At 46.4% G+C, this 65185-nt stretch overlaps 2 protein-coding genes and 4 long non-coding RNA genes across 7 annotated transcripts in view; 2 read left to right on the plus strand and 4 right to left on the minus strand.

Annotated features, from left to right (window-relative positions):
* The window catches only part of LOC129829460 (regulator of G-protein signaling 17-like), a 188291-nt gene extending 186580 nt beyond the window's left edge, over window positions 1-1711 (plus strand). For both annotated transcript variants that reach the window (XM_055891163.1, XM_055891164.1), the window contains exon 6: window positions 1-1711. This exon is cut by the window's left edge and continues 572 nt beyond it. The gene's annotated coding sequence lies outside the window, so the exon portion shown is untranslated.
* Window positions 1712-15941: 14230 nt separating this feature from the next.
* On the minus strand, window positions 15942-59427 carry LOC129829461 (transcription elongation factor A protein 2-like). The gene is made up of 10 exons (XM_055891165.1): window positions 59181-59427; window positions 53141-53203; window positions 52589-52694; window positions 46901-46997; window positions 45777-45931; window positions 40669-40725; window positions 40337-40491; window positions 39427-39573; window positions 27631-27702; window positions 15942-19159 (listed from the first exon to the last, which is right to left on the minus strand). Exons 1-10 carry the CDS (start codon window positions 59247-59249, stop codon window positions 19151-19153), a joined length of 930 nt encoding a protein of 309 aa, XP_055747140.1. The 5' UTR covers window positions 59250-59427; the 3' UTR covers window positions 15942-19150.
* Window positions 34377-36610, minus strand: LOC129829463 (uncharacterized). The gene is made up of 3 exons (XR_008755396.1): window positions 35795-36610; window positions 35025-35428; window positions 34377-34480 (listed from the first exon to the last, which is right to left on the minus strand). It is a non-coding gene; the product is annotated as an uncharacterized LOC129829463 (long non-coding RNA).
* On the plus strand, window positions 36442-37494 carry LOC129829465 (uncharacterized). Its single transcript, XR_008755398.1, has 3 exons — window positions 36442-36484; window positions 37061-37124; window positions 37457-37494. It is a non-coding gene; the product is annotated as an uncharacterized LOC129829465 (long non-coding RNA).
* Window positions 36632-38236, minus strand: LOC129829464 (uncharacterized). Its single transcript, XR_008755397.1, has 3 exons — window positions 38041-38236; window positions 37667-37974; window positions 36632-37542 (listed from the first exon to the last, which is right to left on the minus strand). It is a non-coding gene; the product is annotated as an uncharacterized LOC129829464 (long non-coding RNA).
* Window positions 38241-39083, minus strand: LOC129829462 (uncharacterized). The gene is made up of 5 exons (XR_008755395.1): window positions 39017-39083; window positions 38865-38928; window positions 38527-38740; window positions 38429-38492; window positions 38241-38302 (listed from the first exon to the last, which is right to left on the minus strand). It is a non-coding gene; the product is annotated as an uncharacterized LOC129829462 (long non-coding RNA).
* Window positions 59428-65185: the final 5758 nt, after the last annotated feature.

Consider the following 65185-nt stretch of genomic DNA (forward strand, 5'->3'; position numbering starts at 1 on the left):
TGTCTCTGTCTCTGTCTCTCTCCATTCCGTAACCACTTAAGGAGAAAATATCTATCCTGTTGGGGATTTTATGTTTGTTTTTGTTTGTTTTTTGATTTTTCTGTAGGATGTTTTTTGTTGCCAAACCCTTTCACTTTTTCTATTTTTAATGAACTTCATCGTGCCACTTAGGGATTTCCTGTTCCCTATGTAGTTCACTACCCACATAGGGCTCTGGTCAAACGTAGTGCACTATATAGGGAATAGGGGGCCATAGGGCTCTGGTCAAAAGTAGTGCACTATATGAGGAATAGGGTTCCATTTTGACAAGCCAAGGTAACTGGAAGACACAGGGTTGTTGACGGAGAATAAAACAAGACGTGGGAGACAGAGACATTATTTCTGTTGGATATCATTCTACTGTTCGCTGGTACTCACATTTACATACAGTATAACAATCTGCTTTGTTCCGGATAACATGCAGTATGTTATTGTTTTATTTTCTCCTGACAAAACGTCCCGATTTGAGAAGATAAAAGAACCTCGGCAATAAAGACACTGGTGACTTTCCAACGTTCACGCAACGTTCACGCAACGTTCACACAACATTAAAGACACAACGTTCACACAACATTAAAGACACAACGTTCCCGACCCTGACCCCTTCTGCCGGACCGGACCGGACCGCCTGGACACTGCTGCTCTACTCCGCTTCTGACCTTTGAACTGTCACCTTTGACCTGTCCACTGTCTCCCTCACCTCACTGCTGTGATTGGCTATCAGAGGCATCGGGATGAGCTGTGGTTGGTCGATCGATCAGGGTGGTAACGGGGGCTAAGAGATTTTCCATCCCAGGTGCAAAAAAAGAAAAAGACTCACAATACATTTAAAAAAAACATACAAAAGTCTGTTAACAGTTAAAGAACTGTTTCATGGGAAATGGAGTTTGATGACAACACATGTAGTTAGAAGACTGAAGATGATGCCTAGGTCTTTACTCGACTTGTTGTCACTCAAAAAATGCTTTAAAACTTAGTATTATTAATGTTATTTATTTTATATTTTGTTAAACTGTGATAATGATTTTATTGTACATATATAAACAGAAACCCTTGACCATCAACACAAACCTCGAGCAAACTCTCAATCAAATCATCAACTGTGTTTAAAGTTCTCTATGTGGAACCCTATTCCCTCAATAGTGCACTAACAAAGCCATTTTGGTCCAAAGTAGTGCACTTCATAGGGAATAGGGTGCCATTCGGGACGACCCCTGTGAGTTTTGGTGTTTCCAGTTTGAAAGGCCCTGCCACTCTGGCACCGCCTGCAGGTGGAGAATGGTACTCCTTCTATGTTAGGGTGTCTCCCTGCTGAGTTCACACAAACCCACTAATACATACAAACCCACTAATACACACAATCCCACTAATACACACAATCCCACTAATACACACAATCCCACTAATACACACAATCCCACTAATACACACAATCCCACTAATACACACAATCCCACTAATACACACAAACCCACTAATACACACAAACCCACTAATACACACAAACCCACTAATACACACAAACCCACTAATACACATTCTGTGTGTGTGTGTGTGTGTGTGTGTGCGTGTGTTTGTGTGTGTTTCAAGTCCGTTTCCAGGTATGTTGGACAGGTGTGTCTTAGTTCTCATATAGTAGACATCATGCCAACATCGTGCAAACATTTCTCCAGAACAGCTCTGGACTGAAAGATGGACAACCAACATTTAATCCACTCTGTCCCTGGTGTTTCTGGGTAACATACTGTGAACTGAACTCCTCCCCTTCCTGTCTCAAGTCAAGTCCCCTCACTCTGTCTGGTCCCCTTCCTGTCTCAAGTCAAGTCCCCTCACTCTGTCTGGTCCCCTTCCTGTCTCAAGTCAAGTCCCCTCACTCTGTCTGGTCCCCTTCCTGTCCCAAGTCAAGTCCCCTCACTCTGTCTGGTCCCCTTCATGTCCCAAGTCAAGTCCCCTCACTCTGTCTGGTCCCCTTCCTGTCCCAAGTCAAGTCCCCTCACTCTGTCTGGTCCCCTTCCTGTCCCAAGTCAAGTCCCCTCACTCTGTCTGGTCCCTTTCCTGTCCCAAGTCAAGTCCCCTCACTCTGTCTGGTCCCCTTCCTGTCCCAAGTCAAGTCCCCTCACTCTGTCTGGTCCCTTTCCTGTCCCAAGTCAAGTCCCCTCACTCTGTCTGGTCCCCTTCCTGTCTCAAGTCAAGTCCCCTCACTCGGTCGGGTCCCCTTCCTGTCCCAAGTCAAGTCCCCTCACTCTGTCTGGTCCCCTTCCTGTCTCAAGTCAAGTCCCCTCACTCGATCGGGTCCCCTTCCTGTCCCAAGTCAAGTCCCCTCACTCTGTCTGGTCCCCTACCTGTCCCAAGTCAAGTCCCCTCACTCTGTCTGGTCCCCTTCCTGTCCCAAGTCAAGTCCCCTCACTCTGTCTGGTCCCCTTCCTGTCTCATGTCAAGTCCCCTCACTCTGTCTGATCCCCTTCCTGTCCCAAGTCAAGTCCCCTCACTCTGTCTGGTCCCCTTCCTGTCCCAAGTCAAGTCCCCTCACTCTGTCTGGTCCCCTTCCTGTCCCAAGTCAAGTCCCCTCACTCTGTCTGGTCCCTTTCCTGTCCCAAGTCAAGTCCCCTCACTCTGTCTGGTCCCCTTCCTGTCCCAAGTCAAGTCCCCTCACTCTGTCTGGCCCCCTTCCTGTCCCAAGTCAAGTCCCCTCACTCTTCTGGTCCCCTTCCTGTCCCAAGTCAAGTCCCCTCACTCTGTCTGGTCCCCTTCCTGTCCCAAGTCAAGTCCCCTCACTCTGTCTGGTTCCCTTCCTGTCTCAAGTCAAGTCCCCTCACTCTGTCTGGTCCCCTTCCTGTCCCAAGTCAAGTCCCCTCACTCTGTCTGGTCCCCTTCCTGTCCCAAGTCAAGTCCCCTCACTCTGTCTGGTCCCCTTCCTGTCCCAAGTCAAGTCCCCTCACTCTGTCTGGTCCCCTTCCTGTCTCAAGTCAAGTCCCCTCACTCTGTCTGGTTCCTTTCCTGTCCCAAGTCAAGTCCCCTCACTCTGTCTGGTCCCCTTCCTGTCTCAAGTCAAGTCCCCTCACTCTGACTGGTTCCTTTCCTGTCCCAAGTCAAGTCCCCTCACTCTGTCTGGTCCCCTTCCTGTCTCAAGTCAAGTCCCCTCACTCTGTCTGGTTTCTTTCCTGTCCCAAGTCAAGTCCCCTCACTCTGTCTGGTCCCCTTCCTGTCCCAAGTCAAGTCCCCTCACTCTGTCTGGTCCCCTTCCTGTCCCAAGTCAAGGCCCCTCACTCTGTCTGGTCCCCTTCCCGTCCCAAGTCAAGTCCCCTCATTCTGTCTGGTCCCCTTCCTGTCCTAAGTCAATTCCCCTCACTCTGTCTGGTCCCCGTCCTGTCTCAAGTCAAGTCCCCTCACTCTGTCTGGTCCCCTTCCTGTCCCAAGTCAAGTCCCCTCACTCTGTCTGGTCCCTTTCCTGTCCCAAGTCAAGTCCCCTCACTCTGTCTGGTCCCCTTCCTGTCCCAAGTCAAGTCCCCTCACTCTGTCTGGTCCCCTTCCTGTCCCAAGTCAAGTCCCCTCACTCTGTCTGGCCCCCTTCCTGTCCCAAGTCAAGTCCCCTCACTCTGTCTGGTCCCCTTCCTGTCCCTTGTCAAGTCCCCTCACTCTGTCTGGTCCCCTTTTCTGTCCCAAGTCAAGTCCCCTCACTCTGTCTGGTTCCCTTCCTGTCTCAAGTCAAGTCCCCTCACTCTGTCTGGTCCCCTTCCTGTCCCAAGTCAAGTACCCTCACTCTGTCTGGTCCCCTTCCTGTCTCAAGTCAAGTCCCCTGACTCTGTCTGGTCCCCTTCCTGTCCCAAGTCAAGTCCCCTCACTCTGTCTGGTCCCCTTCCTGTCCCAAGTCAAGTCCCCTCACTCTGTCTGGTCCACTTCCTGTCCCAAGTCAAGTCCCCTCACTCTGTCTGGTCCCCTTCCTGTCCCAAGTCAAGTCCCCTCACTCTGTCTGGTCGCCTTCCTGTCTCTGCTGCTGTTAAGCAGTACATACTCTAGGACCGATTCCCCAGACAGAGATTAAGCCTAGTCCTGGACTAAAATCTATTCGGAATATACACTGAGTGTACAAAACATTAAGAACACCTTCCTAATATTGAGTTGCACCCCCTTTTGCCTTCCGAACAGCCTCAATTCCTCAGGGCATAGACTACTAAGGTGTTGAAAGCGTTCCACAGGGGATGCTGGCCCATGTTGACTCCAATGCTTCCCACAGTTATGTCAAGTTGGCTGACAGTGGATCCATACTCCGACTAGTTCGTTCCATCTCATCCCACAGATGCTCAATTGGATTGAGACGTATTGACAGGGGCAAGCCACTGCAGTAAGCTGGGTTCACTGTCATGTTCGTGGAACCATTCCTAGACAATTCTTGTGGCATCGGGCATTATCCTGCTGAGAAAAATATATTTGCAGAGGGATACACTGCTGTGATGAAGAGATGCACCTGATTGGCTATGATTTTCAGATATCCTTTTGACATTCAAACGTTGCTCCACTTTTATCAACGTGAAACACACCATCACCATCACACACCATCACACACCATCACACCACCATCACACACCATCACACCACCATCACCATCACACCACCATCACGTCACCATCACACCACCATCACCACACCATCACACCACCATCACACACCATCACTATCACACCACCATCACACACCATCACATCACCATCACACCACCATCACACACCATCACTATCACACCACCATCACACACCATCACATCACCATCACACCACCATCACACACCATCACATCACCATCACACCACCATCACCATCACATCACCATCACACCACCATCACGTCACCATCACACCACCATCACCACACCATCATACCACCATCACACCACCATCACACACCATCACTATCACACCACCATCACATCACCATCACACCACCATCACCATCACACCACCATCACATCACCATCACACCACCATCACACTACCATCACACCACCATCACACCACCATCACACCACCATCACACCACCATCACACCACCATCACATCACCATCACACCACCATCACATCACCATCACACCACCATCACATCACCATCACACCACCATCACATCACCATCACACCACCATCACCATCACACCACCATCACATCACCATCACACCACCATCACCATCACACCACCATCACATCACCATCACACCACCATCACACCACCATCACACCACCATCACATCACCATCACACCACCATCACATCACCATCACCAGCCTGCAATGATGACACGCTGCACCTTAGATGTACTCATGAAGTCTTCTCCAGACCCTAGTCCTCCCGTCAGTGTGAAACAGCAGGGACCCGGGATTCATCAGACCAGGCAATGTTTTCCAATCCTCTAGTGTCCAGTGCTTTTTCTCTTCCTTAGCCCACTGCAACCGCAGTTTCTTGTTTTTTAGCTGAAAGAAGTGGAACTCTGTAAGGTCGTCGGCTGCCATACCTCATTCGTGTCAAGGTACGATGAGTTGTGCTTTCTTCCTATAGGTCTTTGGCCATCAATTTTGTACAGGACTGTCAGTTGACTAAGTGTAACCCTTCTGTTGCTCTGCACAATTCGTATCAGCCTCCTTTGTCCTCTTTAAAAAAAAAAAAACAGCAGTTCTTGACTCACTCAAACCGGAATGCCTGGAACCTACTTTCATACCCTGTTCAAATACACTTCAATATTTTATCTTGCCCATTCACCCTCTGAATGGCACACGCACAATACACGTCTCAATTGTCTCAAGGCTTAAAAATCCTTATTTAACCCGTCTCCTCCCCTTCATCTACACTGATTGAAGTGGATTTAACAAGTGACATCAATAAGGGATCATATCTTTCACCTGGATTCACCTGGTCAGTCTCTGTCATGGAAAGAGCAGGTGTTCCTAATGTTTTGTACACGGAGTGTAGACTCCATTGAAAGTACATTCTAGTCCAAGACTAAGCTTGATCCATGTCTGGGAAACCAGCTGTAGATTATTTTTCATAACAAAGTTTATTTTCAGATTTTCCTTTAAAAAAATGACTCTATTTTGTAAATACAAAGGGAATAATCCATATTTAACATACTACATACATGTACAGTGGCTTGTGAAAGAATTCACCCCACTTGACATTTTCCTATTTTGTTGCCTTACAACCTGGAATTAAAATTGATTTTTGGGGGGTTTGTATCATTTGATTTACACAACATGCTTACCATTTTGAAGATGCTAAATATTTTTTATTGTGAAACAAACAAGAAATAAGACCAAAAAAATGAAAACTTCAGTGTGCATAACTATTCACCCCTCCAAAGTCAATACTTTGTAGAGCCACCTTTTGCAGCAATTACAGCTGCAATTGCAGCTCTTTGGGTATGTCTCTATAAGCTTGGCACATCTAGCTACTGGGATTTTTGCCTGTTCTTCAAGGCAAAACTGCTCCAGCTCCTTCAAGTTGGATGGGATCCGCTGTTGTACAGCAATCTTTAAGTCATACCACAGATTCTCAATGTGATTGAGGTCTGGGCTTTGACTAGGCCATTCCAAGACATTTAAATGTTTCCCATTAAACCACTAGAGTTTTGCTTTAGCAGTATGCTTAGGGTCATTTTCCTGCTGCAAGGTGAACCTCCATCCCAGTTTCAAATCTCTGGAAGACTGAAAGAGGTTTCCCTCAATAATTTCCCTGTATTTAGCACCATTCATCATTCCTTCCATTCTGACCAGTTTCCCAGTCCCTGCCGATGAAAAACATCCCCACAGGATGGTGTTCTTGGGGTGATGAGAGGTGTTGGGTTTGCGCCAGACATAGCATTTTCCTTGATGGCCAAAAAGCTCAATTTTAGTCTCATCTGACCAGAGTACCTTCTTCCATATGTTTGGGGAGTCTCCCACATGCCTTTTGGCGAACACCAAACATGTTTGCTTATTTTTTTATTTAAGCAATGGATTTTTTCTGGCCCCTCTTCTGTAAAGCCCAGCTCTGGAGTATACGGCTTAAAGTGGTCCTATGGGCAGATACTCCAATCTCCACTGTGGAGCTTTGCAGCTCCTTCAGGGTTATCTTTGGTCTCTTTGTTACCTCTCTGATTAATGCCCTCCTTGCCTGGTCTGTGAGTTTTGGTGAGAAGCCCTCTCTTGGCAGATTTGTTGTGGTGTCATATTCTTTCCATGTTTTAATAATGGATTTAATGGTGCTCCGTGGGATGTTCAAAGTTTCGGATAGTTTTTTTTATAACCCATCCCTGATCTGTACTTCTCCACAACTTTGTCCCTGAACTGTTTGGAGAGCTCCTTGGTCTTCATGGTGCCGCTTGCTTGGTGTTGACCCTTGATTAGGGGTGTTGCAGACTCTGGGGCCTTTTAGAACAGGTGTCTATACAGTTGAAGTCGGAAGTTTACGTAGACCTTAGCCAAATACATTTCAACTCAGTTTTTCACAATTCCTGACATTTAATCCGAGTAAAAATTCCCTGTTTTAGGTCAGTTAGCATCACCACTTTATTTTAAGAATGTGAAATGTCAGACAAATAGTAGATACAATTATTTAATTCAGCTTTTATTTCTTTCATCACATTCCCAGTGGGTCAGAAGTTTACATACACTCAATTAGTATTTGGTAGCATTGCCTTTCAGTTGTTTAACTTGGGTCAAACAGTTTTGGGTAGCCTTCCACAAGCTTCCCACAATAAGTTGGGTGAATTTTGGCCCATTCCTCCTGACAGAGCTGGTATAACTGAGTCAGGTCTGTAGGCCTCCTTGCTCGTGCATGCTTTTTCAGTTCTGCCCACACATTTTCTATAGGATTGAGGTCAGGGCTTTGTGATGGCCACTCCAATACCTTGACTTTGTTGTCCTTAAGCCATTTTGCCACAACTTTGGAAATATGCTTGGGGTCATTGTTCATTTGGAAGACCCATTTGTGACCAAGCTTTATCTTCCTGACTGATGTCTTGAGATGTTGCTTCCATATAGCCACATACTTATCCTACTTCATGATGCCATCTATTTTGTGAAGTACACCAGTCCCTCCTGCAGCAAAGCACCCCCACAACATGATGCTGCCACCCCCGTGCTTCACGGTTGGGATGGTGTTCTTCGGCTTGCAAGCTTCCACCTTTTTCCTTCAAACATAATAATGGTCATTATGGCCAAACAGTTCTATTTTTGTTTCATCAGACCAGAGGACATTTCTCCAAAAAGTACGATCTTTGTCCCCATGTGCAGTTACAAATCGTAGTCTGTCTTTTTTATGGTGGTTTTGGAGCAGTGGCTTCTTCCTTGCTGAGTGGCCTTTCAGGTTATGTCGATATAGGACTCGTTTTACTGTGGATATAGATACTTTTGTACCTGTTTCCTCCAGCATCTTCACAAGGTCCTTTGCTGTTGTTCTGGGATTGATTTGCACTTTTCACACCAAAGTACATTCATCTCAAGGAGACAGAACGCGTCTCCTTCCTGAGCGGTATGATGGCTGTGTGGTCCCATGGTGTTTATACTTACGTACTATTGTTTGTACAGATGAACGTCCTACCTTCAGGCGTTTGGAAATTGCTCCCAATGATGAACCAGACTTGTGGAGGTCTATAATTTTTTTTCTGAGGTCTTGGCTGATTTCTTTTGATTTTCCCATGATGTCAAGCAAAGAGGCACTGAGTTCGAAGGTAGGCCTTGAAATACATCCACAGGTACACCCCCATTATTTTTTTGCACATGTCACACTTAAATGTTTCAGATCATCAAACAAATGTAAATATTACACAAAGATAACTCAAGTAAACACAAAATTCAGTTAAGTGATGATTTTATTTATTAAGGGAAGAAAGCTATCCGAACCTTCATGGCCCTATAACCACGCCAGCCCAGGACTGCGGTTGAAAATAATATATATAATATTATAATAACCTGCCCAGGGACTGCGGTTGAAAATTAGCCGGCTGGCTAAAACCGGCACTTTTACTGAAACGTTGATTAATGTGCACTGTCCCTGTAAAAATAAACTCAAACTAAACTAAACCTCCACATCCAGCTTCTTCACCTGTGGGATCATCTGAGACCAGCCACCCACTATAACCACGCCAGCCCAGGACCTGCACATCCAGATTCTTCACCTGTGGGATCGTCTGAGACCAGCCACCCGGACAGCTGATGAAACTGGGGGTTTGCACAACTGAATAATCTCTGCACAAACTAACAGAAACCGTCTCAGGGAAGTTCATCCGTGTGCTCGTCATCCTCACCAGGGTCTTGACCTGACTGCAGTTTGGCATCGTAACCGACTTCAGTGGGCTCCCCTTCAATAGCCACTGGCACGCTGGAGAAGTGTGCTCTTCACGGATGAATCCCGGGTTTCAACTGCAGATGGTAGACAGCGGGTATGGCGTCGTGTGGGCGAGCGGTTTGCTGATGTCAACGTTGTGAACAGAGTGCCCCATGGTGGCGATGGGGTCATGGTATAGGCAGGCATAAGCTACGGACAATGAACACCATTACATTTTATTGATGGCAACATGAATGCACAGAGATACCGTGCTGAGATCCTGAGGCCCGTTGTCGTGCCATTCATCTTCCGCCATCACCTCATGTTTCTGCATGATAATACACTGCCCCATGTCCCAAGGATCTGTACACAATTCCTGGAAGCTGAAAATGTCCCAGTTCTTCCATGGCCTGCATACTCACCAGACATGTCACCCATTGAGCATGTTTGGGATGCTCTGGATCGACGTGTACGACAGCTTGTTCCAGTTCCCGCCAATATCCGGCAACTTTCCACAACCATTGAAGAGGAGTGGGACAATATTCCACAATCAACATCCTGATCAACTCTATGTGAAGGAGATGTGTCGCGCTGCGTAAGGCAAATGGTGGTCACACCAGATACTGACTGGTTCTCTGATCCACACCCCTACCTTCTTTTAAAGGTATCTGTGGCCAACAGATGCACATCTGTATTCCCAGTCATGTGAAATCCATAGATTAAGGCCTAATGAATTAATTTCAGTTGACTGATTTCCTCATGTAAACTGTAACTCAGTAAAATCTTAATTTGTGTGTTCAGTGTAAATTCTTAATGTTGTCGGCAGAAAGGACGGGGGGTTATGTGTCCAGAGAGAGAAAGGACAGGGGGATATGTGTCCAGAGAGAGAAAGGACGGGGGGATATGTGTCCAGAGAGAGAAAGGACGAGGAATATGTGTCCAGAGAGAGAAAGGACGGGGGGGATATGTGTCCAGAGAGAGAAAGGACAGGGGGGTTATGTGTCCAGAGAGAGAAAGGACGGGGGGGTTATGTGTCCAGAGAGAGAAAGGACGGGGGGATATGTGTCCAGAGAGAGAAAGGACGGGGAATATGTGTCCAGAGAGAGAAAGGACAGGGGGATATGTGTCCAGAGAGAGAAAGGACGGGGGGATATGTGTCCAGAGAGAGAAAGGACGGGGGGTTATGTGTCCAGAGAGAGAAAGGACGGGGGGTTATGTGTCCAGAGAGAGAAAGGACGGGGGGTTATGTGTCCAGAGAGAAAGGACGGGGAGATATGTGTCCAGAGAGAGAAAGGACGGGGGGTTATGTGTCCAGAGAGAGAAAGGACAGGGGGTTGTGTGTCCAGAGAAAGGACGGGGGGATATGTGTCCAGAGAGAGAAAGGACGGGGGGATATGTGTCCAGAGAGAGAAAGGACGGGGGGATATGTGTCCAGAGAGAGAAAGGACGGGGGGATATGTGTCCAGAGAGAGAAAGGACGGGGGGATGTGTGTCCAGAGAGAGAAAGGACAGGGGGTTGTGTGTCCAGAGAGAGAAAGGACGGGGGGTTATGTGTCCAGAGAGAGAAAGGACGGGGGGATATGTGTCCAGAGAGAGAAAGGACGGGGGGATATGTGTTCAGAGAGAGAAAGGACGGGGGGATATGTGTTCAGAGAGAGAAAGGGGGGATATGTGTTCTGATAGAAAGGGGGGATATGTTCGGATAGAAAGGGGGGTGATGTGTTCTGATATAAATCGGGGGTATGTGTTCGGATAGAAAGGGGGGATATGTTCGGATAGAAAGGGGGGTGATGTGTTCTGATATAAATCGGGGGTATGTGTTCGGATAGAAAGGGGGGATATGTTCGGATAGAAAGGGGGGTGATGTGTTCTGATATAAAGGGGGGTATGTGTTCGGATAGAAAGGGGGGATATGTTCGGATAGAAAGGGGGGTGATGTGTTCTGATATAAAGGGGGGTATGTGTTCGGATAGAAAGGGGGGATATGTTCGGATAGAAAGGGGGGTGATGTGTTCTGATATAAAGGGGGTGTATGTGTTCTGATAGAAAGGGGGGGTATGTGTTCTGATAGAAAGGCGGAGTATGTGTTCGGATAGAAAGGGGGGGGTATATGTGTTCGGACAGAAAGGGGGGGATATGTGTTCGGATAGAAAGGGGGGTGATGTGTTCTGATATAAAGGGGGTGTATGTGTTCTGATAGAAAGGGGGGGTATGTGTTCTGATAGAAAGGGGGTGTATGTGTTCTGATAGAAAGGGGGGGTATGTGTTCTGATAGAAAGGTGGGGTATGTTTTCTGATATAAAGGCGGAGTATGTGTTCGGATAGAAAGGGGGGGGTATATGTGTTCGGATAGAAAGGGGGGTGATGTGTTCTGATAGAAAGGGGGTGTATGTGTTCTGATAGAAAGGTGGGGTATGAATAAACTGAAACCTAATTAAGACTACGGTAATTAAGCGTCTGGTCTTGCAGCTCTTTAGAAGTCACGTGCCTCTGAGTGTCTTGTCAGCAGATGTTGTGTCTAGACTTGACAGTTCGTACAACTTTACTATTCTGATCATGCCATTTTGACCGTGTCATTCTGTCTACACCTACATTTAAATGTGTCTACTGTGTCCACAGTGCGGCCTTTTCCCAGCATGCATTCTACAAACGGTGTCATAGGCAAAATATCACAAATGACAACAACAACTGATGGCAATAGCTAACCAGCAATGCTAAAGGGTTTGCAAAAGGGTTAGCATAACTCTGTTAGCCAAACAAAAACATTTTTTTTCTAAATATTAGCTAACTGGCTAGCATTTATAAGGCCTAGCTGGCCTTATAAATTACACGTTCTTCACACACTTGGCCAAAACACATTTTCAGGAAACTTTTGGGAGGAGTGCTGGGAGACTGTCATCTCCCACTGTACACACTTTCAGTAGCCTGATTGCTTCCAGACTGAAGAGAAATCTGCACCGGGGAACAGTGTCTTGTTCAGGGGTAGAATGACAGATTTTTACCTTGTCAGCTCAGGGATTCGAACCAGCAACCTTCAAGCTTCCTGGCCCAACGCTCTAACCACTAGGCTACCTGCTACACCCCCAATGTACCACCTCCTGAAGTGTTCAGACAGATCTGAATATAATCAGACCACAAAACGACCTTTTAATGCGATCTTTGTATTCTGAAGTCACATGTAAGTGTCAAGTGTAAACACGAGGGATTTAAAAAGCTGTCCTGGTCTCCCTCCTGAACCACAGGTATGGAAATAACCTACTATTGCCAAAATAAACATAGCACTCCACACACACACACTACCATGAAGCACTGACATATCAAGTGTAGACACGACCTCACAATCGTGGTCATTACGGTACACCGTAGAAAAATGTTTTGCAATGTTGTGGAATGTTTAAAAAAAAAAAAAGAACACCTCCCACTTTGTTTTGAATCATTTTGGTCTGTTTCCTACATTGTGAACAGGACTCTAGTCTGAGGACCGGGGAGAGATGGCAGCTGTGCCATTCCGACCCCGGTGTGACCCCATGACCTCGATGACACGGAACTCCAACATTTAGTCATTTATAGGTTAATTAGTCACTTATAGATGTTTAATTACAATTTGGTTTCGATTCGAGGATAAGATCAGCAGCAGATGGGACTTTTAGGAATAACTAGTAAGTGTCATGTAAAATGTAGTAGAGCTGAGATGTCATGCAACAACAACAACAACATCAACAGCAACAAAGGCAAGTGAATTGGCGAGAGGTTTGTTCCTCTTTTGGGGTTTTTCTACAGCAAACTTTTCAGTTGATATGGTTGAGAAGTGATGGGAAATGTACATCAACTTTTGGAAGGTTTTATATTCTCTGATGTAGTTAGATGCAGATCTCTAGCACTCGAAAATATTTCAAAAGAAAAACGGTGAGATTTCAGGCGTAACAAGTCAGGTAAAATTGTCAAAAGGGGATACTTCCTTTTTTTCTGCCTTTTCCACAGCAAACATTCCGTCACGTAGATGGAACCATCCTTGGGTCTTTCGCCTTGTTTGCATAGGAGCATGTTTAGCGGGACACAACGTTGTAGAACGTTCAGACAGAAATATGCTATGTAGAACAAACATGCTTCTCTGACATGGTTCCTTGTTCTACATGTCTGTTTACTGAACAGCACGTGTCCCAGTTGATTTACTGAACTGCACGTGGCCCAGTTGATTTACTGAACTGCACGTGGCCCAGTTGATCTACTGAACTGCACGTGGCCCAGTTGATTTACTGAACTGCACGTGGCCCAGTTGATTTACTGAACTGCACGTGGCCCAGTTGATCTACTGAACTGTACGTGGCCCAGTTGATCTACTGAACTGCACGTGGCCCAGTTGATTTACTGAACTGCACGTGGCCCAGTTGATTTACTGAACTGCACGTGGCCCAGTTGATTTACTGAACTGCACGTGGCCCAGTTGATTTACTGAACTGCACGTGGCCCAGTTGATTTACTGAACTGCACGTGGCCCAGTTGATTTACTGAACTGCACGTGGCCCAGTTGATTTACTGAACTGCACGTGGCCCAGTTGATCTACTGAACTGCACGTGGCCCAGTTGATCTACTGAACTGCACGTGGCCCAGTTGATCTACTGAACTGCACGTGGCCCAGTTGATCCACTGAACTGCACGTGGCCCAGTTGATTTACTGAACTGCACGTGGCCCAGTTGATTTACTGAACTGCACGTGGCCCAGTTGATTTACTGAATTGCATGTGGCCCAGTTGATCCACTGAACTGCACGTGGCCCAGTTGATCCACTGAACTGCACGTGGCCCAGTTGATTTACTGAACTGCACGTGGCCCAGTTGATTTACTGAACTGCACGTGGCCCAGTTGATTTACTGAACTGCACGTGGCCCAGTTGATTTACTGAACTGTACGTGGCCCAGTTGATCTACTGAACTGTACGTGGCCCAGTTGATTTACTGAACTCCACGTAGCCCAGTTGATTTACTGAACTTCACGTGGCCCAGTTGATTTACTGAACTGCACGTGGCCCAGTTGATTTACTGAACTGCACGTGGCCCAGTTGATTTACTGAACTGCACGTGGCCCAGTTGATTTACTGAACAGTACGTGGCCCAGTTGATTTACTGAACTGCACGTGGCCCAGTTGATTTACTGAACTGCACGTGGCCCAGTTGATTTACTGAACTTCACGTGGCCCAGTTGATTTACTGAACTGCACGTGGCCCAGTTGATCCACTGAACTGCACGTGGCCCAGTTGATCTACTGAACTGTACGTGGCCCAGTTGATTTACTGAACTGCACGTGGCCCAGTTGATTTACTGAACTGCACGTGGCCCAGGTGATTTACTGAACTGCACGTGGCCCAGTTGATTTACTGAACTGCACGTGGCCCACTTGATTTACTGAACTGTACGTGGCCCAGTTGATTTACTGAAATGCACGTGGCCCAGTTGATTTACTAAACTGCACGTGGACCAGTGGATTTACTGAACTGCACGTGGCCCAGTTGATTTACTGAACTTCACGTGGCCCAGTTGATTTACTGAACTGCACGTGGCCCAGTTGATTTACTGAACTGCACGTGGCCCAGTTGATCTACTGAACTGTACGTGGCCCAGTTGATTTACTGAACTTCACTTGGCCCAGTTGATTTACTGAACTGCACGTGGCCCAGGTGATTTACTGAACTTCACGTGGCCCAGTTGATTTACTGAACTGCACGTGGCCCAGGTGATTTACTGAACTGCACGTGGCCCAGTTGATTTACTGAACTGTACGTGACCCAGTTGATTTACTGAACTTCACGTGGCCCAGTTGATTTACTGAACTTCACGTGGCCCAGTTGATCTACTGATCCGCACATGGCCCAGTTGATCTTCTGAACTGCACGTGGCCCAGTTGATTTACTGAACCGCACGTGGCCCAGTTGATTTACTGAACTCCATGTGGCCCAGTTGATTTACTGAACTGCACGTGGCCCAGTTGATTTACTGAACTGCACGTGGCCCAGTTGATTTACTGAACTCCACGTGGCCCAGTTGATCCACTGAACTGTACGTGGCCCAGTTGATTTACTGAACTGCACGTGGCCCAGTTGATTTACTGAACTGCATGTGGCCCAGTTGATTTACTGAAATGCACGTGGCCCAGTTGTTGATTTACTGAACTGCACGTGGCCCAGTTGTTGATTTACTGAACTGCACGTGGCTCAGTTGTTGATTTACTGAACTGCACGTGGCTCAGTTGATCTACTGAACTGCACGTGGCCCAGTTGATTTACTGAACTCCACGTGGCATAGTTGATTTACTGAACTGCACGTGGCCCAGTTGATTTACTGAACTCCACGTGGCCCAGTTGATTTCAGGCTCCCGAGTGGCTTGCGGTCTAAGGCATTTCAGTGCTAGAGGCGTCACTACAAACCCTTGTTTCGATTCCAGGCTGTATTGGGGAGTCCCATAGGGCAGCGCACAATTGGCCCAGCGTCGTCCGGGTTAGGGTTTGGCCGGAGATAGGCCTTTATCGTAAATAAGAATTTGTTCTTTCACGGACTTGCCTGTTTAAATAAAAAAGTGTTTTCAAAGTTCTAACAAGAACTCACCAGGACCGCCAGTCTCTTTCCACACTCCTTACTGCTTTTAATTTAAAACAAGTTCCCATTGGGAGGACAAGTGTTTACATACAAAATAAATCACTTTTCAAAACTTTTCAAACCAGTCGACCGTTTTTGTCAGGATGCCCTCTTCTCCAGTAGCCTGAAATCCAACCAACATCATTATCATTGTTTCAACAACGGAGACAGTAGGTTTGGATATCAGGCTACTTCTCCAGTCCCCGCTAACCCTTTACTAGCGTACGATCGGGCTACTTCTCCAGTACCCGCTAACCCTTTACTAGTGTACTATCAGGCTACTTCTCCAGTACCCGCTAACCCTTTACTAACGTACGATCAGGCTACTTCTCCAGTCCCCGCTAACCCTTTACTAGCGTACTATCAGGCTACTTCTCCAGTCCCCGCCAACCCTTTACTAGCGTACGATCAGGCTACTTCTCTAGTCCCCGCTAACCCTTTACTAGCGTACGATCAGGCTACTTCTCCAGTCCCCGCTAAACCTTTACTAGTGTACGATCAGGCTACTTCTCCAGTACCCGCTAACCCTTTACTAGTGTACGATCAGGCTACTTCTCCAGTACCCGCTAACCCTTTACTAGCGTACGATCAGGCTACTTCTCCAGTACCCGCTAAACCTTTACTAGCGTACGATCAGGCTACTTCTCCAGTACCTGCTAAACCTTTACTAGCGTACGATCAGGCTACTTCTCCAGTCCCCGCTAACCCTTTACTAGCGTATGATCAGGCTACTTCTACAGTACCCGCTAACCCTTTACTAACGTACAATCAGGCTACTTCTCCAGTCCCCGCTAACCCTTTACTAGCGTACTATCAGGCTACTTCTCCAGTACCCGCTAACCCTTTACTAACGTACAATCAGGCTACTTCTCCAGTCCCCGCTAACCCTTTACTAGCGTACGATCAGGCTACTTCTCCAGTCCCCGCCAACCCTTTACTAACGTACGATCAGGCTACTTCTCCAGTCCCCGCTAACCCTTTACTAACGTACGATCAGGCTACTTCTCCAGTCCCCGCTAACCCTTTACTAACGTACGATCAGGCTACTTCTCCAGTCCCCGCTAACCCTTTACTAACGTACGATCAGGCTACTTCTCCAGTCCCCGCTAACCCTTTACTAGCGTACGATCAGGCTACTTCTCCAGTCCCCGCTAACCCTTTACTAGCGTACGATCAGGCTACTTCTCCAGTACCCGCTAACCCTTTACTAGCGTACGATCAGGCTACTTCTCCAGTCCCCGCTAACCCTTTACTAGCGTACGATCAGGCTACTTCTCCAGTACCCGCTAACCCTTTACTAACGTACGATCAGGCTACTTCTCCAGTACCCGCTAAACCTTTACTAACGTACGATCAGGCTACTTCTCCAGTCCCCGCTAACCCTTTACTAGCGTACGATCAGGCTACTTCTCCAGTACCCGCTAAACCTTTACTAACGTACGATCAGGCTACTTCTCCAGTCCCCGCTAACCCTTTACTAGCGTACGATCAGGCTACTTCTCCAGTACCCGCTAAACCTTTACTAACGTACGATCAGGCTACTTCTCCAGTCCCCGCTAACCCTTTACTAGCGTACGATCAGGCTACTTCTCCAGTACCCGCTAACCCTTTACTAACGTACGATCAGGCTACTTCTCCAGTCCCCGCTAACCCTTCACTAGCGTACAATCAGAGAAGGACAAGAGGAGAAACTGACAACTGTCCCGTCTCCTCCCTTTTCTCATTCCACTCCTTTGTAACTCTACATCTTCTAGCAGAACCTCCAGTTTCATTCATTTGTTCATTTTAACAGAAGAATTTAAACCTAAATGGAAGTCTTTAAGAACCCGTGCAGCGTGTTTGTAAGACAGTAGATTCAGAATGACTCCAAACAACGGCTTGTTCTATATACAGCAGGTGTGTATACCAAATGGCACCCTATCCCCTTTGTAGTGCACTACTTTTAGTGCCCTATATAGTGAATAGGGTGCCATTTGGGATACACACGTTAAGAGTGCATATACTCTATCTACAGCAAGTGTATAAAACGAATAGCAAAATAATCATTTGTGGCACAGAGAGGCAAAGAAAGGCACCACTATGTTCCCTAATGCCAAAAACAAAAGCTTTTTTTTGTTGTTGTTGTAAGATATAGCTGAAACTAATAAACATCAAACCAAAACCTTGTCTTTAAGAGTAAGTGCTTAACTTCAGCCTGGTACCGAGATCGGTTTCCGAGATCGGTTTCCGTGATCGGTTTCCCTGATCGGTTTCCCTGATCGGTTTCCGTGATCGGTTTCCGTGATCGGTTTCTGAGATCGGTTTCTGAGATCGGTCAGTGCTCTTGTCAACTCGTTGTCAAGCCAAACATGACATGTGGTAAGAGAGCAGAAACAGAAAAGGTACCCAGGCTAGCTCCAAATCATAGAAATTAAAATACTAGACTAGCTCCATATCATAGAAATTAAAATACTAGACTAGCTCCATATCATAGAAATTTAAATCCTAGACTAGCTCCATATCATAGAAATTAAAATACTAGACTAGCTCCATATCATAGAAATTAAAATACTAGACTAGCTCCATATCATAGAAATTTAAATCCTAGACTAGCTCCATATCATAGAAATTAAAATACTAGACTAGCTCCATATCATAGAAATTTAAATCCTAGACTAGCTCCATATCATAGAAATTAAAATACTAGACTAGCTCCATATCATAGAAATTAAAATACTAGACTAGCTCCATATCATAGAAATTTTAATCCTAGACTAGCTCCATATCATAGAAATTAAAATACTAGACAGGCTCCATATCATAGAAATTAAAATACTAGACAGGCTCCATATCATAGAAATTAAAATCCTAGACTAGCTCCATATCATAGAAATTAAAATACTAGACTTGCTCCATATCATAGAAATTAAAATCCTAGACTAGCTCCATATCATAGAAATTAAAATACTAGACTAGCTCCATATCATAGAAATTAAAATACTAGACAGGCTCCATATCATAGAATATCATTAAAATACTAATACACGTCAAACATTTTCTCAAAATATATTCCAGATTTATGAGGTATCAAAACAAAATAAAAACAACAAAAGGAAGAAAAAGAAAAAAAAAGATTTGCAGTAGTAACAAAATAGGTTCCGGTTCTTCTTTATCCGTGTCGGCTCATCTTGTAGCCAATCATCATCTTCTCCTCAACAGAACTGGAGTGGAAGGAGAAAAGGGGTTCAGTAAAGGTTATACCTGTGGGTGATTTACTTTAATTGAATGCACTGATTGCAAGTCCTTCTGGATAAATTACTAAAATGTGAGAATACATGAGAGAAAAAAATAAACTATCTGGTAGGTGTGTTGTATTATCCTGATGTGAGAGAATATATAACTTCATTAAAAGTCTGCATGGTTACCACTACATTAGTAACCGGTAAAGTCATCACTGCTTGACAATGTCTGCTGCCATCTAGTGGTGACACTATGGTACTGCAAAAGGGCTGAGCAGCCAAGCAACAACCGTATCACCATGATTCCACTTCCCCTACATCTGCTGCCATTTAGTGGTGACACTATGGTACTGCAAAAGGGCTGAGCAGCCAAGCAACAACCGTATCACCATGATTCCCCTTCCCCTATATCTCCTAGCCCTTATTTACAAATCACAACAAGTCAAGGTTAGGTACCTCTCATTAGTCATATGTTGGATTCCAAATGAACCCCTTACCTCTACCCCTATACACATGACTACAGATCTGACAGAAGTGGATATGGTAAACATTCCACCTAACCAAATCAGAATGTGAACCACCATACATACAACTACTGTTCCAATCATTTAAGATCTAGAGAAGAGGGTAGGGGGGTAAAGGGTCCATGTGGAGCTCGGCAAGATGCCCAAACCCCTTATCAATCCTGACTCCAACAAGAAAAAGTTGGACCCGTTCCAAAATAGACCTGTTGGTTCTTGGTGACTTCTGATTGGCTGACAACAACAGCTACACGACCCTCTCGTGAAAAAGAGCGAGAGCAGAAACATAAACGATCAAATGTATCTCCCCGTGACGCTACTGCGAGGGGGTCGCCTTCAGATCTGTACTGGTTCCTTACAGTTAAAATTACACCCGAGATCCGTAACCATCACATCAGAACCAGACCCGTAACCATCACATCAGAACCAGACCCGTAACCATCACATCAGAACCAGACCCGTAACCATCACATCAGAACCAGACCCGTAACAATCACATCAGAACCAAACCAGTAACAATCACATCAGATCGGAACCAGACCCGTAACCATCACATCAGATTGGAACCAGACCCGTAACAATCACATCAGAACCAGACCCGTAACAATCACATCAGATCGGAACCAGACCCGTAACCATCACATCAGATCGGAACCAGATCCGTAACAATCACATCAGAACCAGACCCGTAACAATCACATCAGATCGGAACCAGACCCGTAACCATCACATCAGATCGGAACCAGACCCGTAACAATCACATCAGATCGGAACCAGACCCGTAACCATCACATCAGATCGGAACCAGACCAGTAACAATCACATCAGAACCAGAACCGTAACAATCACATCAGAACCAGACCCGTAACCATCACATCAGAACCAGACCCGTAACCATCACATCAGAACCAGACCCGTAACCATCACATCAGATCGGAACCAGACCCGTAACCATCACATCAGAACCAGACCCGTAACAATCACATCAGAACCAGACCCGTAACCATCACATCAGAACCAGACCCGTAACCATCACATCAGAACCAGACCCGTAACCATCACATCAGATCGGAACCAGACCCGCAACCATCACATCGGAACCAGACCCGTAACCATCACATCAGATCGGAACCAGACCAGTAACAATCACATCAGATCAGAACCAGACCCGTAACAATCACATCAGAACCAGACCCGTAACCATCACATCAGATCGGAACCAGACCAGTAACAATCACATCAGAAACAGACCCGTAACAATCACATCAGATCGGGACCAGACCCGTAACAATCAGATCAGGCCAGACCCGTAACAATCACATCAGAACCATAACAATCAGATCAGAACCAGACCCGTAACAATCACATCAGAACCAGACCCGTAACAATCACATCAGAACCAGACCCGTAACAATCACATCAGACCAGACCCGTAACAATCACATCAGAACCAGACCCGTAACAATCACATCAGACCAGACCAGTAACAATCACATCAGATCGGAACCAGACCCGTAACAATCACATCAGACCAGACCAGTAACAATCACATCAGACCAGACCAGTAACAATCACATCAGATCGGAACCAGACCAGTAACAATCACATCAGAACCAGACCCGTAACAATCACATCAGAACCAGACCCGTAACCATCACATCAGATCGGAACCAGACCAGTAACAATCACATCAGAACCAGACCCGTAACAATCACATCAGATCGGAACCAGACCCGTAACCATCACATCAGATCGGAACCAGACCCGTAACAATCACATCAGAACCAGACCCGTAACAATCACATCAGAACCAGACCCGTAACCATCACATCAGATCGGAACCAGACCCGTAACAATCAGATCAGACCAGACCCGTAACAATCACATCAGAACCGTAACAATCAGATCAGAACCAGACCCGTAACAATCACATCAGAACCAGACCCGTAACAATCACATCAGAACCAGACCCGTAACAATCACATCAGAACCAGACCCGTAACAATCACATCAGAACCAGACCCGTAACAATCACATCAGAACCAGACCCGTAACAATCAGATCAGACCAGACCTGTAACAATCACATCAGAACCAGACCCGTAACAATCACATCAGACCAGACCAGTAACAATCACATCAGATCGGAACCAGACCCGTAACAATCACATCAGACCAGACCAGTAACAATCACATCAGACCAGACCAGTAACAATCACATCAGATCGGAACCAGACCAGTAACAATCACATCAGAACCAGACCCGTAACCATCACATCAGATCGGAACCAGACCAGTAACAATCACATCAGAACCAGACCCGTAACAATCACATCAGAACCAGACCCGTAACCATCACATCAGAACCAGACCCGTAACCATCACATCAGATCGGAACCAGACCAGTAACAATCACATCAGAACCAGACCCGTAACAATCACATCAGAACCAGACCCGTAACAATCAGATCAGAACCGTAACCATCACATCAGATCGGAACCAGACCAGTAACAATCACATCAGAACCAGACCCGTAACAATCACATCAGAACCAGACCCGTAACCATCACATCAGATCGGAACCAGACCAGTAACAATCACATCAGATCAGAACCAGACCCGTAACAATCACATCAGAACCAGACCCGTAACCATCACATCAGATCGGAACCAGACCAGTAACAATCACATCAGAAACAGACCCGTAACAATCACATCAGATCGGGACCAGACCCGTAACAATCAGATCAGGCCAGACCCGTAACAATCACATCAGAACCATAACAATCAGATCAGAACCAGACCCGTAACAATCACATCAGAACCAGACCCGTAACAATCACATCAGAACCAGACCCGTAACAATCACATCAGACCAGACCCGTAACAATCACATCAGAACCAGACCCGTAACAATCACATCAGACCAGACCAGTAACAATCACATCAGATCGGAACCAGACCCGTAACAATCACATCAGACCAGACCAGTAACAATCACATCAGACCAGACCAGTAACAATCACATCAGATCGGAACCAGACCAGTAACAATCACATCAGAACCAGACCCGTAACAATCACATCAGAACCAGACCCGTAACCATCACATCAGATCGGAACCAGACCAGTAACAATCACATCAGAACCAGACCCGTAACAATCACATCAGATCGGAACCAGACCCGTAACCATCACATCAGATCGGAACCAGACCCGTAACAATCACATCAGAACCAGACCCGTAACAATCACATCAGAACCAGACCCGTAACCATCACATCAGATCGGAACCAGACCCGTAACAATCAGATCAGACCAGACCCGTAACAATCACATCAGAACCGTAACAATCAGATCAGAACCAGACCCGTAACAATCACATCAGAACCAGACCCGTAACAATCACATCAGAACCAGACCCGTAACAATCACATCAGAACCAGACCCGTAACAATCACATCAGAACCAGACCCGTAACAATCACATCAGAACCAGACCCGTAACAATCAGATCAGACCAGACCTGTAACAATCACATCAGAACCAGACCCGTAACAATCACATCAGACCAGACCAGTAACAATCACATCAGATCGGAACCAGACCCGTAACAATCACATCAGACCAGACCAGTAACAATCACATCAGACCAGACCAGTAACAATCACATCAGATCGGAACCAGACCAGTAACAATCACATCAGAACCAGACCCGTAACCATCACATCAGATCGGAACCAGACCAGTAACAATCACATCAGAACCAGACCCGTAACAATCACATCAGAACCAGACCCGTAACCATCACATCAGAACCAGACCCGTAACCATCACATCAGATCGGAACCAGACCAGTAACAATCACATCAGAACCAGACCCGTAACAATCACATCAGAACCAGACCCGTAACAATCAGATCAGAACCGTAACCATCACATCAGATCGGAACCAGACCAGTAACAATCACATCAGAACCAGACCCGTAACAATCACATCAGAACCAGACCCGTAACCATCACATCAGATCGCAACCAGACCAGTAACAATCACATCAGAACCAGACCCGTAACAATGACATCAGATCGGAACCAGACCCGTAACAATCAGATCAGACCAGACCCGTAACAATCACATCAGAACCAGACCCGTAACAATCACATCAGACCAGACCAGTAACAATCACATCAGATCGGAACCAGACCAGTAAAAATCGCATCAGAACCAGACCCGTGACATTAAACAGAATTTTTGATCTGGACCTAGGCGGGTCCCGGATCTAGTCTTGGGTATTCAGGAAGACCTCTAACTCCAACCACCAGATCAAGTAAAGAAGGTACTCCTTAGGTAGACACTTCCCTACTGGGTAGTGTCTATAACTAGGGACCAGGGTAGTGTCTATAACTAGGGAGCAGGGTAGTGTCTATAACTAGGGAGCAGGGTAGTGTCTATAACTAGGGAGCAGGGTAGTGTCTATAACTAGGGAGCAGGGTAGTGTCTATAACTAGAGAGCAGGGTAGTATCTATAACTAGGGAGCAGGGTAGTGTCTATAACTAGGGAGCAGGGTAGTGTCTATAACTAGGGAGCAGGATAGTGTCTATAACTAGGGAGCAGGGTAGTGTCTATAACTAGGGAGCAGGGTAGTGTCTATAACTAGGGAGCAGGGTAGTGTCTATAACTAGGGAGCAGGGTAGTGTCTATAACTAGGGAGCAGGATAGTGTCTATAACTAGGGAGCAGGGTAGTGTCTATAACTAGGGAGCAGGGTAGTGTCTATAACTAGGGAGCAGGGTAGTGTCTATAACTAGGGAGCAGGGTAGTGTCTATAACTAGGGAGCAGGGTAGTGTCTATAACTAGGGAGCAGGGTAGTGTCTATAGCTAGGGAGCAGGGTAGTGTCTATAGCTAGGGACCAGGGTAGTGTCTATAGCTAGGGACCAGGGTAGTGTCTATAACTAGGGAGCGGGGTAGTGTCTATAACTAGGGAGCGGGGTAGTGTCTATAACTAGGGAGCAGGGTAGTGTCTATAACTAGGGAGCAGGGTAGTGTCTATAACTAGGGAGCAGGATAGTGTCTATAACTAGGGAGCAGGGTAGTGTCTATAACTAGGGAGCGGGGTAGTGTCTATAACTACGGAGCGGGGTAGTGTCTATAACTACGGAGCAGGGTAGTGTTTATAACTAGGGAGCAGGGTAGTGTCTATAACTAGGGAGCAGGGTAGTGTCTATAACTAGGGACCAGGGTAGTGTCTATAGCTAGGGACCAGGGTAGTGTCTATAACTAGGGAGCGGGGTAGTGTCTATAACTAGGGAGCAGGGTAGTGTCTATAACTAGGGAGCAGGGTAGTGTATATAACTAGGGAGCAGGGTAGTGTCTAAAACTAGGGAGCAGGGTAGTGTCTAAAACTAGGGAGCAGGGTAGTGTCTATAACTAGGGAGCAGGGTAGTGTCTATAACTAGGGAGCAGGGTAGTGTCTATAACTAGGGAGCAGGGTAGTGTCTATAACTAGGGAGCAGGGTAGTGTCTATAACTAGGGAGCAGGGTAGTGTCTATAACTAGGGAGCAGGGTAGTGTCTATAACTAGGGAGCAGGGTAGTGTCTATAACTAGGGAGCAGGGTAGTGTCTATAACTAGGGAGCAGGGTAGTGTATATATAACTAGGGAGCAGGGTAGTGTATATATAACTAGGGAGCAGGGTAGTGTATATATAACTAGGGAGCAGGGTAGTGTCTAAAACTAGGGAGCAAGGTAGTGTCTAAAACTAGGGAGCAAGGTAGTGTCTAAAACTAGGGAGCAGGGTAGTGTCTATAACTAGGGAGCAGGGTAGTGTCTATAACTAGGGAGCAGGGTAGTGTCTATAACTAGGGAGCAGGGTAGTGTCTATAACTAGGGAGCAGGGTAGTGTCTATAACTAGGGAGCAGGGTAGTGTCTATAACTAGGGAGCAGGGTAGTGTCTATAACTAGGGAGCAGGGTAGTGTCTATAACTAGGGAGCGGGGTAGTCTATAACTAGGGAGCGGGGTAGTGTCTATAACTAGGGAGCGGGGTAGTGTCTATAACTAGGGAGCGGGGTAGTGTCTATACCTAGGGAGCGGGGTAGTGTCTATAACTAGGGAGCGGGGTAGTGTCTATAACTAGGGAGCGGGGTAGTGTCTATAACTAGGGAGCAGGGTAGTGTCTATAACTAGGGAGCAGGGTAGTGTCTATAACTAGGGAGCAGGGTAGTGTCTATAACTAGGGAGCAGGGTAGTGTCTATAACTAGGGAGCAGGGTAGTGTCTATAACTAGGGAGCAGGGTAGTGTCTATAACTAGGGAGCAGGGTAGTGTCTATAACTAGGGAGCAGGGTAGTGTCTATACCTAGGGAGCAGGGTAGTGTCTATAACTAGGGAGCAGGGTAGTGTCTATAACTAGGGAGCAGGATAGTGTCTATAACTAGGGAGCAGGGTAGTGTCTATAACTAGGGAGCAGGGTAGTGTCTATAACTAGGGAGCAGGATAGTGTCTATAACTAGGGAGCAGGGTAGTGTCTATAACTAGGGAGCAGGGTAGTGTCTATAACTAGGGAGCAGGGTAGTGTCTATAACTAGGGAGCAGGGTAGTGTCTATAACTAGGGAGCAGGATAGTGTCTATAACTAGGGAGCAGGGTAGTGTCTATAACTAGGGAGCAGGGTAGTGTCTATAACTAGGGAGCAGGATAGTGTCTATAACTAGGGAGCAGGGTAGTGTCTATAACTAGGGAGCAGGGTAGTGTCTATAACTAGGGAGCAGGGTAGTGTCTATAACTAGGGAGCAGGGTAGTGTCTATAACTAGGGAGCAGGGTAGTGTCTATAACTAGGGAGCAGGGTAGTGTCTATAACTAGGGAGCAGGGTAGTGTCTATAACTAGGGAGCAGGGTAGTGTCTAAAACTAGGGAGCAGGGTAGTGTCTATAACTAGGGAGCAGGGTAGTGTCTATAACTAGGGAGCAGGGTAGTGTCTAAAACTAGGGAGCAGGGTAGTGTCTATAACTAGGGAGCAGGGTAGTGTCTATAACTAGGGAGCAGGGTAGTGTCTATAACTAGGGAGCAGGGTAGTGTCTATAACTAGGGAGCAGGGTAGTGTCTATAACTAGGGAGCAGGGTAGTGTCTATAACTAGGGAGCAGGGTAGTATCTATAACTAGGGAGCAGGGTAGTGTATATACCTAGGGAGCAGGGTAGTGTCTATACCTAGGGAGCAGGGTAGTGTATATACCTAGGGAGCAGGGTAGTGTCTATAACTAGGGAGCAGGGTAGTGTCTATAACTAGGGAGCAGGGTAGTGTCTATAAATAGGGAGCAGGGTAGTGTCTATAACTAGGGAGCAGGGTAGTGTCTATAACTAGGGAGCAGGGTAGTGTCTATAACTAGGGAGCAGGGTAGTGTCTATAACTAGGGAGAAGGGTAGTGTCTATACCTAGGGAGCAGGGTAGTGTCTATAACTAGGGAGCAGGGTAGTGTCTATAACTAGGGAGCAGGGTAGTGTCTATAACTAGGGAGCAGGGTAGTGTCTATAACTAGGGAGCAGGGTAGTGTCTATAACTAGGGAGCAGGGTAGTGTCTATAACTAGGGAGCAGGGTAGTGTCTATAACTAGGGAGCAGGGTAGTGTCTATAACTAGGGAGCAGGGTAGTGTCTATAACTAGGGAGCAGGGTAGTGTCTATAACTAGGGAGCAGGGTAGTGTCTATAACTAGGGAGCAGGGTAGTGTCTATAACTAGGGAGCAGGGTAGTGTCTATAACTAGGGAGCAGGGTAGTGTCTATAACTAGGGAGCAGGGTAGTGTCTATAACTAGGGAGCAGGGTAGTGTCTATAACTAGGGAGCAGGGTAGTGTCTATAACTAGGGAGCAGGGTAGTGTCTATACCTAGGGAGCAGGGTAGTGTCTATAACTAGGGAGCAGGGTACACAGCCTACCTTCCAGCGGTTGCCACAGCCGTTGCACAGTACGAAGGTGGTCATGGGTTCATCAGCACTGCGCGTCTGCACCTAGAAAACACAGAGAACGACAGCGTGTACAGCAGGGGTAGGCAACTAAATCCAGCCGTGGGATGATTTTTGTTCGGAGCGGATGGTCGGGGGGGGGGGGGGGGGGGAGAAACATAATGATAATAATTTGTACACAGCAAATTGACTACAACTAAGGCTAAAAAGAGATTGTTTTTGAAAATAACATAGATTAAATTACATTGAGACATGATCACATATTTCTGATGATTTCACAGTCATTTTTGACCCCAAAATAAAAATCTATAAATACAATACCAGTCAAAAGTTTGCACACACCTACTCATTCCAGGGTTTTTCTTTATTTTTACTATTTTCTACATTGTAGAATAATAGTGAAGACATCAAAACTATGAAATTACACATATGGAATCATGTAGTAACCAAAAAAGTGTTACAAGAATCAAAATATATTTTGGATTTTAGATTCTTCAAAGTAGCCACCCTTTGCCTTGATGACAGTTTTGCACACTCTTGGCATTCTCTCAACCAGCTTCTAAAGGTAGTCACCTGGAATGCATATAAATTAACAGGTGTGCCTTGTTAAAAGTTAATTTGTGGAATTTCTTTCCTTCTTAATGCCAATCAGTTGTGTTGTGACAAGGTAGGGGTGCTTTACAGAAGAAGCCCTATTTGGTAAAAGTGCATCCTGCGCAATCGGAAATATTCAGACTCCTTTACTTTTTCCACATTTAGATATTTTACAGCCTTATTCTAAAAGTGATTAAATACATGTATTTCCTCAATCTATACACAATACCCCACAATAACAAAGCGAAAACAGGTTTTTAGAAATGTTTACTAATTTCTACAAAAAAAAAACAGAAATACCTTATTTACATAAATATTCAGACCCTTTGCTACGAGACTCAAAATTGAGCTCAGGTGCATCCTGTTTCCATTTATCACCCTTGAGATGTTTCTACAACTTGATTGGAGTCCACCTGTGGTAAATTCAATTGATTGGACATGATTTGGAAAGGCACACACCTGTCTATATAAGGTCCCAGCCATGAGGTCGAAAGAATTGTCCCTAGAGCTCCGAGACAGGATTGTGTCGAGGCACAAATCTGGGGAAGGGTACCAAAACATTTCTGCAGCATTGAAGGTCCCCAAGAACACAGTGGTCTCCATCATTCTTAAAGGGAAGAAGTTTGGAACCACCAAGACTCTTCCTAGAGCTGGTCGCCCATCCAAACAGAGCAATCGGGGGAGAAGGGCCTTGGCCAGGGAGGTGACCAAGAACCCAATGGTCACTCTGACAGAGCTCCAGAGTTCCTCTGTGGAGATGGGAGAACCTTCCAGAAGGACAACCATCTCTGCACTACTCCACCAATCAGGCCTTTATAGTAAAGTGGCCAAACGGAAGCCACTCCTCAGTAAAAGGCACATGACAGCCTGCTAGGAGTTTGCCAAAAGGCACCTAAATCAAATCAAATCAAGTTTATTTTATATAGCCCTTCGTACATCAGCTAATATCTCGAAGTGCTGTACAGAACCCCAGCCTAAAACCCCAAACAGCAAGCAATGCAGGTGTAGAAGCACGGTGGCTAGGAAAAACTCCCTAGAAAGGCCAAAACCTAGGAAGAAACCTAGAGAGGAACCAGGCTATGAGGGGTGGCCAGTCCTCTTCTGGCTGTGCCGGGTGGAGATTATAACAGAACATGGCCAAGATGTTCAAAATGTTCATAAATGACAAGCATGGTCAAATAATAATCAGGAATAAATGTCAGTTGGCTTTTCATAGCAGATCATTAAGAGTTGAAAACAGCAGGTCTGAGACAGGTAGGGGTTCCATAACCGCAGGCAGAACAGTTGAAACTGGAACAGCAGCAAGGCTGCAAACCTAAAGGACTCTCAGACCATGAGAAACAAGATTCTCTGGTCTGATGAAACCAAGATTGAACACTGTGGCCTGAATGCCAAGCGTCACATGTCTGGAGGAACCCTGTAGGAAACCTCGTAACGGTGAAGCATGGTGGTGGTGGCAGCATCATGCTGTGGGGGTGTTTTTCAGCGGCAGGGACTGGGAGACTAGTCAGGATCGAGGGAAAGATGAACAGAACAAAGTACAGAGAGATCCTTGATGAAAACCTGCTCTAGAACGATCAGGATCTCAGACTGGGGCGATGGTTCACCTTCCAACAGGACACCGACCTTAAGCACACAGCAGAGACAGCGCAGCAGTGGCTTGGGGACAAGTCTCTGGACATACTAAGACAATCATGAAGCGGGCACGACAACACCTTTTCCCCTCAGGAGACTGAAAAGATTTGGCATGGGTCCCCAGATTAACAAAAAGTTGTACATCTGCACCATCAAGAGCTTCCTGACCGGTTGCATCACCGCCTGGTACGCCAACAAGTCGCTACAGAGGGTAGTGCGTACGGCCCAGTACATCACTGGGGTCAAGCTTCCTGCCATCCAGGACCTACATACCAGGCGGTGTCAGAGGAAGGCACAAACAATTGTCAAAGACTCCAGTCACCCAAGTCATAGACTGTTCTCTCTGCTACCGTACGGCAAGCTGTACCGGAACACCAAGTCTAGGACCAAAATGCTCCTTAACAGCTTCTACCCCCAAGCCATAAGACTGCTGAATAATTAATGGAAACTCTTTACATTGACGCCCCCATCCATTCGTTTTTTACAGTTCTGCTACTCGCTGTTTATTATCTATGAATAGTCACTTCACCCCTACCTACATGTACAAATGACCTCTAACCTTTACTCCCACACACTGACTCGGTACCGGTACCTCCTATATATATAGCCTCGTTACTGTTATGTTATTGTGTTACTTCTTCTTATTTTCTACTATAGTTTATTTGGTAAACATTTTCTTAACTTTTCTTAAACTGCACTGTTGGTTAAGGGCTTGTAAGTAAGCATTTCACAGTAAAGTCTACACTTGTTGTATTCGGCATTTCACAGTAAAGTCTACACTTGTTGTATTCAGCATTTCACAGTAAAGTCTACACTTGTTGTATTCAGCATTTCACTGTAAGGTCTACTACACCTGTTGTATTCAGCATTTCACTGTAAGGTCTACTACACCTGTTGTAATCAGCATTTCACTGTAAGGTCTACTACACCTGTTGTATTCAGCATTTCACTGTAAGGTCTACTACACCTGTTGTAATCAGCATTTCACTGTAAGGTCTACTACACCTGTTGTATTCAGCATTTCACTGTAAGGTCTACTACACCTGTTGTATTCAGCATTTCACTGTAAGGTCTACTACACCTGTGGTATTCAGCATTTCACTGTAAGGTCTACTACACCTGTTGTAATCAGCATTTCACTGTAAGGTCTACTACACCTGTTGTAATCAGCATTTCACTGTAAGGTCTACTACACCTGTTGTAATCAGCATTTCACTGTAAGGTCTACTACAGCTGTTGTATTCAGCATTTCACAGTAAGGTCTACTACACCTGTTGTATTCAGCATTTCACTGTAAGGTCTACTACACCTGTTGTATTCAGCATTTCACTGTAAGGTCTACTACAGCTGTTGTATTCAGCATTTCACAGTAAGGTCTACTACACCTGTTGTATTCAGCATTTCACAGTAAGGTCTACTACGCCTGTTGTATTCAGCATTTCACAGTAAGGTCTACTACACCTGTTGTATTCAGCATTTCACTGTGAGGTCTACTACACCTGTTGTATTCAGCATTTCACTGTGAGGTCTACTACACCTGTGGTATTCAGCATTTCACTGTGAGGTCTACTACACCTGTGGTATTCAGCATTTCACTGTAAGGTCTACTACACCTGTTGTATTCAGCATTTCACTGTAAGGTCTACTACACCTGTTGTATTCACCATTTCACCGTGAGGTCTACTACACCTGTTGTATTCAGCATTTCACTGTAAGGTCTACTACACCTGTTGTATTCAGCATTTCACTGTAAGGTCTACTACACCTGTTGTATTCAGCATTTCACTGTAAGGTCTACTACACCTGTTGTATTCAGCATTTCACTGTAAGGTCTACTACACCTGTTGTATTCAGCATTTCACTGTGAGGTCTACTACACCTGTTGTATTCAGCATTTCACTGTAAGGTCTACTACACCTGTTGTATTCAGCATTTCACTGTAAGGTCTACTACACCTGTTGTATTCAGCATTTCACTGTAAGGTCTACTACACCTGTTGTAATCAGCATTTCACTGTAAGGTCTACTACAGCTGTTGTATTCAGCATTTCACAGTAAGGTCTACACCTGTTGTATTCAGCATTTCACAGTAAGGTCTACTACACCTGTTGTATTCAGCATTTCACAGTAAGGTCTACTACGCCTGTTGTATTCAGCATTTCACAGTAAGGTCTACTACACCTGTTGTATTCAGCATTTCACTGTGAGGTCTACTACACCTGTTGTATTCAGCATTTCACTGTAAGGTCTACTACACCTGTTGTATTCAGCATTTCACTGTGAGGTCTACTACACCTGTTGTATTCAGCATTTCACTGTAAGGTCTACTACACCTGTTGTATTCAGCATTTAACTGTAAGGTCTACTACACCTGTTGTATTCAGCATTTCACTGTGAGGTCTACTACACCTGTTGTATTCAGCATTTCACTGTAAGGTCTACTACACCTGTTGTATTCAGCATTTCACTGTAAGGTCTACTACACCTGTTGTATTCAGCATTTCACTGTGAGGTCTACTACACCTGTTGTATTCAGCATTTCACTGTAAGGTCTACTACACCTGTTGTATTCAGCATTTCACTGTGAGGTCTACACCTGTTATATTCAGCATTTCACTGTAAGGTCTACTACACCTGTTGTATTCAGCATTTCACTGTGAGGTCTACTACACCTGTTGTATTCAGCATTTCACTGTGAGGTCTACTACACCTGTTGTATTCAGCATTTCACTGTGAGGTCTACTACACCTGTTGTATTCAGCATTTCACTGTGAGGTCTACTACACCTGTTGTATTCAGCATTTCACTGTGAGGTCTACTACACCTGTTGTATTCAGCATTTCACTGTAAGGTCTACTACACCTGGTGTATTCAGCATTTCACTGTGAGGTCTACTACACCTGTTGTATTCAGCATTTCACTGTGAGGTCTACTACACCTGTTGTATTCAGCATTTCACTGTAAGGTCTACTACACCTGTTGTAATCAGCATTTCACTGTAAGGTCTACTACACCTGTTGTATTCAGCATTTCACTGTGAGGTCTACACCTGTTATATTCAGCATTTCACTGTAAGGTCTACTACACCTGTTGTATTCAGCATTTCACTGTGAGGTCTACTACACCTGTTGTATTCAGCATTTCACTGTAAGGTCTACTACACCTGTTGTATTCAGCATTTCACTGTAAAGTCTATTACACCTGTTGTATTCAGCATTTCACTGTGAGGTCTACTACACCTGTTGTATTCAGCATTTCACTGTAAGGTCTATTACACCTGTTGTATTCAGCATTTCACTGTGAGGTCTACTACACCTGTTGTATTCAGCATTTCACTGTGAGGTCTACTACACCTGTTGTATTCAGCATTTTACTGTAAGGTCTACTACACCTGTTGTATTCAGCATTTCACTGTGAGGTCTACTACACCTGTTATATTCAGCATTTCACTGTAAGGTCTACTACACCTGTTGTATTCAGCATTTCACTGTAAGGTCTACTACACCTGTTGTATTCAGCATTTCACTGTGAGGTCTACTACACCTGTTGTATTCAGCATTTCACTGTGAGGTCTACTACACCTGTTGTATTCAGCATTTCACTGTAAGGTCTACTACACCTGTTGTATTCAGCATTTCACAGTAAGGTCTACTACACCTGTTGTATTCAGCATTTCACAGTAAGGTCTACTACGCCTGTTGTATTCAGCATTTCACTGTGAGGTCTACTACACCTGTTGTATTCAGCATTTCACTGTAAGGTCTACTACACCTGTTGTATTCAGCATTTCACTGTGAGGTCTACTACACCTGTTGTATTCAGCATTTCACTGTGAGGTCTATTACACCTGTTGTATTCAGCATTTCACGGTAAGGTCTACAGCTGTTGTATTCAGCATTTCACGGTAAGGTCTACACTTGTATTTGGCGCATGTGACACATTTTAATGTCCTTGAGTGGCATTTCTAAAAACCTGTTTATGTTATGGTGTGTAGAATGATGAAGAAAACAAACAATTTAATTCATTTTAGAATAACTGTAACGTAACAAAGCTGGAAAAAGTCAAAGGGCCTGAATACTTTCTGAATACAATGTGTATATAGAGATATCAAAAAAAATCCCACTAAAATCTTTGGCGGTCCAAAAAAACAATACTTTGAGTCCAGTTTTGGCCCGCGGGCCGCCAGTAGCCTACCTCTCATCTATAGTATCTGTTAGCTGTTTGAATACTTTCTGAAGGCACACTATGTCAGTACCTGTGTAGAGGTGCAGTTCACTATGTCAGTACCTGTGTGTCCAGTTCACTATGTCAGTACCTGTGTAGAGGTCCAGTTCACTATGTCAGTACCTGTGTAGAGGTCCAGTTCACTATGTCAGTACCTGTGTAGAGGTCCAGTTCACTATGTCAGTACCTGTGTGTCTAGTTCACTATGTCAGTACCTGTGTAGAGGTGCAGTTCACTATGTCAGTACCTGTGTAGAGGTGGAGTTCACTATGTCAGTACCTGTGTGTCTAGTTCACTATGTCAGTACCTGTGTAGAGGTCCAGTTCACTATGTCAGTACCTGTGTAGAGGTCCAGTTCACTATGTCAGTACCTGTGTGTCTAGTTCACTATGTCAGTACCTGTGTGTAGGTGCAGTTCACTATGTCAGTACCTGTGTGTCCAGTTCACTATGTCAGTACCTGTGTGTAGGTGCAGTTCACTATGTCAGTACCTGTGTAGAGGTGCAGTTCACTATGTCAGTACCTGTGTAGAGGTGCAGTTCACTATGTCAGTACCTGTGTGTCCAGTTCACTATGTCAGTACCTGTGTAGAGGTACAGTTCACTATGTCAGTCCCTGTGTAGAGGTGCAGTTCACTATGTCAGTACCTGTGTCCAGTTCACTATGTCAGTACCTGTGTGGAGGTCCAGTTCACTATGTCAGTCCCTGTGTAGAGGTGCAGTTCCCTATGTCAGTCCCTGTGTAGAGGTGGAGTTCACTATGTCAGTACCTGTGTCCAGTTCACTATGTCAGTACCTATGTGTAGGTGCAGTTCACTATGTCAGTACCTGTGTGTCCAGTTCACTATGTCAGTACCTATGTGTAGGTCCAGTTCACTATGTCAGTACCTGTATGTCCAGTTCACTATGTCAGTACCTGTGTAGAGGTCCAGTTCACTATGTCAGTACCTGTGTAGAGGTGGAGTTCACTATGTCAGTCCCTGTGTAGAGGTCCAGTTCACTATGTCAGTACCTTTGTGTAGGTCCAGTTCACTATGTCAGTACCTGTGTAGAGGTGGAGTTCACTATGTCAGTACCTGTGTAGAGGTCCAGTTCACTATGTCAGTACCTGTGTAGAAGTCCAGTTCACTATGTCAGTACCTGTGTAGAGGTGGAGTTCACTATGTCAGTACCTGTGTGTCCAGTTCACTATGTCAGTACCTGTGTGTAGGTGCAGTTCACTATGTCAGTACCTGTGTGTCCAGTTCACTATGTCAGTACCTGTGTGTCCAGTTCACTATGTCAGTACCTGTGTAGAGGTCCAGTTCACTATGTCAGTACCTGTGTGTAGGTGCAGTTCACTATGTCAGTACCTGTGTAGAGGTCCAGTTCACTATGTCAGTACCTGTGTGTAGGTGCAGTTCACTATGTCAGTACCTGTGTGTAGGTCCAGTTCACTATGTCAGTACCTGTGTGTCCAGTTCACTATGTCAGTACCTGTGTGTCCAGTTCACTATGTCAGTACCTGTGTGTCCAGTTCACTATGTCAGTACCTGTGTGTAGGTGCAGTTCACTATGTCAGTACCTGTGTAGAGGTGGAGTTCACTATGTCAGTACCTGTGTCCAGTTCACTATGTCAGTACCTGTGTGTAGGTGCAGTTCACTATGTCAGTACCTGTGTAGAGGTGGAGTTCACTATGTCAGTACCTGTGTAGAGGTCCAGTTCACTATGTCAGTACCTGTGTAGAGGTCCAGTTCACTATGTCAGTACCTGTGTCCAGTTCACTATGTCAGTACCTGTGTAGAGGTGGAGTTCACTATGTCAGTACCTGTGTGTAGGTCCAGTTCACTATGTCAGTACCTGTGTGTAGGTCCAGTTCACTATGTCAGTACCTGTGTAGAGGTGGAGTTCACTATGTCAGTACCTGTGTGTAGGTCCAGTTCACTATGTCAGTACCTGTGTAGAGGTCCAGTTCACTATGTCAGTACCTGTGTAGAGGTCCAGTTCACTATGTCAGTACCTGTGTGTCCAGTTCACTATGTTAGTACCTGTGTGTCCAGTTCACTATGTCAGTACCTGTGTGTCCAGTTCACTATGTCAGTACCTGTGTAGAGGTCCAGTTCACTATGTCAGTACCTGTGTAGAGGTCCAGTTCACTATGTCAGTACCTGTGTAGAGGTCCAGTTCACTATGTCAGTACCTGTGTAGGTCCAGTTCACTATGTCAGTACCTGTGTGTCCAGTTCACTATGTCAGTACCTGTGTAGAGGTGCAGTTCACTATGTCAGTACCTGTGTAGAGGTGGAGTTCACTATGTCAGTACCTGTGTAGAGTTCCAGTTCACTATGTCAGTACCTGTGTAGAGGTCCAGTTCACTATGTCAGTACCTGTGTAGAGGTCCAGTTCACTATGTCAGTACCTGTGTGTCCAGTTCACTATGTCAGTACCTGTGTGTCCAGTTCACTATGTCAGTACCTGTGTGTCCAGTTCACTATGTCAGTACCTGTGTAGAGGTCCAGTTCACTATGTCAGTACCTGTGTGTAGGTGCAGTTCTTTATGTCAGTACCTGTGTAGAGGTCCAGTTCACTATGTCAGTACCTGTGTGTAGGTGCAGTTCTTTATGTCAGTACCTGTGTAGAGGTCCAGTTCACTATGTCAGTACCTGTGTGTAGGTGCAGTTCACTATGTCAGTACCTGTGTGTAGGTGCAGATCACTATGTCAGTACCTGTGTGTCCAGTTCACTATGTCAGTACCTGTGTGTAGGTGCAGTTCACTATGTCAGTACCTGTGTGTCCAGTTCACTATGTCAGTACCTGTGTGTCCAGTTCACTATGTCAGTACCTGTGTGTCCAGTTCACTATGTCAGTACCTGTGTGTCCAGTTCACTATGTCAGTACCTGTGTAGAGGTGCAGTTCACTATGTCAGTACCTGTGTAGAGGTCCAGTTCACTATGTCAGTCCCTATGTATAGGTCCAGTTCACTATGTCAGTACCTGTGTAGAGGTCCAGTTCACTATGTCAGTACCTGTGTAGAGGTGGAGTTCACTATGTCAGTCCCTGTGTAGAGGTCCAGTTCACTATGTCAGTACCTTTGTGTAGGTCCAGTTCACTATGTCAGTACCTGTGTAGAGGTGGAGTTCACTATGTCAGTACCTGTGTCCAGTTCACTATGTCAGTACCTATGTCCAGTTCACTATGTCAGTACCTGTGTGTAGAGGTCCAGTTCACCATGTCAGTACCTGTGTAGAGGTCCAGTTCACTATGTCAGTACCTGTGTAGAGGTGGAGTTCACTATGTCAGTACCTGTGTCCAGTTCACTATGTCAGTACCTATGTCCAGTTCACTATGTCAGTACCTGTGTGTAGAGGTCCAGTTCACTATGTCAGTACCTGTGTAGAGGTCCAGTTCACTATGTCAGTACCTGTGTAGAGGTCCAGTTCACTATGTCAGTACCTGTGTGTCCAGTTCACTATGTCAGTACCTGTGTGTAGGTGCAGTTCACTATGTCAGTACCTGTGTAGAGGTCCAGTTCACTATGTCAGTACCTGTGTAGTGGTCCAGTTCACTATGTCAGTACCTGTGTAGAGGTCCAGTTCACTATGTCAGTACCTGTGTAGAGGTCCAGTTCACTATGTCAGTACCTGTGTAGAGGTGCAGTTCACTATGTCAGTACCTGTGTGTCTAGTTCACTATGTCAGTACCTGTGTGTCCAGTTCACTATGTCAGTACCTGTGTAGAGGTGCAGTTCACTGTCAGTACCTGTGTGTCCAGTTCACTATGTCAGTACCTGTGTAGAGGTCCAGTTCACTATGTCAGTACCTGTGTGTAGAGGTCCAGTTCACTATGTCAGTACCTGTGTAGAGGTCCAGTTCACTATGTCAGTACCTGTGTGTAGAGGTCCAGTTCACTATGTCAGTACCTGTGTAGAGGTGCAGTTCACTATGTCAGTACCTGTGTAGAGGTCCAGTTCACTATGTCAGTACCTGTGTAGAGGTGGAGTTCACTATGTCAGTACCTGAGTGTAGAGGTGCAGTTCACTATGTCAGTACCTGAGTGTAGAGGTCCAGTTCACTATGTCAGTACCTGTGTAGAGGTCCAGTTCACTATGTCAGTACCTGTGTAGAGGTGGAGTTCACTATGTCAGTACCTGAGTGTAGAGGTCCAGTTCACTATGTCAGTACCTGTGTAGAGGTCCAGTTCACTATGTCAGTACCTGTGTAGAGGTGCAGTTCACTATGTCAGTACCTGAGTGTAGAGGTGGAGTTCACTATGTCAGTACCTGTGTAGAGGTCCAGTTCACTATGTCAGTACCTGTGCGTCCAGTTCACTATGTCAGTACCTGTGTAGAGGTCCAGTTCACTATGTCAGTACCTGTGTAGAGGTCCAGTTCACTATGTCAGTACCTGAGTGTAGAGGTCCAGTTAACTATGTCAGTACCTGTGTAGAGGTCCAGTTCACTATGTCAGTACCTGTGTAGAGGTGGAGTTCACTATGTCAGTACCTGTGTCCAGTTCACTATGTCAGTACCTATGTCCAGTTCACTATGTCAGTACCTGTGTGTAGAGGTCCAGTTCACTATGTCAGTACCTGTGTAGAGGTCCAGTTCACTATGTCAGTACCTGTGTAGAGGTCCAGTTCACTATGTCAGTACCTGTGTGTCCAGTTCACTATGTCAGTACCTGTGTGTAGGTGCAGTTCACTATGTCAGTACCTGTGTAGAGGTCCAGTTCACTATGTCAGTACCTGTGTAGTGGTCCAGTTCACTATGTCAGTACCTGTGTAGAGGTCCAGTTCACTATGTCAGTACCTGTGTAGAGGTCCAGTTCACTATGTCAGTACCTGTGTAGAGGTGCAGTTCACTATGTCAGTACCTGTGTGTCTAGTTCACTATGTCAGTACCTGTGTGTCCAGTTCACTATGTCAGTACCTGTGTAGAGGTCCAGTTCACTATGTCAGTACCTGTGTGTAGGTGCAGTTCACTATGTCAGTACCTGAGTGTAGAGGTGCAGTTCACTGTCAGTACCTGTGTGTCCAGTTCACTATGTCAGTACCTGTGTAGAGGTCCAGTTCACTATGTCAGTACCTGTGTGTAGGTCCAGTTCACTATGTCAGTACCTGAGTGTAGAGGTGCAGTTCACTATGTCAGTACCTGTGTGTCCAGTTCACTATGTCAGTACCTGTGTGTAGGTGCAGTTCACTATGTCAGTACCTGTGTGTAGGTCCAGTTCACTATGTCAGTACCTGTGTGTAGGTGCAGTTCACTATGTCAGTACCTGTGTGTAGGTGCAGTTCACTATGTCAGTACCTGTGTGTAGGTGCAGTTCACTATGTCAGTACCTGTGTGTAGGTGCAGTTCTTGCCCCTGCATTTTCCACATTGAAACATATCCGTCTCGGTCCCGCCCACTTTAGACAGCTGGTGCTCTCTGATGGCGTCCTTGGTCAAAGTCTTCCTCATCTCTTTCAGCTCCGCGCTCGCCATCTCCTGTCGGGTCACACACAGACAGAACCTTACAGGACGGGTCTCAGATATGAAGCGCACACAAACCACATTAAAGAGTAAATCCCTTCTATTTCAAAGTGTGTAAAGGCGTCCGAATGCTTCGCACAGTTTTTTATCTCGGGCTGTTCCGGTACACCACATTATTTCAGAAGGAGAGCCCGAAGCCCCTTCGTTCTGTGATTGGTTAACAGTAGGGATTCTACAATGACGTTTTGAAGTTGTCATTCAACGAGAGACGACTCGCTTCGATATAAAAAAAAAATCGATTGAGAAATACTGCACCAAACATCTCTGTTAGATGTAAAAGTTATCTTAGATTAGTCTGGCTATGGCGTCTTTGTTTTCAAGCGAAGGTCTTGCAAGGAATTATGGGAGCACACTGGTTTGGTTGAAGTGGACACCAGCTGACCTGAATCATGATGCTGTACTATTAAAACATGAAACACACACACACTCCCCCCACGCTCCCCACACACACTCCCCCCCACCACACACACCCCCCACACAGACCCCCCCACACACACACACTCCCCCCACACAGAACCCCCCCCCACACACACACTCCCCCCACGCTCCCCACACACAGACCCCCCCCCCCACACACACACGTTCCCTCCCACGCCCCCCCCCACCACACAGACCCCCCCGCACCTCCCCCCCCCCCCACACAGACCCCACCCACACACACAGACCCCGCCTCACACAGACCCCCCCCCCCACACAGACCCCCCTCCCCCCCACGTACCTCAGCGGCCATGTTAGCGATGCGGTCAGCTGAGATGTTTCCAGCGAGGACGTTGCGCCGGAGGTCTGGGTTCTTCGGGTCCTTCAGGTTGGAGATACGGCTCCTCAGTCTGGACTTGTACTTCTGGTCTGTAGACCTAAACTCCTGGTAGATACGTGGAGGCGGGAAAGTGAAGGAGAACGACGCAGGGAAGAAAAAAATGAAAAAAAAACTTTTGCCACCAAAAAGATAACCAAAAGCACAACTCTTGTACTCACACTATTACAATGCGTCTGGTTCTCACCACACCAGCAGAAACAGAATGACAACAAGAACACAGGTGGAAAGGATATAGTCCTCGATCTGAGCAGCCAAGTTCTCAGTGTCTGCTCCAATGGGCTTGTAGTCATCTGGAATATCAAACACAGTTGTCAGTGCAGGCTAGTGGACAATCCTCAACAACAAAAAACGGGGCTTTAGTTTGAGATGCCGTTACTCGAGGTATAACAAAACACTACTGTGTTTTCCCATCTATCTAAGGTCTCCCTTATATTAAAATCATGATTGTATAAAAATATTTCACTACAAAAGTGTTTAAGTTGATAGATTGTGACACATCTTCTTTAACTTAGAAATAATCATTTCTGGCTGAAGAGGGGGGTGGGGGGGGGGGGCACATCAGGTCATGTAACCCAATATTGCAAGTTGTGATGTTAGAGCTAAAATGTGGAATACAAGTTTGTCTGCACTACACAAACAACCAACATTAATATATCTTTTATTTAATTTAAATTTTTAAATTTTACCCCCTTTTCTCCCCAATTTTCATGGTATCCAATCGCTAGTAATTACTATCTTGTCTCATCACTACAACTCCCGTACGGGCTCGGGAGAGACGAAGGTCGAAAGCCATGCGTCCTCCGAAGCACAACCCAACCAAGCCGCACTGCTTCTTAACACAGCGCGCCTCCAACCCGGAAGCCAGCCGCACCAATGTGTCGGAGGAAACATCGTGCACCTGGCCCCCTCGGTTAGCGCGCACTGCACCCGGCCCGCCACAGGAGTCGCTGGAGCGCGATGAGACAAGGATATCCCTACCGGCCAAACCCTCCCTAACCCGGACGACGCTAGGCCAATTGTGCGTCGCCCCACGGACCTCCCGGTCGCGGCCGGCTGCGACAGAGCCTGGGCGCGAACCCAGAAACTCTGGTGGCGCAGTTAGCGCTGCGATGCAGTGCCCTAGACCACTGCGCCACCCGGGAGGCCCTCATTAAGATATCTTAACGTATCGAGGAAACATAGACCTGTAAACACACGTAAAAATAGGTCGGAAATATCAACTATGAATGTTTGCGTTTTTACTATTTCTTTGCATTACAACCTGTAATTTAAATAGCTTTTTATTTGGATTTCATGTAATGGACATACACAAAATAGTCCAAATTGGTGAAGTGAAATTTCCAAGTGAAATTTTAAAAATAACTTGTTTCAAAAGATTTGGGGGGGGGGGTAGGAATGTGGTGCGTGCATATGTATTCACCCCCTTTGCTATGAAGCCCCTAAATAAGATCTGGTGCAACCAATTACCTTCAGAAGTCACATAATTAGTTAAATAAAGTCCACCTGTGTGCAATCTAAGTGTCACATGATCTGTCACATGATCTCAGTATATATACACCTGTTCTGAAAGGCCCCCAGAGTCTGGAACACCAATAAGCAAGTGGCACCATGAAGACCAAGGAGCTCTCCAAACAGGTCAGGGACAAAGTTGTGGAGAAGTACAGATCAGGGATGGGTTATAAAAAAATATCAGAAACTTTGAACATCCCACGGAGCACCATTAAATCCATTATTAAAAAATGTAAAGAATATGGCTCCACAACAAACCTGCCAAGAGAGGGCTGCCCAACAAAACTCATAGACCAGGCAAGGAGGGCATTATTCAGAGAGGTAACAAAGAGACCAAAGATAACCCTGAAGGAGCTGCAAAGCTCCACAGCGGAGATTGGAGTATCTGTCCATAGGACCACTTTAAGCCGTACACTCCACAGAGCGTGGCTTTACGGAAGAGTCGCCAGAAAAAAAGCCATTGCTTAAAGAAAAAAATAAGCAAACACGTTTGGTGTTCGCCAAAAGGCATTTGGGAGACTCCCCAAACATATGGAAGTAGGTACTCTGGTCAGATGAGACTAAAATTGAGATTTTTGGCCATCAAGGAAAATGCTATGTCTGGCGCAAACCCAACACCTCTCATCACCCCGAGAACACCATCCCCACAGTGAAGCATGGTGGTGGCAGCATCATGCTGTGGGGATGTTTTTCATCGGCAGGGACTGGGAAACTGGTCAGATTGAAGTAATGATGGATGGTGCTAAATACAGGGAAATTCTTGAGGGAAACCTGTTTCAGTCTTCCAGAGATTTAAGACTGGGACAGAGGTTCACCTTCCAACAGGACAATGACCCTAAGCATACTGCTAAAGCAACACTCAAGTGGTTTACGGGGAAACATTTAAATGTCTTGGAATAGCCTAGTCAAAGCCCAGACCTCAATCCAATTGAGAATCTGTGGTATGACTTAAAGATTGCTGTACACCAGCGGATCCCATCCAACTTGAAGGAGCTGGAGCAGTTTTGCCTTGAAGAACAGGCAAAAATCCCAGTAGCTTGATGTACCAAGCTTATAGAGACATACCCCAAGAGACTTGCAGCTGTAATTGCTGCAAAAGGTGTTTCTCTACAAAGTATTGATTTTTGGGGGGTGAATAGTTATGCACGCTCAAGTTTCCTGTTTTTTAGTTCTTATTTCTTGTTTGTTTCACATAAAAAAATATGTTGCATCTTCAAAGTGGTAGGCATGTTGTGTAAATCAAATGATACAAACCCCCCAAAAATCCATTTTAATTCCAGGTTGTAAGGCAACAAAATAGGAAAAATGCCAAGGGGGGTGAATACTTTCACAAGCCACTGTATTAGTTTTTAGCACAAATTTCACATTCATTTAAAATGGCCCTCCAGCCACCCCATACCTTAGATCCCCCTTGTGATTGGGCTCTGTTACACCCACAGAGTGCCTTCAGAAAGTATTCATACCCTTTGACTTATGTCACATTGTGTTGTGTTACAGACTGAATTCAAAATGGATTCCATGTTTTATAATTCTACACACAGTACCCCATAATGACAAAGTGAAAACATGTTTTTATTAACATTTTCAAATGTATTGAAAATGAACTGAAGATCGATCTAATGTCCATGTATTCACACACCCCTGAGTCAATACATGTTAGAATAACCTTTGGCAGCGATTACAGCTGTGAGTCTTTCTGGGTAAGTCTCTAAGAGCTTTACACACCTGGATTGTACAATATTTGCCCATTATTATTTTAAAGATTCTTCAAGCTCTGTCAAAATGGTTGTTGATCATTGCTAGACAACCATTTTCTGGTCTTGCCATAGATTTTCTAGATGATTTAAATCAAAACTGTAACTAGGCCACTCCAAAACATTCAGGGTCTTCTTGGTAAGCAACTCCAGTGTAGATTTGGCCTTGTGTTTTGGGTTGTTGTCGTGCTGAAAGGTGAATTAATCTCCCAGTGTCTGGTGGAAAGCAGACTTTCAGGTTTCCTCTAGGATTTTGCCTGTGCTTAGATCGATTCATTTTCTTTTTATCCTAAACTCCCTAAACTTCTTGTAGTTCTTGCCGATGACAAGCATACCCATAACATGATGCAGACACCACCACGCTTGAAAATATGACGAGTGGTACTCAGTGATGTGTTGTATTTGCCTCAAACAACTTTCTAGTCAGGACATAAAGATAATTTCTTTGCCACTTTTTTTTCAGTTTTACTTTCTACCTTATTGCAAACAGGATGCAAGCTTTTGATATTTTTATTCTGGACCGCCTTCCTTCTTTTCACTGTCATTTAGGTTAGTATTGTAGACTAACTACGATTCAACTATGTAACTGTTTTAAAGTCACCATTGGCCGCATGGTGAAATCTCAGAATTTCCTTCCTCTCCGGCAACCAAGTTAGGAAGGACGCTTGTGTCTTTGTAGTGACTGGGTGTATTGATAATGCATCCAAAGTGTAATTAATAACTTCACCGTGCTCAAAAGGGATATTCAGCGTCTGCTTTTTTTTTTACCAATAGGTGCCCTTCTTTACGAGGCATTGGAAAACCTCCCTGGTATTTGTGATTAAATCTGTGTTTAAAATTCACTGCTCAACTGAGGGACCTTACAGATAATTGTACGTGTGGGGTACAGAGACGAGTTAGTCATTCAAAAATCATGTTTAGGTAGTTGTTAAAAAAAATAATGTTAATCTCTTATTGCACACAGAGTACATGCAGCATATTACACTGCATGGCCAAAAGTATGTGGACATCCTTTCAAACTATTTCAGCCACACCCGTTGCTGACAGGTGTATAAAATCGAGCACACAGTCATCCAATCTCCATAGACAAACATTAGCAGTAGAATGGGCCCTACTGAAGAGCTCTGTGACATTCAACGTGGCAGAGTCCAACAAGTCAGTTCCTCAAATGTCGGTCTTGCTAGAGCTGCCCCGGTCATCTGTAAGTGCTGTAATTGTTAAGTCGAAACGTCCAGGAGCAACAACGGCTCAGCCACAAAGTGGCAAGCCACACCAGCTCACATAACTGGACTACCGAGTGCTGAAAAATCATCTATTATCCTCAGTTGCAACACTCACTACAGAGTTCCAGCCTGCCTCTGGAAGCAACATCAGCACTAGAACTGTTCGTCATGACATTCTAGACGATTCTGTGCTTCCAACATTGTGGCAACAGTTTGGGGAAGGCCCTTTCCTGTTTCAGCATGACAATGCCCCCGTGCACAACGCGAGGTCCATACAGAAATGGTTTGTCAAGATCGGTGTGGAAGAACTTAACTGGCCTGCACAGAGCCCTGACCTGTAGTCTTTTGTTGTTTAGAAGAATCTTACTACGAGAGAATGAAGTAGCAAAGTGTACTTTTTTTTTTTTTACAAAATTGTTTTTTTTAGTTGAGACGGAGTTGGTTATTTGTATTTAAAACATGAATTCTGGTTATTTGCTATTCATTAGAAAAGTTTGAAGCCTAAAAAACAAAACAAAAAAACACGACTTGTTAAGCACATTTTTACTCCTGAACTTATTTTTGGCTTGCCATAACAAAGGGGTTGAATACTTATTCACTCAAGAGATTTCAATCTTTTAATTTTTAATTTAAGTGTAAACAATTCTAAAAACATTATTCTACTTTGATATTATGGGGTATTGTTTTGTAGGCCAGAGACACAAAATCTTAATTTAATCCATTTTAAAATTAGGCTGTAACAACAAAATATGGAAAAAGTCAAGGGGTATGAATACTTTCTGAAGGCTCTGTATAAACCTATACAGCTCTGGAATGTGCTGAAAATGGCAGCCATCTTGGTAGGGTCTGTCTCACCGTCGGTCTGCAGGGCAGCCACCAGCAGCTCTCGGCACTTTGTGCGTACGCTGTCAGTGGTGACGGGAGTGGGAGGGAAGGAGGTGAACTTTAGTGTGGTGGGGGTCGTAGGTGTGGTGGGAGTCTTCGGGGGCTCCGGCAGTTCTTGTTTCTTACTAGGGTAGACAAGAGGGTGACAGAGAGAAGAAAGTGTTACATTGTGTTATGAGTCACCCTGATCCTTCCATTGATTCTGACTGGGTATCAAACCCCCGTCCTCTACCTACCGGTCAAACCCCCGTCCTCTACCTACCGGTCAAACCCCCGTCGTCTACCTACCGGTCAAACCCCCCGTCGTCTACCTACCGGTCAAACCCCCCGTCGTCTACCTACCGGTCAAACCCCCGTCGTCTACCTACCGGTCAAACCCCCGTCGTCTACCTACCTGTCAAACCCCCGTCGTCTACCTACCGGTCAAACCCCCGTCCTCTACCTACCGGTCAAACCCCCGTCCTCTACCTACCGGTCAAACTCCAGTCGTCTACCTACCGGTCAAACCCCAGTCGTCTACCTACCGGTCAATCCCCCGTCGTCTACCTACCGGTCAAACCCCCATCGTCTACCTACCGGTCAAACCCCCGTCGTCTACCTACCGGTCAAACCCCCGTCGTCTACCTACCGGTCAAACCCCCATCATCTACGTACCGGTCAAACCCCCGTCGTCTACCTACCGGTCAAACCCCCATCGTCTACCTACCGGTCAAACCCCAGTCGTCTACCTACCGGTCAAACCCCAGTCGTCTACCTACCGGTCAAACCCCCGTCATCTACCTACCGGTCCAACCCCCATCGTCTACCTACCGGTCAAACCCCCGTCATCTACCTACCGGTCAAACCCCAGTCCTCTACCTACCGGTCAAACCCCCGTCATCTACCTACCCGACCCAAGTCTTTTGGGCTCTAGATTACCCATCACCAATGAGTAGTTCATTGAACCACCTATGCAACATATGACTCCACATTAGCCCGTTGAGCTAAACGCCTAGGCATTAGTTCAGAGAGCTCACACAAGTCTTCAGAGCTCAGACGAGGTTATTCCCTGAACTACCTCTTGATACATGACTGACACTCGGGTTGGGTCTCACCTCCGGTCGCTGGATCCAGGACTGTCCTTGGACGAAGATGACCTCAGAGGAGAGCCCTCCCTCCTCTTCTCCTCCACAGCTTTCCCCTCAGCACCGTCTGTAGACATACACAGTCAGCTGATTCATATCTATATAGGTGACGGTTCAACATTTACATAATGGGTACCTGGAGGAAAATTAGGGAGGTTTTTTGCTTTTTAAATTTTTTGGTCAAATCTAGTCCAATTAATTTGTTATAGATGAAATTTCAAAATGTCAGTGTTTTAGTATTTAGTTGCTTATGAGGCTATATATCAATGTGCATGATGCCGCTCTTCATCTCTGATTCTTATACTGGGCAATATCAAGTGTGCCTATAGGCTAGTTAGAGTGGTCTCAGTCACATGATCCACGGCCTATAGGCTAGTTAGAGTGGTCTCAGTCACATGATCCACGGCCTATAGGCTAGTTAGAGTGGTCTCAGTCACATGATCCACAGCCTATAGGCTAGTTAGAGTGGTCTCAGTCACATGATCCACAGCCTATAGGCTAGTTAGAGTGGTCTCAGTCACATGATCCACGGCCTATAGGCTAGTTAGAGTGGTCTCAGTCACATGATCCACAGCCTATAGGCTAGTTAGAGTGGTCTCAGTCACATGATCCACAGCCTATAGGCTAGTTAGAGTGGTCTCAGTCACATGATCCACAGCCTATAGGCTAGTTAGAGTGGTCTCAGTCACATGATCCACAGCCTATAGGCTAGTTAGAGTGGTCTCAGTCACATGATCCACGGCCTATAGGCTAGTTAGAGTGGTCTCGGTCACATGATCCACGGCCTATAGGCTAGTTAGAGTGGTCTCAGTCACATGATCCACGGCCTATAGGCTAGTTAGAGTGGTCTCAGTCACATGATCCACGGCCTATAGGCTAGTTAGAGTGGTCTCGGTCACATGATCCACAGCCTATAGGCTAGTTAGAGTGGTCTCAGTCACATGATCCACAGCCTATAGGCTAGTTAGAGTGGTCTCAGTCACATGATCCACGGCCTATAGGCTAGTTAGAGTGGTCTCGGTCACATGATCCACAGCCTATAGGCTAGTTAGAGTGGTCTCAGTCACATGATCCACAGCCTATAGGCTAGTTAGAGTGGTCTCAGTCACATGATCCACGGCCTATAGGCTAGTTAGAGTGGTCTCAGTCACATGATCCACGGCCTATAGGCTAGTTAGAGTGGTCTCAGTCACATGATCCACGGCCTATAGGCTAGTTAGAGTGGTCTCAGTCACATGATCCACAGCCTATAGGCTAGTTAGAGTGGTCTCGGTCACATGATCCACGGCCTATAGGCTAGTTAGAGTGGTCTCGGTCACATGATCCACAGCCTATAGGCTAGTTAGAGTGGTCTCAGTCACATGATCCACGGCCTATAGGCTAGTTAGAGTGGTCTCAGTCACATGATCCACAGCCTATAGGCTAGTTAGAGTGGTCTCGGTCACATGATCCACGGCCTATAGGCTAGTTAGAGTGGTCTCAGTCACATGATCCACGGCCTATAGGCTAGTTAGAGTGGTCTCAGTCACATGATCCACGGCCTATAGGCTAGTTAGAGTGGTCTCAGTCACATGATCCACGGCCTATAGGCTAGTTAGAGTGGTCTCAGTCACATGATCCACGGCCTATAGGCTAGTTAGAGTGGTCTCTGTCACATGATCCACGGCCTATAGGCTAGTTAGAGTGGTCTCAGTCACATGATCCACGGCCTATAGGCTAGTTAGAGTGGTCTCAGTCACATGATCCACGGCCTATAGGCTAGTTAGAGTGGTCTCAGTCACATGTTCCACAGCCTATAGGCTAGTTAGAGTGGTCTCAGTCACATGATCCACGGCCTATAGGCTAGTTAGAGTGGTCTCAGTCACATGATCCACAGCCTATAGGCTAGTTAGAGTGGTCTCGGTCACATGATCCACAGCCTATAGGCTAGTTAGAGTGGTCTCGGTCACATGATCCACAGCCAATAGGCTAGTTAGAGTGGTCTCAGTCACATGTTCCACGGCCTATAGGCTAGTTAGAGTGGTCTCAGTCACATGATCCACAGCCTATAGGCTAGTTAGAGTGGTCTCAGTCACATGATCCACAGCCTATAGGCTAGTTAGAGTGGTCTCAGTCACATGATCCACAGCCTATAGGCTAGTTAGAGTGGTCTCAGTCACATGATCCACGGCCTATAGGCTAGTTAGAGTGGTCTCGGTCACATGATCCACAGCCTATAGGCTAGTTAGAGTGGTCTCAGTCACATGATCCACGGCCTATAGGCTAGTTAGAGTGGTCTCGGTCACATGATCCACAGCCTATAGGCTAGTTAGAGTGGTCTCAGTCACATGATCCACAGCCTATAGGCTAGTTAGAGTGGTCTCAGTCACATGATCCACAGCCTATAGGCTAGTTAGAGTGGTCTCAGTCACATGATCCACAGCCTATAGGCTAGTTAGAGTGGTCTCGGTCACATGTTCCACAGCCTATAGGCTAGTTAGAGTGGTCTCGGTCACATGATCCACAGCCTATAGGCTAGTTAGAGTGGTCTCGGTCACATGTTCCACAGCCTATAGGCTAGTTAGAGTGGTCTCAGTCACATGATCCACAGCCTATAGGCTAGTTAGAGTGGTCTCGGTCACATGATCCACAGCCTATAGGCTAGTTAGAGTGGTCTCGGTCACATGTTCCACAGCCTATAGGCTAGTTAGAGTGGTCTCGGTCACATGATCCACAGCCTATAGGCTAGTTAGAGTGGTCTCAGTCACATGATCCACAGCCTATAGGCTAGTTAGAGTGGTCTCGGTCACATGATCCACAGCCTATAGGCTAGTTAGAGTGGTCTCAGTCACATGATCCACAGCCAATAGGCTAGTTAGAGTGGTCTCAGTCACATGATCCACAGCCTATAGGCTAGTTAGAGTGGTCTCGGTCACATGATCCACAGCCTATAGGCTAGTTAGAGTGGTCTCAGTCACATGATCCACAGCCAATAGGCTAGGAAGGCCTAGTCCAAAAAACAAATTATTTTACAGACGGACTAGCCTATAGCCTATGTTCTATTCAGTTTGAGAATGACAGTGCGAAGACGAGGAGGACCGAAGGTCAACTTTGATAGATTTCTACTACTATAATAGATTTGATTAAAAACAAGATGTTTCTTTCCCATGATGTATTTATCATAGTTATCGACCTCACGATAAGCCAGATTCCAGTACCTTACACTGAGTGGACAAAACATTAAGAACACCTGCTCTTCCCATGACAGAGACTGACCAGGTGAATCCAGGTGAAAGCTATGATCCCTTATTGATGTCACTTGTTAAATCCACTTCAATCAGTGTAGATGAAGGGGAGGAGACAAGTTAAAGAAGGATTTTTAAGTTGTGTATGTGTGCCATTCAGAGGGTGAATGGGCAAGACAAAAGATTAAAGTGCCTTTGAACGGGGTATGGTAGTAGGTACCAGAGACACCAGTTTGTGTGAAGAACTGCAACGCTGCTGGGTTTTTCACGCTCAACAGTTTCCTGTGTGTAATAAGAATGGTCCACCACCCAAAGGACATCCAGCCAATTTGACTCTGGGAAGCATTGGGAGTCAACATGGGCCAGCATCCCTGTGGAACGCTTTCGACACCTTGTAAAGTTCACGCCCCCGACGAATTGAGGCTGTTCTGGAAGGGGGTTGCAACTCAATATTAGGAAGGTGTTCCTAATGTTTGGTAAACTCGATCTATATTGTGGTGCTGAAACTTGGAGCAGCAGCCACGGCACTATCAGGACCGCTCACGGTGCTGAAAGGAGGCATAATTACATTTTCGCCATCTTTATTTTAATGAAGACTTTACTCAACAACAAGAGGGCTTTTGTGTTGGAGGCTATTTATCCCTACGGGAGAAATAAGAGGTAGTCCGACCTGTTAAGAGAGATGAAACGAGGCTATAGGCTGATAGATCCATAGATTTGTTAAGTCAATTCCTCCACCCACCGTGCACTCTTTAACTAGCCTACCTCCGTGTCAGCTAAGGGCTGTTAGTTAAAAACCAAGACTGGAATTGAGAGGGTATGTGGGGGTATGAGGGGGTATGACAGGGGTATGTGGGGTATGAGAGGGGTATGAGTGGGTATGTGGGGGTATGTGGGGTATGAGAAGGTATGAGGGGGTATGAGAGGGTATGTGGGGGTATGAGAGGGTATGAGAGGGTATGTGGGGGTATGAGAGGGTATGAGAGGGGTATGTGGGGTATGAGAGGGGTATGTGGGGGTATGAGAGGGGTATGTGGGGGTATGTGGGGGTATGAGAGGGGTATGTGGGGGTATGAGAGGGTATGAGAGGGGTATGAGAGGGTATGTGGGGGTATGAGAGGGGTATGTGGGAGTATGAGAGGGGTATGTGGGGGTATGAGAGGGTATGTGGGGGTATGAGAGGGGTATGTGGGGGTATGAGAGGGGTATGTAGGGGTATGAGAGGGGTATGTGGGGTATGAGAGGGGTATGTGGGGGTATGAGAGGGGTATGTGGGGGTATGAGAGGGGTATGTGGGGGTATGAGAGGGATATGAGAGGGGTATGTGGGGGTACGAGAGGGTATGTGGGGGTATGAGAGGGGTATGTGGGGGTATGAGAGGGGTATGTGGGATATGAGAGGGGTATGAGAGTGGTATGTGGCGGTACGAGAGGGTATGTGGGGGTATGAGAGGGGTCAGAAGTCCGGTTAAATGGAAGACATGTTCTCTGCAATCCACTTTATTTTAATTCCTATTTTGGATATAGGGGAGGGTCACGTTTTCCCCCTCATGCGTTCAGAGAGGATTTAGGTTAAATATTTGTTTCTGAAGGGAGAGACATCCATTTCCATTTCAGAGAGGACTGATTTTATAATCAAGTTCATTCCCTAGAACCATGCTTCCTGTTTGGACTTGTTAAACTGTAGTGGTTGTATTACTGTATTATAATAAGTATCCGCCCCGGTCTCTCTAGATCAGACAGGATCCCACCTGTCCAGTACAGGCACACCAACAGACAGACACCACGTTTCACAGGTATGAGGCACACCAACAGACAGACACCACGTTTCACAGGTATGAGGCACACCAACAGACAGACACCACGTTTCACAGGTATGAGGCAGACCAACAGACAGACACCACGTTTCACAGGTATGAGGCAGACCTACAGACAGAGTCGTATGAGATGTGAGGCAGACCTACAGGACAGACAGAGTCGTATGAGATGTGAGGCAGACCTAAAAACAGAGTCGTATGAGATGTGAGGCAGACCTACAGACAGAGTCGTATGAGATGTGAGGCAGACCTACAGGACAGAGTCGTATGAGATGTGAGGCAGACCTACAGACAGAGACGTATGAGATGTGAGGCAGACCTACAGGACAGACAGAGTCGTATGAGATGTGAGGCAGACCTACAGGACAGACAGAGTCGTATGAGATGTGAGGCAGACCTACAGGACAGACAGAGTCGTATGAGATGTGAGGCAGACCTACAGACAGAGTCGTATGAGATGTGAGGCAGACCTACAGACAGAGTCGTATGAGATGTGAGGCAGACCTACAGACAGAGTCGTATGAGATGTGAGGCAGACCTACAGACAGAGTCGTATGAGATGTGAGGCAGACCTACAGACAGAGTCGTATGAGATGTGAGGCAGACCTACAGACTTACCCAATAGTTTCTTCCAGGACTTGATGAGTGACTTGGCCAAAGTCTGGACCTCTTCCTCTGAACTCTGCTTCCTCACAGCGTTCACTGACATACCGATCCTGGTAGACTAACAAACACATTGTGTATGAGCTTCATCATTACAGTTCCTCACAGCGTTCACTGATCCTGCTGGACTAACAAACACATTGTGTATGAGCTTCATCATTACAGTTCCTCACAGCGTTCACTGATCCTGCTGGACTAACAAACACATTGTGTATGAGCTTCATCATTACAGTTCCTCACAGCGTTCACTGACATACCGATCCTAGTGGACTAACGAACACATTGTGTATGAGATTCATCATTACAGTTCCTCACAGCGTTCACAGATCCTGCTGGACTAACAAACACATTGTGTATGAGATTCATCATTACAGTTCCTCACAGCGTTCACAGATCCTGCTGGACTGACACCGACATTGAGAAAATAGTAGACACTGATCATAGTAATAGAATGCTATTTTCTTTAGACAGAGGCCTACAGCAAGAGGAGAACTTAGGTCTGTCTACCTGTAGAGTCTCCAGAGACATGTTAATGATCTTTAGCTCCCTCAGCAGATATATGGCACCGTCCTGTGAAGAAAGGAAACAGCGAAATATTGACACCTGTTGAATTGAATGGATGCCGTCTACAATAATGTAAATCTATTTTTAATAAGCAAGCAATATGCATATTCTAACACAATATTAGGCTAGAAACTATGATTTTTTTTTTTAATCAAATCGTGCAGGCATATGGTGATACGGGAAAGATGGGGGTTTTTAAAGGCGGGTGAGTCTTAATTTGGTCCGGTTAACGGTCAGCGGTAACGGCAGGTCATCCATGAGGCAGGACTGAATGTGTATGAATTTATGAGGTTTATCTCCAGGTAAAATATTCTGGTTTTGCCTCCAGGCAGGGGTTCACAGAAGAGGCAGGGGTTCACAGAAGAGGTAGTGGCCTGATAGAAAAATATCCAGGCTCAAGGTTAGCTTGTACACAGGGCAGCCTTTATGTGCCGGCCTTAGAGGGCCTGTCCTGCTCTACCGTACCTCCTTGGAGGGCCTGTCCTGCTCTACCGTACCTCCTTGGAGGACCTGTCCTGCTCTACCGTACCTCCTTGGAGGACCTGTCCTGCTCTACCGTACCTCCTTGGAGGACCTGTCCTGCTCTACCGTACCTCCTTGGAGGGCCTGTCCCGCTCTACCGTACCTCCTTGGAGGGCCTGTCCTGCTCTACCGTACCTCCTTGGAGGGCCTGTCCCGCTCTACCGTACCTCCTTGGAGGGCCTGTCCCGCTCTACCGTACCTCCTTGGAAGGCCTGTCCCGCTCTACCGTACCTCCTTGGAGGGCCTGTCCTGCTCTACCGTACCTCATTGGAGGGCCTGTCTCGCTCTACCATACCTCCTTGGAGGGCCTGTCCTGCTCTACGGTACCTCCTTGGAGGGCCTGTCCCGCTCTACCGTACCTCCTTGGAGGGCCTGTCCCGCTCTACCGTACCTCCTTGGAGGGCCTGTCCTGCTCTACCGTACCTCCTTGGAGGGCCTGTCCCGCTCTACCGTACCTCCTTGGAGGGCCTGTCCCGCTCTACCGTACCTCCTTGGAGGGCCTGTCCCGCTCTACCGTACCTCCTTGGAGGACCTGTCCCGCTCTACCGTACCTCCTTGGAGGGCCTGTCCCGCTCTACCGTACCTCCTTGGAGGGCCTGTCCCGCTCTACCGTACCTCCTTGGAGGGCCTGTCCCGCTCTACCGTACCTCCTTGGAGGGCCTGTCCCGCTCTACCGTACCTCCTTGGAGGGCCTGTCCCGCTCTACCGTACCTCCTTGGAGGGCCTGTCCCGCTCTACCGTACCTCCTTGGAGGGCCTGTCCCGCTCTACCGTACCTCCTTGGAGGGCCTGTCCCGCTCTACCGTACCTCCTTGGAAGGCCTGTCTCGCTCTACTGTACCTCCTTGGAGGGCCTGTCCTGCTCTACCGTACCTCCTTGGAGGGCCTGTCCTGCTCTACCGTACCTCCTTGGAGGGCCTGTCTCGCTCTACCGTACCTCCTTGGAGGGCCTGTCCTGCTCTACGGTACCTCCTTGGAGGGCCTGTCCCGCTCTACGGTACCTCCTTGGAGGGCCTGTCCCGCTCTACCGTACCTCCTTGGAGGGCCTGTCCCGCTCTACCGTACCTCCTTGGAGGGCCTGTCCCGCTCTACCGTACCTCCTTGGAGGGCCTGTCCCGCTCTACCGTACCTCCTTGGAGGGCCTGTCCCGCTCTACCGTACCTCCTTGGAGGGCCTGTCCCGCTCTACCGTACCTCCTTGGAGGGCCTGTCCCGCTCTACCGTACCTCCTTGGAGGGCCTGTCCCGCTCTACCGTACCTCCTTGGAGGGCCTGTCCCGCTCTACCGTACCTCCTTGGAGGGCCTGTCCCGCTCTACCGTACCTCCTTGGAGGGCCTGTCCCGCTCTACGGTACCTCCTTGGAGGGCCTGTCCCGCTCTACCGTACCTCCTTGGAGGACCTGTCCCGCTCTACCGTACCTCCTTGGAGGGCCTGTCCCGCTCTACCGTACCTCCTTGGAGGACCTGTCCTGCTCTACCGTACCTCCTTGGAGGACCTGTCCTGCTCTACCGTACCTCCTTGGAGGACCTGTCCTGCTCTACCGTACCTCCTTGGAGGGCCTGTCCCGCTCTACGGTGCCTCCTTGCCCATCCAGATAAAATATTTACATTTATTTGACGGAGATGCGAAGCAGACAGAGAGATACATAAATCTCAGACAAAGCAAAACAGTTGTATTATTAGTGAATCTGTATTACTCTGCCATTTTTAAAGTCGTGCCTCCCTCCGTCCATGACGTTTTCTAAAACACGTCTATAAAGGCACGGTCATTGTTAGAATTTTAATATCACAAACAGTGTTATAGCCAGTTTTAGGAGGGAATGTCATTTTTTTATGGTCCCCCCCAACAGTAGGGCCAGCTCCCCCTATCCTCCAACAGTAGGGCCTGCTCCCCTCCTCCTCTCAACAGTAGGCCCTGCTCCCATCCTCCTCCCAACAGTAGGGCCTGCTCCCCTCCTCCTCTCAACAGTAGGGCCTGCTCCCCTCCTCCTCTCAACAGTAGGGCCTGCTCCCATCCTCCTCTCAACAGTAGGGCCTGCTCCCATCCTCCTCTCAACAGTAGGGCCTGCTCCCATCCTCCTCTCAACAGTAGGGCCTGCTCCCCTCCTCCTCTCAACAGTAGGGCCTGCTCCCCTCCTCCTCTCAACAGTAGGGCCTGCTCCCCTCCTCCTCTCAACAGTAGGGCCTGCTCCCCTCCTCCTCTCAACAGTAGGGCCTGCTCCCCTCCTCCTCTCAACAGTAGGGCCTGCTCCCCTCCTCCTCTCAACAGTAGGGCCTGCTCCCCTCCTCCTCTCAACAGTAGGGCCTGCTCCCCTCCTCCTCTCAACAGTAGGGCCTGCTCCCCTCCTCCTCTCAACAGTAGGGCCTGCTCCCCTCCTCCTCTCAACAGTAGGGCCTGCTCCCCTCCTCCTCTCAACAGTAGGACCTGCTCCCCTCCTCCTCTCAACAGTAGGGCCTGCTCCCCTCCTCCTCTCAACAGTAGGGCCTGCTCCCCTCCTCCTCTCAACAGTAGGGCCTGCTCCCCTCCTCCTCTCAACAGTAGGGCCTGCTCCCCTCCTCCTCTCAACAGTAGGGCCTGCTCCCATCCTCCTCTCAACAGTAGGGCCTGCTCCCATCCTCCCAACAGTAGGGCCTGCTCCCATCCTCCCAACAGTAGGGCCTGCTCCCATCCTCCTCCCAACAGTAGGGCCTGCTCCCCTTCTCCTCCCAACAGTAGGGCCAGCTCCCATCCTCCTCCCAACAGTAGGGCCAGCTCCCATCCTCCTCCCAACAGTAGGGCCTGCTCCCCCTCCTCCTCTCAACAGTAGGGCCTGCTCCCCCTATCCTCCCAACAGTAGGGCCTGCTCCCCTCCTCCTCTGAACAGTAGGGCCTGCTCCCATCCTCCTCTCAACAGTAGGGCCTGCTCCCATCCTCCTCCCAACAGTAGGGCCTGCTCCCATCCTCCTCCCAACAGTAGGGCCTGCTCCCATCCTCCTCCCAACAGTAGGGCCTGCTCCCATCCTCCTCCCAACAGTAGGGCCTGCTCCCATCCTCCTCCCAACAGTAGGGCCTGCTCCCATCCTCCTCCCAACAGTAGGGCATGCTCCCATCCTCCTCCCAACAGTAGGGCCTGCTCCCCTCCTCCTCTCAACAGTAGGGCCTGCTCCCCTCCTCCTCTCAACAGTAGGGCCTGCTCCCATCCTCCTCTCAACAGTAGGGCCTGCTCCCATCCTCCTCTCAACAGTAGGGCCTGCTCCCCTCATCCTCCCAACAGTAGGGCCTGCTCCCCTCATCCTCCCAACAGTAGGGCCTGCTCCCATCCTCCTCCCAACAGTAGGGCCTGCTCCCCTTCTCCTCCCAACAGTAGGGCCAGCTCCCATCCTCCTCCCAACAGTAGGGCCAGCTCCCATCCTCCTCCCAACAGTAGGGCCTGCTCCCCCTCCTCCTCTCAACAGTAGGGCCTGCTCCCCCTATCCTCCCAACAGTAGGGCCTGCTCCCCTCCTCCTCTGAACAGTAGGGCCTGCTCCCATCCTCCTCCCAACAGTAGGGCCTGCTCCCATCCTCCTCCCAACAGTAGGGCCTGCTCCCATCCTCCTCCCAACAGTAGGGCCTGCTCCCCTCCTCCTCCCAACAGTAGGGCCTGCTCCCCTCCTCCTCCCAACAGTAGGGCCTGCTCCCCTCCTCCTCCCAACAGTAGGGCCTGCTCCCCTCCTCCTCCCAACAGTAGGGCCTGCTCCCCTCCTCCTCCCAACAGTAGGGCCTGCTCCCCTCCTCTCAACAGTAGCGCCTGCTCCCCTCCTCTCAACAGTAGGGCCTGCTCCCCTCCTCTCAACAGTAGGGCCTGCTCCCCTCCTCTCAACAGTAGGGCCTGCTCCCCTCCTCCTCCCAACAGTAGGGCCTGCTCCCATCCTCCTCCCAACAGTAGGGCTGAGTTGATGCAAGAGGTAATTGAGGTAGATATGTACATATAACTAGGATTAAGGCATTAGGATAGATAATATACAGTATATAGTAGAGTTGATAACCAGCCCGTATAATTGCCTCGAAACTGAACCGGAACTAATTTTACGCATATAAACAAAATGAAATAAATGAAGGGAATGATGATGGGGGAGAACGGGTGAGTTGATGACCCAGAGGAAGCAAACAATGCATAATTATGTAATCACCAATTGTGAATGAAAAACATGGCGGGCCATTCTATTGTAATGAGCCATTGAAATGATCATCTCTACATGGTATGTACCCTCTATCAGTCCACCAAATCCAAGTAGTTTTATAATATGGTGGTGCCCATGCACCCCACCAAATGAAACCTTGAGACAGGAGAGAAGAACGGACTGCTTTGGGCCGATTATCAACACAAAATGTCATCACTGAGAGCGCAGGCTCAAAAAAAACAAAAACGAAATCAGCAACGCACCATCTTTTCGTTGTTTATGTGACATGCTCCAACCGATAGCGGACTATTTTCTGACTGCGGTCATATCGACACGCTTATAAATGATGTTTAGGCTACTGATGTTTTTTATCATTTGACTGGGCGTCTTGCTGACCGTGGGTCTTTGTGGTCGGTGCATTTTATTATGTGTCCTTATTGAAAGAAGCTGTTGCCGCGTTCCTACACATACCCTTTCTCTTACATAGAGATGTAACTAAGGCACCCGGCGACTGTAATGTATTGAACACTTTCATGTTTTTACATATCATACAGTAAAATAAAACGAATGAAAATGCTTGTGATATTTCAAATATGTATTCTAATCTTACCGAAGACCTTCAAACACAACTAAATTATATGTTTATGCAATAGCATATATGAAATGCTATTAATTACACTATTAGCTTGAAACGGGCTCCTCTTCGTGTTAATCATTTGATTTGCTTGCACGCATAGGAGTTCCGTGAAACGGAAATAAAATGCCCATCCAACTGATTCGTTCTGGCCCGATCTATACCGACATCAAATGATCCCACTGATTAGCCTGCATAGCCATGATTGGACTTGCCTGCCTACCCAAACGCTACATCCACGGACTTTAGTTTCTTCTTGAAGTAGGCTATGTAGCGAACAATACAGCAACGAAATAAGTCAGTTTGAGTCGTCAAAGCAACGATTGGGCCTGACTAATTATGAGAAGGCGAGAGGCCGGGGATGTGTGGTCAACCATTCATAAACAAATCACCCCGATAATTTAACACTGTTTCAATATCTATCCATTATGACAACCTACGCTGCAACACCGTAGCAATGTGCAACAATTCATTTTAATTTCAAATCGACCGAACAATCAGCTAGTTTTTTGAGGTCAGAATAACAAATAGCCAACACCTTTCAGTAGCTTTCCAGAATATTCGATGGCTACAAAGGTGCATCACTCCAACACCACTATACGCCTGCACTGCCTCGCCTCTACCTGATTTCTGATGCTGGGGGCGTTGGTCCTGCGTCCACTGCCGCGCTAGATTGCAAACTCAACTTACCGTGTTTTTTTTGTGCACCATTTTGTCCAGCTTTTTAGCAATGCGTTCGACCTCGTGGTCTTTCGCCATTTTGCTTATATATTTTTTTTTGTTGCTGCTCTTCTCTCCCGTTACGGATGAACCTCCATTTATGTTGAAAAAAAAACCTCTATCGTTTCTTTCCTTTCCCTCACAGTCCCCGACGCATCCACTTCTTTCCCCACAGCGCGCTGGTTCCTACGTCTGCTTCTTCTTCTTTGAGGTTTTATGGCAGACTACACCAATAGGTGTATTGCCGCGCCACCTACTGTACGGGGTTATTGAAACCACAAGTAAATTAATGAATGATCCAATATTCATTTCGGGAAGAGGGGTTGGGGAGGAGGAGGGGGGGGGGGGGGGGGGCTCGACATCATACAACAACAAAAACACTCATTCAGTCACAGTTCAAATCACGTCTCTAATCAGACTCAGGTGCCTGTGAGGGCTGCGCGTTCCTCGATAGGATTCCTCCGCTCACAAATGACGCCTATTTTCTCAGACGTCCTCTCTGTTTGCGCTGTGGAGTTGATAGCCGATGTCATAAAACGCTACAAAATCCACCTTCTTAAAACATGAAACACGTCAGGATCCCTCTGTGGACATGGAAGCTTATCTGGTGTCTCTACTCCTACTACCAATACCTCCTCAACTTCTCTCCCTTCTAGGAGTCATACTGGACAACGCTTATTCTCAACGCCTCAGTCTACTTCACACTAACAGAAAACTTTAAAGAAATTCCTGTGCATGTTCACCACCACAAGTGTAGCATTTAGGCTCAGCTAGCATACGATACGACCTACAGTCGTACGTACACTTGACACATTACCAACTATTTTGCATGTCTCGCACTGCATGGGTATCTCTCAAAAAAAACAAATACAAGTGTGTAGGGAATGGTTTGAGTGGGCGTCCTCACTCCACCCACCATTGCGGGTAAGTCAGTGCGCACCAACCACCTGATATAATTATTTGAATATATCCTTTGTTTTTACATCTAAAGCCAACACACTCTTAGGCGCCCTGCTTCGGAGATCCACACATGCAACACATTCCTAACCGATATCTTCTTGAGGCGCAGAGCACGCTCCTTCTGTTACATAGATACACACAAAAAAATAAATAAATGAGCGCACTTCTCTTTCCTCTCATCAACGCAGCCTTATTCAACTCATCCACAATTTTTAAAAGAGACATCAATCAGATATCTCAGGTAACAACATCGACCCAAAAGGGTAAAGGAATAGAGAAAGTGAGAGACACTACCATCTATATACCACTATTACATACCACCATCTACAGTATATACCACTATTACATACCACCAACTAACATCTATATACCACTATTACACACCACCATCTACCATCTATATACCACTATTACACACCACCATCTATATACCACTATTACACACCACCATCTATATACCACTATTACACACCACCATCTATATACCACTATTACACACCACCATCTATATACCACTATTACACACCACCATCTATATACCACTATTACACACCACCATCTATATACCACTATTACATACCACCATCTATATACCACTATTACACACCACCATCTATATACCACCATCTATATACCACTATTACACACCACCATCTATATACCACAATTACACACCACCATCTATATACCACTATTACACACCACCATCTATATACCACTATTACATACCACCATCTATATACCACTATTACACACCACCATCTATATACCACTATTACACACCACCATCTATATACCACTATTACACACCACCATCTATATACCACTATTACACACCACCATCTATATACCACTATTACACACCACCATCTATATACCACTATTACATACCACCATCTATATACCACTATTACACACCACCAACTACCATCTATATACCACTATTACACACCACCATCTATATACCACTATTACACACCACCATCTATATACCACTATTACATACCACCATCTATATACCACTATTACACACCACCAACTACCATCTATATACCACTATTACACACCACCATCTATATACCACTATTACACACCACCATCTATATACCACTATTACACACCACCATCTATATACCACTATTACACACCACCATCTATATACCACTATTACACACCACCATCTATATACCACTATTACACACCACCATCTATATACCACCATCTATATACCACTATTACACACCACCATCTATATACCACTATTACACACCACCATCTATATACCAATATTACACACCACCATCTATATACCACTATTACACACCCCATCTATATACCACTATTACACACCACCAACTAACATCTATATACCACTATTACACACCACCATCTATATACCACTATTACACACCACCATCTATATACCACTATTACACACCACCATCTATATACCACCATCTATATACCACTATTACACACCACCATCTGTATACCACTATTACACACCACCAACTATATACCACTATTACACACCACCATCTATATACCACTATTACACACCACCATCTATATACCACTATTACACACCACCATCTATATACCACTATTACACACCACCATCTATATACCACTATTACACACCACCATCTATATACCACTATTACACACCACCATCTATATACCACTATTATACACCACCATCTATATACCACTATTACACACCACCATCTATATACCACTATTATACACCACCATCTATATACCACTATTACACACCACCATCTATATACCACTATTATACACCACCATCTATATACCACTATTACACACCACCATCTATATACCACTATTACACACCACCATCTATATACCACTATTACACACCACCATCTATATACCACTATTACACACCACCATCTATATACCACTATTACACACCACCATCTATATACCACTATTACACACCACCATCTATATACCACTATTACACACCGCCATCTATATACCACTATTACACACCACCATCTATATACCACCATCTATATACCACTATTACACACCACAATCTATATACCACTATTACACACCACCATCTATATACCACTATTACACACCACCATCTATATACCACCATCTATATACCACTATTACACACCACCATCTATATACCACCATCTATATACCACTATTACACACCACCATCTATATACCACTATTACACACCACCATCTATATACCACTATTACACACCACCATCTATATACCACCATCTATATACCACTATTACACACCACCATCTATATACCACTATTAGACACCACCATCTATATACCACTATTACACACCACCAACTAACATCTATATACCACTATTACACACCACCATCTATATACCACTATTACACACCACCATCTATATACCACTATTACACACCACAATCTATATACCACTATTACACACCACCATCTATATACCACTATTACACACCACCATCTATATACCACTATTACACACCACCATCTATATACCACTATTACACACCACCAACTAACATCTATATACCACTATTACACACCACCATCTACCATCTATATACCACTATTACACACCACCATCTATATACCACCATCTATATACCACTATTACACACCACCATCTATATACCACTATTACACACCACCAACTATATACCACTATTAAACACCACCATCTATATACCACTATTATACACCACCTACTACCATCTATATACCACTATTACACACCACCATCTATATACCACTATTACACACCACCATCTGCCTCAGCATAAGACCCACTGTTCCACTCTGACCCTGGCAACCTCAACCTGTCTCTCTCGTACTGGACACGTCTTCTGATCCTTAGCATTATGGGCCCCCCATAATTGACACACACATCCCCCCCCCCCCCCCCCCACCAATACTAAGTATTCCTTTGTCCCGTGCCCTCCTGCACATTCCTCACATGTCTGAATCTCCCTCCTACACACTTCTCCAAGATGACCATAAGCTTGGCGTGTGAAACACCTTAGTGGGTTATTTGTTACCAAAGCTATTTTGGAATAACTGACATATCCATAGATGCGGGAAGTATTGGGTGCTGAGGGTGCTGTAGCACCCCCTGATAAACAACAAATAAACATTTCTCCACCAAAAGCTAAGGTAGATAGACAACAACATATCACAACCATAACATTTAAGAACCATCTGTAACCATTACTGTGAATGTTGTTGTTGTTCAGATGGCTACTTGCGAATGTATTTTACACTACAAAATTGAATACAATACTTTGCAAAAGTACGCTTCTGAGAAATCCCATTATGCCCTCAGATGAACCATCAAACAAGCAAAGCGTCAATACAGGATTAAGATTGAATCCTACTACACCGGCTCTGACGCTCGTCGGATGTGGCAGGACTTGAAAACAATTACGGACTACAAAGGGAAACCCAGACGCGAGTTGCCCAGTGAAGCGTAGACGAAAGCACCAGCTCCACGAGCTGCATGAGAGCACCAGCTGTTCTGGATGACTGTGTGATAACGCTCTTGGTAGCCGATGTGAACAAAACCTTTAATAAACAGGTCAACATTCACAAAGCCGCTGGGCCAGACAGATTACCAGGACCTCTACTCAAAGCATGCGCAGACCAACTGTCAAGTGTCTTAACTGACATTTTCAACCTCTCCTTGACCGAGTCTGTAATACATACATGTTTCAAGCAGACCACCATAGTCCCTGTGCCCAAGGAAGCGAAGGTAACCTGCCTAAATGATTACCGCCCGTGGCACTGACGTCAGTAGCCATAAAGTGCTTTGAAAGGCTGGTCATGGCTCACATCAACAGCATCCTCCTGGACACCCTAGACCCACTCCAATTTGCATACCGCCCCAACAAATCCACAGATGACGCAATCTCAATCGCCCTCCACTCTGCCCGGTCTCGGGCCGGGCCGCCCCCAGGTGGTAAGAGTAGGCAACAACACGTCTGCCACGCTGATCCTTAACAGTGGGGGCCCTCAGGGGTGTGTACTTAGTCCCCTCCTGTATTCCTTGTTCACCCATGACTGCGTGGCCAAACACGACTCCAACACCATCATTAAGTTTGCTGACGACACAACAGTGGTAGTCCTGTTCACCAACAACGATGAGCCGGCCTATAGGGAGGAGGTCAGATACCTGGCAGTGTGGTGCCAGGACAACAACCTCTCCCTCAATGTGAGCAAGACAAAGGAGCTGATCGTGGACTACAGGAAAAGGCAGGCTGAACAGGCCCCCATTAACATCGACAAGGCTGTAGTGGAGCGGGTCGAGAGTTTCAAGTTCCTTGGTGTCCGTATCACCAACGTACTATCCTTGTCCAAACATACCAAGACAGTCGTGAAGAGGGCACGACAAAACCTTTTTCCCTCAGGAGACTGAAAAGATTTGGCATGGGTCCCCAGATCCTCAAAAGGTTCTACAGCTGCACCATCGAGAGCATCCTGACCGGTTGCATCACCGCCTGGTATGGCAACTGCTCGGCATCTGATCGTAAGGTGCTACAGAGGGTAGTGCGAATGGCCTAGTACATCACTGGGGCCAAGCTTCCTGCCATCCAGGATGTATATAATAGGCAGTGTCAGAGAAAAACCAATAAAATTGTCAGAGACTCCAGTCACAAGTTATAGACTGTTTTCTCTGCTACCGCACGGCAAGCGGTACCGGAGCGCCAAGTCTAGGACCAAAAAGCTCCTCTACCCCCAAGCCATAAGACTAAAATCTCCACCAGACAATTTACATTGACCTCCCTCCCTTTTGTACACTGCTGCTACTCGCTGTTTGTTTGTTATCTATGCATAGTCACTTCGCCCCCACTTACATGTACAGATTACCTCAACTAGCCTGTACCCCTGCACACTAACTTGGTGCCGTTGCCCCCTCTATATAGCCTTGTTATTGTTATTCTTACTGTGTAACTTTTTATTATCACTTTTAATTATTACTTTTTATTTTAG

Source organism: Salvelinus fontinalis, chromosome 31, assembly GCF_029448725.1.
Source record: "Salvelinus fontinalis isolate EN_2023a chromosome 31, ASM2944872v1, whole genome shotgun sequence".
NCBI lineage: Eukaryota > Metazoa > Chordata > Actinopteri > Salmoniformes > Salmonidae > Salvelinus > Salvelinus fontinalis.

Bases quoted from the DNA above. Each gene is read 5' to 3' on its own strand.
- LOC129829461 (XM_055891165.1), bottom strand. From the start codon at position 59,249: ATGGCGAAAGACCACGAGGTCGAACGCATTGCTAAAAAGCTGGACAAA. The intron at 53,204-59,180 runs GTAAGTTGAGTT...CTTTCTTCACAG, and splicing joins TGGTGCACAAAAAAAACACG to GACGGTGCCATATATCTGCT. The intron at 39,574-40,336 runs GTACGTGGGGGG...GTGACCCGACAG, and splicing joins TCGCTAACATGGCCGCTGAG to GAGATGGCGAGCGCGGAGCT.